Raw genomic sequence first — 72,089 nt, forward strand, 5'->3', positions numbered from 1 at the left:
TCTTGATATCAAATGAAAGGACTTTAATCTTTAACACATTTTTAGCTCACCTGAACCGAAGGTTCAAGTGAGCTTTTCTGATCACCCGTTGTCTGTCGTCCGTCCGTCCGTCTGTCCGTCCGTCTGTAAACTTTTCACATTTTCGGCTTCTTCTCAAAAACCACTGGGCCAAATTCAACCAAATTTTGTACAAAGCTTTCTTATGGAAAGGGGATCATAAATTGTTAAAATAAAGGGCACAGCCTCTTTCAAAAGGGAGATAATTGCGAAGCAGTGAGTATAGGGTGGGTGTCTTTAAAAATCTTCTTCTCAAGAACCACTGCACCAGAAATGCCAACTTTTACACAAAAGCTTATATATATAGTGAAGATTTTAAATTGTAAACATCGTGACCCTCGGACCAAAACTGGGGGCCCGCGCGGTTCAAAGTTTAACATAGAAATACATAAGAATATATTTAAAAAATATTCTTCTCAAGAACCACTGCACCAGAAATGCCAATATTAACACAAAAGCCTGTATATATAGTGAAGATTCTAAATTGTAAAAATCGTGACCCCTGGACCAAAACTGGGGCCCCAGGTAGGATTAAAAGTTTAACTTAGAATTACATAGGAAAAATGTTTACATGACTTTTGTTCCATTTATTCAACTAAATTGTGCACCAAAATAACCCAACTGTGTCTCCCTGATTATCCCTGATTATTGACAACTTATTGCACAAGTATATAAGGTTGTTTAATCAAGAAATGACGGATGAATACAATAAGGTGTAAAATATTAAGTAAATATTATTTTAGTTTATCGCTGATATTTTATTTGGATACCATGTCCGATAAAAATAAAAATTGATATGTAAATTTATTTGTTATCGGACACGGTCTCCAAAATAAATGTAAGCGATAAATTTATCTTGTGATTTTGTTGCTATATTGCAGCTATTTTGGTTGAGCATTATAGATACGGCAGATCAACGCACGTGGTGTGGATTTATTTATAAACAACCATACCATATATAATCTTGTTTCACACGGGAATTAAATTTAAAATAAGTATGTTTTAGTATAATTTGGGAAGCGCTGTTAATGTGTTTCCCTCGTATACAAATGATTAACCCGTAAAATTTGCTCAAAGTGTGTTTAAAGCAGAAAGAAGATAATTTATTTTTAAACTTAGAAATGTCTTCGATTTTTGTTACCATGATGAGTTATGATTCATTGTATTACTAATGAATCACTACGTATTTTATAAGAAAATATACTGAGTATACAATCACATGGTGATGTTAAAATTGCATATAAAAATATAGTTGCATATTGTGGTATTTATGAACTTATTGTACGTACGACCTAACTCAGACAGCGCGTGCACGGATCTCTTTCTTGCGGGCTCCCTGGTCAAGGACGGATGGGTCCCGGTGCATGGCGAGGGCTATTGTGAAAACTTGTTGACGAACCCATGTTTTATATGTATTTGAATGTTGTCTGCTTGGCAATAAATACTATAATATGTACGAATTTAGTTACACAAAATATTTTTATTCTGATATTATTTGATATACGACTATTGGTACCTAAATGTAAATTAATGATACCTATATTAAAGAAAATGTCAGCTCGAGGCCTTTGTGGGCGTTCCAGCCTTTGATATGTATAATGAAGATTCTAAATTGTAGAAATCGTGACACTCGGACCAAAACTGCAAACCAAGGCGGGGTTCAAAGTTTAACATAGAACTACATAGGAAAAATATTTTAAAAAATTCTTCTCAAGAACTACTGCACCAAAAAATGCCAATATTTACACAAAAGGTTGTATATATAGTGAAAATTCTAAATTGTAAAAATCATGACTCCCGGACAAAAAAGAGGGGGTTTAAATTTTTTGTCGTGACTCCCGGACAAAAAAGAGTGGGTTTAAATTTAACATATATAGGAAAATGCTTTAAAATCTTCTTCTCAAGAACTAAAATGCAACTTTTTGGGATATTACTATGCATACATGTATTTCCTCAGATAATGTAGATTTGTAAAAATCGTAAATCCTGGACAATTGATGGGGCACCAAGAGGGGTTCAAAATTTAAACATTTAAAAAAAAATGAAGGAAACGTTTATATATTTTCTTCCCAAAAAACTATAATGTAATAGTAAGTGGAATTTCTATGTATGCATCCCTGGCTTATGTAGATTATGGTAAATTGGTAAAATCGTGACCCCCGGACCAATACTGAGGGGGTCAAAGTTTATTATAGAAATATAAAGGTAACATGTTTAAAAAATCTTCTCGAGAACTACAATGCCTTAATTTGTGAGATTAGTCAGATTACTATCATGCATACAACCTTGGATAATGAAGGTTCGACAGTTATAAAATAGTGACCCCTGGACTGATACTGGGGACCCAAGATGGGTTAAAAGTTAAATGTAGAAGTATATGTGGTAAATGTTTAAAAATCTTCTTCTCGAGAACTAAAATGCATCAATTTGTCAGATAACTACGAAAGCATCCTCAAATAGTGTAGATTTGAAATTATAAAAGCCGTGACCCTCGATCTAATACTGGGGCCCCAAGAGGTGTTCAAAGTTTAGCATAAACATATAGAGGGAAAATGTTGAAAAATCTTTTTCTAGGGAACTATAATGCTTCAGCTTGTGAGATTACTATGTAAGCATCCTTAAATAATGTAGATTCCAAATAATTAAAACTTTGGCACTGGACTAATACTGTGGCCCCAAGAGGGGTTCAAAGTTTAACATATAAAGATATATTGAAATGTTTTTAAAAGGTTTTTCTCAAGAACTATAATGCTATAGTTTGTGAGAATACTATGCAAGGATCCTCAAATTGTGTAAACTCTAATGTAGTGGAACCAAGAGTTATCTTTCTTGATGTTCTGTACAGTCTGAGAGTTATTCCTCTTGAAGTGGAACTCTTCTACGTTCAGTTTTTCATGCTGTGTACGAGCGATCCCACCGCAGTGCTACACATTTTCATTCCTATGTTACTATTTATGTTGTTCAAGCCAACCATAAACCTCCGACCAATACTGGGACCCCAGAAAGGGGTTCAATATTTAAAATAGAAAAAGCTTATGCACCGAAATGTAATGTTACAAGGAACTGCTGTTCAGGTGAGCGATGTGGCCCCATGGCCTATTGTTTATATTGAGTGTTTGAAAATTACTTACCATTCTTGAGCTATCCGAAAAAGAACATTTTAGGAGCCGACCCATATCTCCTTATCAGGGCCGTTTAACACAATTTTGGGGGTTGAATATTGTTAAAAACATCATTCTAAGCATCTCCGTCTTTGTATTGCATTTAGATATTTGTACTTTTTTAGATACAAGTGATTAAAGTTTTTGACTTCTGGTCCCTTAAAACTCCTAACTACTTAAAGAATAAGAATATATTAAAACGTATAGTTTAATAACTGTATGATAAAAGTTTTGGTTTTATACAATATCAAAAAACAATTCTTAGTAAAAAGCTATAAAAGAAAGACTTTAGAGCCCTTTTAGCCTCTTATTTAAGGGACCAGTTCCTATTTCATGATATCAAATAAAAGGTTTTTGGGTATAGTACACATTTTGGTCATTGAATGTTTAAAGGGGCATGGTCACGATTTTGGTCGAATTTTATTTTTCTGGTTTTATTATTTGCAATGCTTTAGGAATGCATTTCTAATGATCAAATGAAATTTGGGTGCCAGTCGTTGAGTTTTAAGCAAGATACAGGGATCACAAAACTGGAATTTTTACTTCAACATTCGAAATGTAAACAAACGCTTTGTTTGTATAGCGAAGAATTGTAAGCTCTGTAACTCGCTTATAACTCATCAAATGACACTCAAATTTTGGTTGCCTATTAAGAATGCCTTACTAAAGCATTGTAAACATTAAAATCGAAAAAATAATTTTTTAACCAAAATCGTGACCATGCCCCTTTAAAATTTCTTTACCGTTCTTTAGCTATCTGGAAAGGTATATTTCAGGGGATTAACCCGTATTTCCTTATCGGGGTCATTTAACAAAACTTTGAGGCTTCAATATTGTTTAGAACATCATTCTAAGCATCTTCTTCTCTATACTGTATCTAAAATATTTGTACTTTTTGCGATACAAGTGATAAAAGTTTTTGATTTCTTGTCCCTTAAAATCCCAAATTACGTAATGAATAAGAATATTTTAGATGTATAGTTTAATAACTTTATGATAAACATTTTTGCTTCTATAACATATCCCAAAATAATTCTCTGTAAAGTGCTTTTAAGGACGTTTTTTACTTAGGGTTTGAGTTCTCAAATCCGGATTGTTAAACAGTTCAATTTCACGCGTAAATTTTGTTCTAAACACAAAAAGTATTTATGAAATGATTATTATTGACATAACACTTGATATTTTTACTATATTGTGAAATTAGGCTCAGACAAAGTTTGACTTTTAGCAAAACGGAAATTTGGACAAAAATTTTCAGATTTTGTTCTCCACTGAAATATTTTGGTAGTACTTTAATATTTAAAGTTAAGATTTTATTTGCTAGTCACCTTAATTTTGCATATTTTCTGTTGGCTTTATCTCGCTATTCGCTTAGATATTCGTACGGCACACACTACAAAAATATTGAAAAATGCTTAAAATGATAAAAGACACCATATCTTAAAATTTTAATCATTGACCTCATATAAATTTTATGCCAGCAGAGAAAGGCAAATGTACTTAGTTAAATACCATAGATGTTTTAGCATTATCATCATTCAGTTTTTTGTTATATTGAATCAAAAATGGAAGGGATTTGAAAACTGATAGAGGAAATTCGGACTTGATTATCTATAAACATTGTGAATGAAAACCTAATGCTTTGCATCTATTTAATGTCACTGCCATTTATAAACTGTATTTCATTTGTCAAAGAGTTAAACATTTTGTATTATTTTCACAATTAAGAAAATCTCAATCATAGTGTAAAATTTTTAGGGATTTTTTTTACATTTTCAAAAAATATTTTTAATGGCCATTAACTCAAAAAGTACGTCTTTGACTTACTTTTTTGAAAGTGAAGAAAAACACTACCATGTAAGGTCTATAACACACAATAGTGGAATTTGTTTCATTCTGAGTAAATGTCATCCTTAAAGAATGAGCCTTTTTAGCCCCTAGCTATAAGGACCAGCCGCTGTTTCTTGATGTCAATACAAAGGCCTTCAGGTATAAAACATACTTTGTTCAACAAGTGTTTAAAAATGCATTACCGTTCTTGAGCTATCTGGAAAAGAATCGGTCTCCTTATCGGGACCATTTAATTCATTTTTGAGGGTTAAATATTGTTTAGAACATCATTCTAATTATCTTCTCTATACTGCAATTAAAATATTTGAACTTTTTTAGATACATGAAATCAAAGGTTTTGACTTCTGGACCCTGAGAACTCCTAATTACGTAACAAATGATATTTCTATAATGTATAGTTAAATAAATGTACGACATTTTTTCTTCTATACATATTAAACATTTGACGAATATTACGAATTTTAGGTCTCAATTTTTTAGTCCAGGCAAGCTTCATTGCTTTTAACGATGGATATGATTTTAAACCTTCATGCACATTTTCAGTTTTTCATCTATCATCACTGTAAATTTCAAGTTTATATCTGCTATAGTTGAAGGGGAGTACTGCCGACAAAACATCTCTCTGGAAATCGCTAAAACGACTGTATCTCTAAACCGGAAGGGACGTCATCAACAAAAAAAATGCAATAAGATAATTATCTTCGCGTGCACAAAATTTATAAGAAAAAAAATAATGTAGAAGAAACAAAGCAATAACAGGAAGGTCTTCCGTTAGTAACGGAAGACCATAATTATTTATTTAAAATGAAACATGATAAACATTCAAAATGTGGGTTTTTCTTTCTAGCATCTTGTCCTGCAGGATGTGACAAAACGTCGAGTACCGTATGTGTACAAAATGAATGTGTTTGTGCTTTAGGAATGCAGGACGATGGTGTATGTACAACAAGTAAGCACTTAATTATCAACTCTTCTTATTTTCCATTCATTTAAATATGATAAGGGATTTAGGAATAAATTTGTAATATTCATCTTTATTTCAGAAAACACCCTGTTTACCAGTCAAGATCTTGTAAGTTTATTTTATCATTTGTAGATGATTTCTTAATGATATTATATATGTATTAAGGCCAACATCATACCTTTATCTGTTTTTATGCAGCCATATTTTGTACCGCCCACTCCTGAAATAGGATCTGTCATAATATGTGACTTTGAGCAAACGATTTGTAATTTTCCCATTTACCTCTTTTCCAAGTAAGTACCTTTGATTTTTCCCATTTTCCATGTTGTTCTAATTTATAAATCATTTTTGCTTCAATTCATGCTATTGTACTGAAGGTCTATTTCCTTATTTTTCTTAAACAGTTCTTCGCCATATGTAGGATCATTCAATGACACAGACACCAGTAGTCGCATTATAACTTTTTCGACACCTTTGAAAGACGTCTCATCAGATATATACCAAATAACAGTGTCCGTTGGGAATAAAATTAGAAAATTGTCACCTGAATACACCGAATACGACGTTTGTTTGGATGTAGCAAAAATGATATCGTAAGTTTTGATGTAGCAAAACTGATATCGTATACACATTTAAGACAATTACTAGAATTTAAACATGAGTCATCTAGTTGCAAAAAGTTTTAGTTCTTCCAGTTCCTAATCATTGAATATGTGTTAACTGGATTTTGTGAAAACTGTGTGAAATTATGTGAGCATATGCAATTAAATAAGCATCCAATCATTATTGTTTTTTTAATAAGATTTTTATTTATATTGTTCTTACTTTCTCATATTAACGGTCATAATTCTTAAATAGGACTCATATATATATCTCCATCGGATCGTATGCAATTAGCATATATAACTCTTAGGGACGAGAAATGTTTATTTCTATACAGATATGAATTTCATCCCCGATATTCTACACATATTTTAACACTAAATAAACATGATCTGTCACATGCATCACGAAATATATTCAGGTGCCTGATCAATATATTCATTTTTCATCTTTAAATATTTCCTACAGTTTTTAGTTTCTTTCTCTGTGATAACACGACAAATCTTTGTAAATCTTCCATATCATTTTATCAATGAGCAAATAACGAAGTGTTTTACCAATCTTTATTATGAATCAGGGCAGAGAAATAAAAGATAAAAAAGAATAAAGCAAGCAGAAAAATGTGTTTATTTAAAGAGATTTGGATAGAATCGGTAATTGTGAAAACCAGTAAATTAAGGTAACGCTTTACATAGATTAAGCTTGAAATTTTTCTGTCTACAAGGCAAGGGGTACTATCCGCAACTTTCTAATTGAAAATCATTTAGAATTTAATCATATTTACTTGGTATATGGTCAAACTTATGTCTTTTTATATAAATATCTCTTTACAGACGGCTTATTATAACGGACAAACGCTGTTTTCACTTAGTTGAGAGAGCTGTTCCGCAACCGGTTCAAAGTAAGCACCTTTATTCTACGAATTTTCACTTGTAAACAGCAACATTTGGTGGCACGGGACAGTTTTTTGATACATTTAATTGTAGCAAGGGGATGCTTGTCTTCGGAATTCTGTAACTAGAATTTCCTCAGTTCCCATTCATCACAAATACCTTTTAATTCACTCTTTATAAGGCCAATCACCAATTTCTGAAGAAAATTACAAGTCAAAACCTGTAAAACCTGTAAAATTTACATACTGGTTTTTATGAGATTTTGACCCTTCCATATTTTGATCCATTTGATTATTTTTCAGCTTTTTAAACCTCCCCCAGCCAATACCCTGCAAAGGGTTGACCTTCCGTACTGTGTGCATGTTGCACCATCACATGTCAGAAACTTACCGGTGTATAGTTAATACAATATCCTATCTACCTACTTTTCGTGTTATTTACCCTCCCGTGTGTAACTTGCAATTTCACTGTGTAAAGTCAACACAAGTCACAGCCGCAGGTTTCGCATTTTACTTCTGATTCTCATGTACCTAACATAAGGGGCTACATATTACATATTAATTTCAACAAGAGACATCCCTCTAACTAATGACAATCATTAAAAATCATTTCATGAACTTTAGCAACACTCATAAGTCTTCAAGTACAGCTATTCTCAATTTTACCAAAAAAATGACTGGTACTTTATCCGAAACTGTCCCTTGCTACCTTAATTTTTTGATATTAAGTTTTCTTTCTATTTGTAGCGATGGACCAGGTAACTTTTACTAAATTTATTTTATACTTTCCTTCAAAATAGGTAAGCGACATGTTCAAATTATCATTCAAATTTTCCATAAAAAAACTGGGAATAGTTTGGTTTCATATTTTTCTCTAATATATATCATATCTTTTTGAATTTTTGCGAATCTGTGATATAATATTTGATGTTTAAAACATGGTATTTGTAACCCTATTATTATGACTAGTCAACGAAATCAGAGGAACACGAAAGACAATATAAAAATGAAGATAAACATATGTAGCTTTTGTGGAACGTCCAAAATGGTAAAAAGTAATGCAAAACTTTAATTCGAAAAACATTTTAATTCAATTTTGTACCATTGTTTAACAAGGTCAATTTCTGTTTTGATGATATAAATTGACTAATCAGGAATACATACAAATGTTATAGACTTTAGGGACCAGGCAAAATTTATCACAATGATCGAACCGGTACAAATAAAAATATCTATAGAAAATTGACATATCCTATGGCTTTCACATTAAAAAAATATGTGTCCCATGCTTTGAGGCTTAAATGAAGTTACTGTCCCATGGATATTCATATATTTCTTCAAAAGTAAATTGGCATAGAAAGAAGGAGTTTCTTATCCTGGTGACAATCAATAGGTTTTAATTAAATACTAAGAATAAATACTTTAAAACAGTTTTAATCAATAAATGCATAAATTTGCAGCAGTTTTGCTGTTTGATTCTATGAAATAACATTGAGTAACCTGACTTATATATCCCAATTTAAAAAAAAGATTATCTTTCTTTCAAATGTAGCTTACATGTAGACAAATGCAGTTAAAATAGTTTACAAATTCTCTAAAATCCCAAATTTATGCTCCTTCCTGTCCTATGTGGTATTTTAGATGTATTTATATACATGGTTAACCCCCTTAAACCCCCCCCCCCCATCCTTCCAATTGTCTCCATTAACATAACATGTAGGATATGTTAATGCACATGTACATCAGACCATCAAAAATACATGTGCATTACTATTGTTATGAACAGGAAGCATCATAATGTTACCCTTTTATTATATATATGCATTAAGAATGTAGAAACGCATGTGAAGTTTAACATTTTTCATGAATTTCTTATCCGTCTCTTACTACCCTGGTATTTTTTGGGTTTTTTTAATTAAAGACATGCATCACACATGTAGGTCTTGCTGTTTTAGCATGATTTAATTAAAGGAGACTAAAAAGCCAGAATAGATATTAAGATATTAACTAATATGATTGTTAGCTTCCTCTTTCATGAAAAAAGAAACCACATGCAGGACAACATGTCTAATAAGTGAATAAAAATAATGCTACATATCGTGATATCCAATTAACAAAAAGAAGCAATTCTTAGCATCAGTGAGGATTATTTCAAGTATGTGTGAGAAATGACTCAAGGAAATAACCATAAGTTTCATAATACATGTATTAGGTAAAACATTTCAAACTAATGCCTTTGATGAAAATCAAAAGAGGGGGGGGGGGGGTATACATGTAAGGGTATTTCTAAGTGAAGTGATGCTTTTATCATGATATCATGTAGATGTATGTGGTATTGGATAAGGTGTCTTATTGAAGGAGGTAAAACAAAAACTGACCTCTAACAGATTAAGTAAATTTGTTTTATTGAAGGAAAGCCCTATGACTCTGTGTTAAATAGAGGAAAGTGGAAATTTGGGTTTATATAAATAGTCATATTTCTCTTGAACCTCAATTGAATTAGCAATATGAGGCATACTTTTTCTCAAAATTGCATAAACTTTCTAATTTTAAAACAAAATATTTTTTCATAGAATGTAAGTGTAAGTTAAAGGTAGCAGTTTCGGATAACAAGGGGAATAAATGTAACTCAGATCCCTCTTGAATGAATTATTTTGTTTAAAAAATGAAATAATAAATGTTTCTTCTGAGTTGAGAACTGTAACTCATTTTAAAAAGGTATTTGTCGCATGGGTACTTAATACTAAAAATAGTTTTTGTCCCATGCTTTTTTTTTTCATAGAAAAAATCATTGTCCCATGCCTGTTTGTACCGGTCCCATCATGATGATAAAATTTGCCTGGTCCCGTGCATATATTTTCACATAGATGGAATAGAACAGAAGCATTTTGAATGTTTGTTAACCTGTACATTTACATTTTAGATTAAATATTTGGGTAATACAATAAATTTTGTTATCCTTGGTTTATAACTTTCACCATGAAAACACAATAACAATGTTTAAATTAAAAAAAAAATTTTCACAAAAAAATCATTAGTATTTTGACGATTTGCTGTGTTTTTGTGCATCAAGATGTTTCCTGGTTGTTCGTTTTCCTCAAAAACACCTCAAAGGGAGTCCGTAATTGGATGCAAAAAAGGAAATCCCTGTCATTTTTATATGTATGCAGAAACAAATGGATCATGGTAATAATTTTAACGGTGAATAATTCCATATCAATTGATTCAGAGATTTTTAATAGTGCTCTATATTTTCAAAGTTTTTTTTAAAAACAATTATCGCAATAGAAATATTAACACAATCAACTGTCCTTGGAGCTTAATGCTTTTTAGCTCACCTGAGCTGAAAGCTCAAGTGAGCTATTCTGATCACATTTTGTCTGTCGTCCGTCTGTCCGTCTGTCCGTCCGTCTGTCTGTCTGTCCGTAAACTTTTCACATTTTCAACATCTTCTCAAGAACTACTTGGCCAATTTCAACCAAACTTGACACAAATCATCCTTAGGCAAAGGGGATTCAAAGTTGTGAAAATTAAGGGTCACACCCGTTTTCAAGGGGAGATAATTAGAAATTAATGAAAAATTTCGAGAAATTTTCAAAAATCTTCTTCTCAAGAACCAGAAGACCAGGAAAGCTGAAACTTGTGTGGAAGCATCCTCAGGTAGTTTAGATTCAAAGTTGTGAAATTCATGACCCCCGGGGGTAGGGTGGGGCCACAATGGGGGGTCGAAGTTTTACATAGGAATATATAGAGTAAATCTTTAAAATTCTTCTTCTCTGAAACCAAACAGCCAGGAAAGCTGAAACTTGTGTGGAAGTATCCTCAGGTAGTGTAGATTCAAAGTTGTGAAATTCATGACCCCCGGGGGTAGGGTGGGGCCACAATGGGGGTTGAAGTTTTACATAGGAATATATAGAGTAAATCTTTAAAAATCTTCTTCTCAGAAACTAAACAGCCAGGAAAATTAAAACTTGTGTGGAAGCATCCTCAGGTAGTGTAGATTCAAAGTTGTGAAAATCATGACCCCTGGGTGTAGGGTGGGGCCACAATGGGGGGTCGAAGTTTAACATAGGTATATATAGAGTAAATCTTTAAAAATCTTCTTCTCTGAAACCAAACAGCCAGGAAAGCTGAAACTTTTGTGGAAGCATCCTCAGGCAGTGTAGATTCAAAGTTGTGAATCATGATCCCGGGGGGTAGGGTGGGGCCACAATGGGGGTTGAAGTTTTACATAGGAGTATATATAGTAAATCTTTAAAAATCTTCTTCTCTGAAACCAAACAGCCAGGAAAGCTGAAACTTGTGTGGAAGCATCCTCAGGTAGTTTAGATTCAAAGTTGTGAAATTCATGACCCCCGGGGGTAGGGTGGGGCCACAATGGGGGTTGAAGTTTTACATAGGAATATATAGAGTAAATCTTTAAAAATCTTCTTCTCTGAAACCAAACAGCCAGGAAAGCTGAAACTTGTGTGGAAGCATCCTCAGGTAGTGTAGATTCAAAGTTGTGAAAATCATGACCCCTGGGTGTAGGGTGGGGCCACAATGGGGGTTGAAGTTTTACATAGGAAAATATAGAGTAAATCTTTAAAAATCATCTTCTCAAAAACTAATCAGCCAGGAAAGCTGAAACTTGTGTGGAAGCATCCTCAGGTAGTGTAGATTCAAAGTTGTGAAAATCATGACCCCTGGGTGTAGGGTGGGGCCACAATGGGGGTTGAAGTTTTACATAGGAAAATATAGAGTAAATCTTTAAAAATCATCTTCTCAAAAACTAATCAGCCAGGTAAGCTGAAACTTGTGTGGAAGCATCCTCAGGTAGTGTAGATTCAAAGTTGTGAATCATGATCCCTGGGGATTGGGTGAGGCCACATTGGGGGGGGGGGTGTTAAAATTTTACATAGAACTATATAGAGTAAATCTTTAAAAATCTTCTTCTCAGAAACTATTCAGCCAGGAAAGCTGAAACTTTTGTGGAAGCATCCTCAGGCAGTGTAGATTCAAAGTTGTGAATCATGATCCCGGGGGGTAGGGTGGGGCCACAATGGGGGTTGAAGTTTTACATAGGAATATATAGAGTAAATCTTTAAAAATCTTCTTCTCAGAAACTAATAAGCCAGGAAAGCTGAAACTTGTGTGGAATTATCCTCAGGTAGTGTAGATTCAAAGTTGTGAAAATCATGATCCCTGGGGGTAGGGTGAGGCCACATTGGGGGGGGGGGGTGTTAAAATTTTACATAGGAATATATAGAGCAAATCTTTAAAAATCTTCTTCTTAGAAACGGATCAGCAAGATGATTCTTTATAATTGTTAAGACTTTGGCTCCAGGACAATTCTTCGGCCTCACAAGAAGGTTCAGAGTTTGATGCAGCTAAATATCCCATATATAAACAATTGAAAAGGATCTTTTTGAAAACTGCAATACTCAACATGTGATATGACTATAAAATTGAGGCAGGCAGCTATTTTTTCATTAAAATCTTTTTGTATTACTGTATTGAGTTATTGCCCTTGATTTATTGATTCTTGATTATTTTAATTAATGCATCCACTGTTAACCAATTATTGTGATGATTATTTTTATACAATAATAAATATTCAATGTATATAAGTTGTTCTGCATAAGTAGTTTTGGGTTAGGCCGGATTATTTAGTTTATTTTTGATTTCCAATTTTTAGATACTATGAATTATTTTAGGCCGGCACATATATAGGGACAGTGTCTCTTGCATTACAATGTTCAACTGTTTGTGGTTAAATTTGAACAGTTACAGATAGATTGAGTGTGTGGACATCCCTGCTCTATCTAATCTTCGTATTTTCTAACCTATGACACAGAGTGTGCGCTCTTTCCTGCCCTGTATCTCATTAATACAAGTGTGCGGTCATACTTGCTTGTGTTATGAAGAGCTGTTGGCGCAAGTGTGTGGTCATTCCTGCTTGCGTTAACGTTGGTACCTGTTGAGTTGCGTAGGTGTGCGGACATCCCTGCCTGCGTAACGTTGAGTCCCTATACATGTGCAGGAGCGGTAATTAAAGTCTGCTCTTGTAAATATTGGCAGCAATCGGGGCTATCCCAGTTCCAAGGGGGAAAAATGGATTTTATTTATACAGGATCTACATGTATTATTGTACATTGTCCAGATTGTTTTTATTATGACTCCATTAAGCTGACTTTATCATACCTATTGTTCCTCAGGTGAGCGATGTGGCCCATGGGCCTCTTGTTATTCCTTGCCGACAACCCAATCCAACACTTAATATATATATATATATATATATATATATATATATATATATATATATATATATATATATATATATATATATATATATATATATTTATTTATTTATTTATTTAAGTGCACAGATAGGAGGATATAAACTAAGTATATTGTAAACTTTTAACATTTTCGCATCACTTCAAACAAAAATCTTGACAAAACGCAAGTTTTATATAAAGGCTTTCATGTTGCTGGTTAAATGTTTACTATAGAAATGTATATTAAAAGATATGTTTTCATTGAGCACTTTATGATATGGAAACAAGAAATTGTACTTTTTTCTTAAATTCTAGATTTAATTTAATGTTTTACTGGTAAAGGAAAAATTTATAAAAATTGGTATTCTTACGTAGAATACAAACTGACTGCATAGTAGAAAAAAAAAATAAAAGTTTGTCATCTTTAATTATTTTTCACGTCATCTTCATATAAGACAATGGTTATAGCGGGGGGGGGGGGGGGGTATGTCTTTTTAATTTATTAGACTTTTGAATTTCAATGAAAGAAATGTCCAAATTAACATATTTAGGATAGAGAAAAAATGATTCTATCAAAGTTAAGATATTGTGAAAGCATTTGAAAGAGTTCAATAAGGGGTGGGGGTGGGGTAGGGGGGTGTAACAGTAAAAGGAGTTATCTGTCCTTACTTTCTCATAGTAGAGTTATCTTCCTTAGCCTGTTCATAATTGGTAATTAATCATTGAATATAATGTAATGTAGAAGTTGTTTGGTCAGAAGAGTCATGCAAGTTTTTAGGTCACCTGAGTCACTCAGGTGACCTATTGCAATTGGTCTTCGTCCGTCGTCGTGCGTCGTGCGTCCTGCGCCGTGCGTCGTGCGTTAAAATTTTTACATTTTTTACTTCTTCTTGAAAACTACCAGGCCAATCGTTACCATTTTTGGTGTGAAGCATCTCTATGGTACGACGAATCTAAATTGTGAAATTCATGGCTCTACCACCCCTGGGGTGCCACGGGCGGGGCCAAATATGCAAAAAAGCCAAATTTTCAAAAATCGTCTTCTCTATTTCCACACATGTGAGGAAAAAACTGAATGCATGGTTATGATGTCCATTAAGCCTTCTACCAAAATTGTGAAATTCATGGCCTCTGGTTCAGGGGTCCAGGCTCTAGGGTGGGGCCAATATGGCCATATAGTAAAAATGTATTAAATCTTAGAAAATCTTCTTCTCAAATCCCATTTATATTTGTTAAAAACTAAATGCATGATTATGTGTCCATGAGGCCCTCTACCAAAATTGTGAAATTCATGACCCCTGGGTCAGGGGTTCAGGCTCTAGGGTGGGGCCAATATGGCCATATAGTTAAAATGTATTAAATCGTAAAAAGTCTTCTTCTTCTCTTCTTCCATATATATTTGTTCAAAACTAAATGCCTGGTTATAATGTCCATGAAGCCCTCTACTTAAATAGTAAAAATTCTTGACCCCTTTGTTAGGGGTTCAGGCTCTAGGGTGGGCCAATATGGCCATATTGTAAAAATGTTTTAAATCTTAAAAAATCTTCTTCTGTACTCCCACACGTGGGCAAAAAACTAAATAAATGGTTATAATGTCCACTAACTCCTCTACCTAATTTGTGAAATTCATTGCCTCTGGGTCAGGGGTTCAGGACATAAGGTGGGGGGGGGGGCAATATGGCAATATAGTGTTAATGCATATAATGTTAAAAAAATTCTTCTCTATTCTCACACATCTGTATTAAAAAATGACTTATAATTATGTTTACCAGGAAGTCCTCTACTGAAATTTTAATTTTCATTTCCCCGGGAGTAATGGTTCTGACTCTAGGACAGGGCCAAAATGGATGGTTAGGTGTTATCCATATAATGTTAAAAATTTATCTTTTTTACTCCCACACACATGAAAGGAAAACTAAATTCAATTCATGATTTTGTAGACCAGATCTTTAAGTTTTTTTTTCATTTTCAAAAATTATAGGTTTCATAGTTCTTTTTGAAAGATTTCAGGCAGGGAGGTGGTCGTCATTACAAATTTATAATTTTTCTACTCCAGAATGAAACCTTACGAATTAAATGCATATATGAGACTCCTCAACAAATTTGTGTATGGGTTATATGCTACTCAGGTGACCATTAAGGCCAATTGGACTCTTGCTTTATCATTTGAAACAAAAACAGTTTTTGAACTTTCTAAACAAGCAAATAGACTTGGTGGTAGTAAAAGAATAATTGGCTAGCCAAAATAACTAATAAGCAGTACATGTAAAATGATTCTGTTGTAAAAGCCATTGATGGTGGTTGAATACGGAAAAGCTGGAGGGTCTAAAGGATATAAATGACATTTTTTTGTCGTTTAATTGCCCCATTAAATGGTTAGAGTTTCTGTCGGACCTTGGGGGGAGGGGGGCGAGAGATTGTTTTAAATGAAACATGTATACTACCCATCTTGTTTTAGTTTATCTAGATCTGTGAAAATACACATTCACCTATCTTGAAAGTTAACAAATACGGGGAAATTATTTCTTATCACAATCTTGCACCTTCTCAATATCAAATCATGCTCTCTATTATGATCCTAAAGTTTTTCGTAAAAATTATTAGCTTCATAGTTCTTTTTTAAAGATTTCGAGTAGAGATGTGAAAGTCATTACAATATTTAATTTTTTTTTTACTTTCGAATGAAACTTAATCAAATGCATATATGAGAGTCATCTATTGGTCTGTGTTTGGGCTCTGATACTCAGGGGATCGTTAAGGTCTATTGCCCTCTTGTTTACTGTTTACTGAAAAAATCGTGCACCTGCTTACCTAACAACCATGCTTTACTATGATGCAAGATACCATATGAACACTGACAGTTTTGCTATGTATACTTCGAAAATCCATATATATATCAAAATAAAATGTAACAATGAACATTGTTTTAGTGATAACGTATCGGTTTTAGTCTAAAATTAATTTAAAATGGAAAAACCAACTAATTACGTCATCTTTTTTAATGTTTTGATTTAAGCCCAAGTTTGATTACACATGATGAACACACTGGCATATATACCCCGGAACTGAACACGGGACTTTGTCGATACGATGTAGTTTACACTAACACATCAGCTTCTGGTAGCAATACGGTGTGTTTTATGCTATGGTACGTATCATAAGTAATCATTTGTAACTGTAAAAACCTGCACTTAAAAAAATTGAAATGTATTAATTTCAATTTTTTTTCATTTTTTAAAGCGCAAACGGTGAATCACGTTGTTACAAAGTCCAAACAAATGACATCACAGATAGTGAGTTCAGTAAATCAAAAAAATAAAATTTCAATTAACTTATTTTGTTAAGTCATAAAAGCATTTTTCATTTTTGGTCATCTTTATTTATTTCTAACATTATCAACAGAATGTTCACCAAATCCCTGCATTAATAATGCTTACTGTCAGACCACAATTATGGGACATCTAAAATGCCACTGTCAACAAGGAAACTGGGGAAGGTACTGTGAAAACAGTATGTATCTTGATATATCATTATTTGAAATTGGCTCGTAATTGGTTTTAGTAGCTAATCGTCTCTAAACGCATCCAAAGCAATATAAAACCAAGTATTATGTTGTTTGAAACTTTTTACATTAGCTTCTTGGTATATATGGACGATTTTTTTTTAATTTGAGGTGGAATATCCCTCTGACAAGAGAGATAACTTTTGTAGAAAATAAACTCACATTTTTTGTTAACTCACAATTATTAAGGCATGTAGCTGCAAAGGGGGCGGTGCTTGGCCCCAATTTATGTTAGAAGGCGACATCTATTTATATCAATTATGATTTAGGAAAAACGTGACCGAGACAGACTGAGTCATCGTAGTTCGAAACTGATAGCATTTCATATGTTTAAAATCTATTCTAAGAGAGCAGATTTGGGACAACAGAATTTTAATAACCAGTGTCACATTTTATTCAAGACAACATATCCCTTTTTTTAGGTCATACCAATAACTAGAATATCATTCTATTCCCTTTTTTGTATTGTAACAAAATGCTCTGGTTTACATTTTTAGTATTTCTAAAACACATGGATCCATTTATAATTATCTTATCTAAATTTAGAAACAGAAAACTTTTCTGAAAATTACTGTATGTAAAACATGTAAGTAAAACCTTCCATTGTATATTGTAAAGAAAGATAACTCTTGCTGATTGAAGCAATTTTTGTTAGAAACCAATACAACAAATTGCTATTCTGAAATAAAATTTAAAAGCAGCGCTTCATTGTATTTGGTATATAAATTGGCAATTTATATAACAGTATATTATTCTCATATACAGTTCATATTTTGAATTTTATACTGTGATGGTAAAAAATTGCTTTTTCTTATCACTATGTCTAGTTTTCTTCATATCGTGATTGGACACATTATCAATTTTTGAAAAAAAAACTTGCGGTGCTTCATCGCTTCAACTTTGTTTCATTTGAATCTATTGATATTGATTTTGATGAAGCAGAGGGATATTACACATAAAACTTTTTTACGAAGATCAATATAGTTTAATTTTAAATACGTTGTCGTTTTGCTATGATAGTAAGCACATAGCCAAGTGTTTAATTATATCAATTATTGGCTGTGTGTCTTTCCTGATTAAAATTTCATACTTTTTAAAGGTTTTTGTACTCGCCATTCTCACTGCCAGAATGATGCCGTGTGTTTCAGAAATTTTAATGAAACAAATTGCCTGTGTCGACCGGGATATGTTGGCTCTACATGTGCTCAAAGCAAGTACTTTTTTACTTCCGTAGACTTGTAAGCAATATATATGTGGTTAGGCCTGAGCCATAATATTTATTTTTTTAATTTTCTTTTTTCAGTATTTGCACGTTTGATCTATTTTTCCTTTAATCAATTAAACTCCATTATAATTTTGAATGTCACGTTTCTATTTTCGGTAAGATACAGAGATCATATATTTTGTAAATAAATGATTAGTTAATAATTGACTTGTAACTGTGACATGTGTAAAAGATCTATAAATATAGTTCATATAGCAATATACTAGGATCATCAATGAACTCTGCAACTAGGTCCAATATGACACTGATTAAATTTAGCTTTCGTGTATAAATAAAACGTAAATGTATGATTTTGTCTAGTTTAAATCTTAATGCTTAAACGAAGCAATTATCGGTAAAAGCAAGGGTTATATGTTGATAAATTATAAATTGTTATGAAATTCTGCATTTTAAAATTTGGCTAAGCTCGTTGTAATATGTCGGACATTTAAAAATATACAAAGTTGTTTTTAATAATATCGACTAAATAATATATCGAACGGACTTTATCAGCTAATTATAATGGCTCAAAGTGAAATTGTCCATTATCTACAGGTTAAGAGAGTATCCCGAATATTGTCATTATTTTGTTCCAGAAGCATTTTATTCCTCTGCCTAAAATGGCAGGCGTCTATCAGCTTTCTTCTCGTTTAAAAATAATGCTGCTAGTTTTTGGGTTCCTTTTCTATTAGCGGACGGGACAAATAAGAAGAACTCTACATTTATTATACCCCCGCTCCTAAGGAGAGGGGGTATACTGTTTTACCCTTGTGTGTCTGTCTGTCCGTTCGTCCGTAACAAAAATTTCTGTCGCATTTATCTCAAGAAGTATTTATTGCAGATGCTTGAAATTTTTACACAGTGTTTGTTAAGGCATGCCATATCGTGGGATATATTTTTGTACCAATCGGACGTCAACTTTCTGTTAAATGACGACTTTGCTTATTTTCTAACCAAAATTTTCAAACAAATTTTCGTCAAAGATTTCTCAGGAACTATTTATTGCAGATGCTTGAAATTTTTACACAATATTTGTATAGGCATGCTATATCGTGGGATATATTTTTGGACCAATCGAACGTCAACTTCCTGTTAAATGACGACTTTGTTTATTTTTAGCAAAAATTTTCAAACAAATTTTCGTCAAAGAATTCTCAGCAACGGTTTATGGCAGATGATTGAAATTTTTACACAGTATTTGTATAGGCATGCCATATCGTGGGATATATTTTTGTACCAATCAGACGTCAACTTCCTGTTAAATAACGACTGTTTATTTTTTAGCAAAAATTTTCAAACAAAATTTGTCAAAGATTTCTCAGCAACTGTTTATCGCAGATGCTTGAAATTTTTACACACTATTTGTATAGGCATGCTATATCGTGGGATGTATTTTTGTACCAATCGGACGTCAACTTCCTGTTTAATGAGTACTTTGTTTATTTTTAGCCAAAATTTTCAAACAAATTTCCGTCAAAGATTTCTCAGCAACTATTTATCGCAGATGCTTGAAATTTTAACACACTATTTGTTTAGGCATGCCATATTGTGGGATATATTTTTGTATCAATCAGACGTCAACTTTCTGTTAAATAATGACTTTGTTAATTTTTAGCAAAAGATTTTAAAAAAATTTTCGTCAAAGATTTCTCAGCAACGGTTTATCTCAGATGCTTGAAATTTTTACACAGTGTTTGTTAAGGCATGCCATATTGTGGGACATATTTTTGTACCAATCGGACGTCAACTTCCTATTAAATAAGTACTTTGGTTTTTTTTTAGCCAAAGTTTTCAAACAAATTTACGTCAAAGATTTCTCAGCAGCTAATTGCAGATGCTTGAAATTTTGACACACTGTTTGTTTAGGCATGCCATATTGTAGGATATATTTCTGTACCAATCGGACGTCAACTTTCTGTTAAATGTCGACTTTGCTTTTTTTGCATCTTCACATCAGAGCGGGGGTATCACTACTGAGCATTGTCTCACAGATATCTTGTTTCATCAGTCATTTTGTCTAAAATATAAAACGTTTAAGAGCAAGTTAGTGATGAAGTGTCTAATGAATTACTTGTATCTTATGACATATATATTTTCGATAAGTTACGTTTATGTATAGACACTAGAGTGGTTAAGCATTTGAACATTTACGTTTTTGTTTACACGTACACGTATTAAATTTGGATTATGATTAATGAACTGTGCCTGTAAGCGAACGTGTAAAACAACTAGATCTACTCTCACATTTTATGAATTTGATGAAATTAAAAGTCGTTCTCAATTTATCGTTTGCTTTACATACAACACCGTTTCATATACACAAAGTCTAAATTTCTATTTTGAAATGCTAAAAGTATTCACCTCTATGTACTTTTCTTTGTACACATTTGGTACAACTTGTAAAGTTACGGGGTATGCAGAAATTGACATAATACACATAAAATTAGAGGATTTCCCTATTTACAGTATCATACACGTACACGCTCAAATCTTATACCTCCTTAGTATCTAATTGAATTGTAAACTTGTCCTTAGTGAATAGTGAATAGCGATTCAAAGTTCAATATAGAAATACAAAGGAAAAGTGTTACGAATTCTGTTCACAAACTAGAATGCTACAACTTACTAGATAACTATGCAAGTTTCATATTTAGAATTTTAATTCAGATGAGCGATGTGGCCAATGTACATATTGTTTATATTGCAGATTCCTAACAAGGCAATAAAGATATACAAGTAATACATATTACTTGATCGTACTTATTTAATCCCTTAAAGCTATCATAATTTTTAACAAATATTTTGTTTTGTAGAAGTTTTCCAAAATATAACCCATGGAATGGAAAAAGATGTAAGTTAAATAATGTGTTATTTGGGCAGTTGCTTTATTTTCAACACAATTTATTTAAAGGCCTTCCGTTTCTAACATAAAATCATTATTGTTTTCATATTGTTTCGAATTATGAAGTTTCGTTTCCTCCTAAAAACATAATGTGTTTGAACTGTTTTTTCTATCGTTCTTATTAAGGTGTCACATTCGGTAAAGATTTACTGCTAATTTTATAATTGCTAACGTCCCATTTTGTGGAGATAAACCCAGAAACTATCAGAGATATGGATATGCCATTTTTAGACTATAGTGCGAAGTTTGCAACCATGTAGTTGTTTAATTTGACTCTAGTGACACCATTCATTCGAGCTCGATATGGCACAAAGATTTTGTACGGATTGTCAATTTTCATACGTTTTGATATGTATTTTTCATAAATTGAAATTTTGTTTGGACATATGTAACAAAAGTAGCGGAAAAAATAAAGGTTTTTTTTTCTACGAAATGAAGAAAAAGAGGCAGGACCCTTAATTAGAAGTCATTGACTAAAAATGACTTTAAAACAATCAAGATTTTGTAATGCATTATAGAAGCAAAGTTGTTGATCGTCACAGTCTATCTGTCCATTTGTTACGTAATTTGGTCTTTACAATTTGACGCAATATATCTAGAGAGGGAGACATATTTTGCTAACCATTTATGATTTAATCGATTCCCTTAATCAAAACACCAATATCAGTCCCCATTAAAGATTTACAGGGTTGGCATTTAAAATTTTTGATCTTTTGTATCTCAAAAATGAAAAACAAAATTCAGATAGATGTAAGAACAACAAAGATAAGAATTGCAGAAGTTTTGTAAAATATCAAGTAAAAGGGTCTAAACATTTTGTATAGGGGATGAGAGACTCGTTAAGTATATCACAAATAACTTAAAATCGATCAAGATTTTGTAATGCATTATAAAAAAATTAGAAAACACTTTGTTCAGCAAGTTTTAATTGATATTGTATCGTATCGTTTCAAAAATCAGGTGGAAGACCTACTTTTCTTCGTAACGAGGGTACAAATAAATGAAGTAACGTGTATTTTGAAAACTTTTGGACCGATATCAAACATTCTTTTTACAGATGGTTGCCAGTGGTCATTATTCTAAAATTTAAGTATTTTTTTTTAAATTTCGATATTGTTACTTGTGGTGTTGATTTTTTGTCGATATTCAAGATTAAAGACCCTATTTTGAGCAGAAAGGTTCTCTAAAACTATTCACGATACTAATGTCAAACTTTCAAAATTGATAGTCGATAGATCCAATTTATACAAAATTTTGTTTTCAAGTGCAAAAGGCGCAAAGCGTAGAAGCTCGATATGGTGCAAAAATTAAGAACGAGAATTTTAACACGTTATTATTCATAACTTTTTTTATGTAATAACCTGTAAAAACATTAAGAATAAAGTTGTGTAAAATCACAAGACCGATTGAAATTTTGTTAAGAATTCTTAATTCGAAACAGTTTATTGTGACGTTTTACAACTGTTTGACCCTTTTAAATTTTGATCAGTATTAACGTAATAAGGGATGCTTAGGGTCCAGAATATCAAAAGTTTGATGTTTCAAAACTTTTCAACGAAAAAATTTTGTAAAATATCCTAGAGTAAAAGTTCGTTCAGAATGTGATTCTTAATAACAAGCTATTATCAAAACTGTCATAGTGTCTTAGTTGGCCCATTTAATTGATTGTTTCATTTACCTAAAAACTATGAGATATTTTGTTATGATTTGTAGGGCAAAAGCGGTGTTTTTGCCAACATATGTTCAAAGATATCAATATTAATTAATGAGACCAAAAGGAGCAACGAGTCCTTTCTTAATATCTCAAAGACGAGTAAGATTTTGTTGAGCAATTTGTGACGTAAAAATGTTTATCTTGATTTATTACAACAGTTTGACCATTTTTAATATCGATATGATACTTAACAAGGGCCAGAATGTCAAAAATTTGATACTACCGATTTTTGAAATAGACAACAGATTGAATATTAACAGGGTTACTTCTGAACGCCAAAAACGCATAGCGTTGCAACTCGCTTTGGCGCGAAAATTTGGAACAAAATATTTAGGAAAATTTTGTTACGTTTTTACCCATAACTTCTTCCTATTAAATAATATGTGAATACATATCGAAAAAAATTGTGCAAAATTATAATACATTTTAAGTTATATTATTTAGGAGCAAGCCGCTTTACTTAGTGACCTATAGGGTCCAAGAGTCTTTTCTAAATATCTCTAACACGCGTTACAATTAAGATTTTGTTAAGCATTTGTAAATGAAAGACTGTCATAATATATGATATTAGGGAGCTACTTGATTGGTACCTACAACTCTTTGTCTTATTTATCTCAAGACTGAGGAACAATTTGTTATGACTTTTTTACGATGTACGTTGCAAATGCCAAGACCTTTTTAAAGACTTTTAAGGGCCAACCCTCTAATAAAGGACCTATAGGGGCCAATATCTTTTATTTTTTAATCGAGACTCTGTTAAGCATTATTAAAGTAAATTGTTCATAGTAAGACAGCAGAACAAAAGATCACTAGCATATAATCAAAATATTGTATTTTTCTTTTCGTTATATAGATAGACTTAAAGTTTTTGCACTGTATAAATTAGATATTCTATGCTAATGTAAAAGTTAGATAACTCACACCATTATCCATCTCACTCACCCCTACTAATGGAAATAAAAGATCAAAATCAAAGTTCGACTACACACCTTCTTCACATCCTTGAAAAGTCCGTGGTTTTTTTTGTTCTGTTTTTAATCGCTTTGAAGGGATACTGTTACTCATATCAAAATTTGGCTCCATGGCATTTCAACATCAACATTAAAAAATCTCTTAGTTATTAAAATGCTCAAAATTTGAATTAAGAATTTAAATTAAATTAAACCAGTCAAACGCGTATTGATGTTGCTATCTAGTAAAGACAATGAATCTTCGCTTTTGCTACAAAGCTTTCTCACACACATACATTGTACATGTACCTAAATCCGTCTATCAAGGGAACAAAATCTAAGAAACGCCTTTATTTCAAACTGGTTAAATAATTATTTTGCAAAAATGTATTTTTGGCATTGTTAACATATTTTGTTTTAATAATTAAAACAAAAAATCAAGGATTCTGGCCTTAAACTGTCTTTTTGCGGGGGAAAGAACAAAATTTTTCCCAAAAGGCGTTTTTTTTGGCTTCTAGCGTATACTTAAACAAAAATTCAATTTTGGCAGGGGCATTTTACAATGTTTAACCGCCTAGAGAAGATGACGTGTTATATAAATGGTCAATGCACTGTTCCGTTCAGCATTATCAATAATGGCAATTATAGGTGAGTTAGTGATAGGTAAGTACGTGTTATTATTTTTTATTCTTTTCTCAAACATTGTTTTATTTTTTTGTTCATATTTCTGATATATAGGCCTAAAGTAGAGGTTGGATTTTATAATAAAACGCTTGAAGTTCAGTCAATAATACTGGAAAAATCAAGAAATCTTGGAGGGATAACCAATGGCATCCTGACTGTGGTTGGACGTGAACTGGGAAACAAAACGATATGTTTAGATTTGTTTGAGGCATCACGGTGAATTTATATTTTTTTTTCCTAAAATCACTTCTTTGTGCAAAACGTGTTACTAAATAAACTGTCACTTGTGATGCATTTATTTTTATTTTATTTTTCAGAAATGAGAGAATAAAAGACGAAATTTGTTTCAAAATCAATATAAATGAAGGTAACATCGATTCAAAATGTCTTTGTTTTATACTAAAAATACACTATAATAGTAAATATAAAGTCTATTGATAAACTGTATTTTTATTATTTTTGTAGGAAATTACATGACGCCTCAAAAGGTAAATGAATTCTTTAAAAAAAAATATTTTTGACTGTCTTAAAAATTGCATATTCAACATATTCGTTTGTCAGTTTTACAAAGAACCCTGGCCTTTGACCACCGATTCATCAAGTTGACACAATGTCTTGATAGAAAGGCTGTTCTCCATATTATATTAAAAGGTTTGAACCTGGCACACGATCAAAGAGTCCGAAGACAATATGCCATACCGTTTATTAACGATATCAATTTTATTGAACTTATGATAAAAAAAAGTTTTTTGTTAAAATTACAATTGTAGAATTGATGTCTTGAAATATAAATGACGAGTATTCATCCGAGACGTTTGTATTTCAAACAATATATCCTTCAACCTGCACCGATTACACGCTCATCGTTTTCTCTATGTAGAAACAAACTAAGTTATTGATACGGCTATTCGGTGTAACCCAAAAGGTTTTTTTAAAATAAGTATATAAAGCCCTGCGATTGTGTTAGGAATGTTTGTCTTTCCTAAGTCTATAATAAATCCAGAGGTGTTCGAATGAAAGTTTACGAGACTTTCCTAGAGGCATGTTCGGGATCTGTGCAGTTCCTGTAAAATTTTCAGCGGAACAAAGGAATGTTTAGAGAAAATCCTAAAAAAATCTTCTTGAAAACCATTTAGCAGGAAAAACTGAAACTTGTGCAGATTAAGGTTTGTTAAAATCATGATTCCTCGAAAAAGGTTGGGGCCACAAATGGGATTTTTTTTAAAGGAATAGAGAAAATTTTTCTCACAAATATTAAAACAATAAAAAGGGCTTGATATTTAACATAACATTTGTGAATAAAACTTGGAAGACTTTAATTTTGAGGAAAATCTTCTGTTCTAGAAATCAAGATGAGAAATGTGGTACGTTATAACCGTGGACACAGGGTTTGATGTAATTTAAATATTCATTCTTAATTTTTAATACATTAACGTCTTCCTTTATATAGAGACGTCTTCATGGTTGATCGGCGATACGTGGATTTGCTAGACTAGGTGATTAGCGTGTTTGGTATGGTACAAGAAAATTTTTGAATTCATATCTTTTAATTCTAAAGTGTAGAAAATTATATTTCTGTCAGCAGTAGCTTCTTTTGATTATATTGCTAATAGATACGGCGTTTTATCATCACGGTGTGCACCAAAAGACAAAAGTTAACTGGATGATCGTAGCGAACGGTAGACTCAGTATTCACAGGTCGAGTAAACAAATGTCATTTTTAGCTCACCTGAGTTGAAAGCTCAAGTGAGCTATTCTGATCACATTTTGTCCGTCGTCCGTCTGTCCGTCCGTCCGTCTGTCCGTCTCGAAACTATTTACATTTTGAACTTCTTCTCTAAAACCGCTTTGCCAATTTCAACCAAATTTGGCACAAATCATCCTTATGGTAAGGCAAATATAAAACACAGAAATGAAAGACCGATTTTTTTATTCAACGCTGAGAAAACCTCAAAAGTGAAGAAAAAGAGGGGTGCATATTTAAAAATCTTCTTCTCAAGAACTACTGAGTCAAATTCAACGTAATTTAGCATTAATCATCCTTATGGGAAGGAAAAATTAAATTGCAAAATTAAGGGCTAATTCTATTTCAAAGAACAAGTGCACTTAAGCTATAGAGAATGGGCCCTTTTTCAGTGCCGTTTGTATTTAGAAAATATCAACAAATTGCTTTTTTCCGTAATATTTCAACACTCATGGATACTTCTGATTTATATGCACGCTTAAATTTACCAAAATTAGAATACAATTTAAAAAATTGAGGATTTTTATATGCCTATAAATAATCTAAATCCGGAAAAATCGAACCGAACCTACTTGAATTGTGTCTATTTAAATCAGAGGGGGGAGACATTTAAATCAACATTGCTCTGTTGGTGGATCGATTGGCGCGTTTGCTGAATTATACTTTATGCATTATTTTACGTCTGAAAAAAAATCGAATGAAGCTTTGAAGTTGCATGTTACCATAGTGACAAACAAACATTCCTGACCATACAAAGATGATGGAAAGCGATCTAAAACGTGTCAATGTTTTACAGTGAGCACATATGACAAACGTTTACCTGGATAGAAACCACGTGATTGTTTGAAATAATTTGTTCCATGCGTGAGTTCAAACATGGGTCACGCAGGTAATAGCTTTCGCTTGCTATAGGAAAAACCTTAAAATTTTCATACGTTTTTCATTTTTCAGGTACCAGCCTAACCGAGTACAAACTTCTTACTTTCACAGGAGTTTACTAGATGTATAATGCGTATTTTGTCTTTTCCACAAGTTTGTACTCGGTTAGGCTGACAGTAAACAAAGGCTTTAAAATGAATGTCTGTCCTCGATTTACTATACAAAACCACGAAAGGCTGCTGACCCCTACTATGTTTTAAAACTTTGTGCTTTTTATAAACAATAATTTCAGCGCTAAAACTTGTTAATTCTTATGGAATAGATATAAATAGATAATGTTAGGGGGGAAAAATATGCTTAATTTGATTCTTCATTTTTTCACTTTTCACCGGGGCCCATAAGTGCACTCGTCCTTTGAGTTATTTACGAAAATAATAATAACTAGAGCAAAGCTCGTTGCAAAGCAACGAGTGGGTCTTCCGTTAGTGTAGAGAGTAAAGCTAGATGTCAATGTAAGAAGCAGAGTTCTTAAACCAATAACTAGGGTAAAAAAAAATTTAAAAAACTCGAATATTTCTTGGTACAACTTAACGAAATCCGAATGGTTCTGAGTACGAATTAATAAAAACCTTAACGATTTCAAGAACGACTTAACAAAAATCGAATTATTTTGGTACGGGTTAATTTCACTTTGAACTATATGCTATTTTCTAAACCTCGAATGCAGAATCAAAATTTCCGGAAAAATCGATTTTTAATCCCATATATCTCTGCAATGCATCGCATGATTTTAAAACAGATTTGAGATTTGAATTCACCATGCAAATCCTATAACACTGAAGTAATCTCTTTTTTTGTTCAAAAAATTGAAAATTTCCAAAAACTAGAACTTCTTCCGGTTTTAAGCAAAATTGATGAATACAATTTTAAACCCCCCAGTACACCATAGAATTGCTACATCTATCATCAGTAAAAAATTCAAAGCGATATCTTAAAAGTTCATGGAGATTTATTTCCTCCAGCCAAATCACTATTAAAAAATTAAAAATGGCCGTCAAATTTGTACGGAAGTGACGTCAAAGCTGAACATTTAACATCTTTGAGAAACGTTAACTTTACAAAAAGCTCTAAAAATTTCATCGAAATCGGATGAAGACTTTTTGAGCTTCATTTGAACAAACTTGAATCCCCTTCATCTAATGGTGCTTAGTGCCAAATTTGGTTAAAATCTGCCCAGTGGTTCTTGAGAAGAAGATGAAAATATGAAAAGTTTACAACAACGACAACGACAAATTGTGATCAGAAAAGCTTACTTGAGCCTTTGGCTCAGGTGAGCTAAAAACAAAATAAAGGAAACATAATTGCATACTTTTATTGAAAAACAAATTATCACAGCTAACAATTGTAAATTACTTTAAACAGCCATAATTTTGTTTGTTATAATTTCTTATCAAACACAAACCACAATAAGGCATGATGCTTTCTTAAAGTTCCATTGCAGTAACTGTTCATGAATTATCCGATGTAATTTGAATTACTGGTAAATAGTCTGTAGAACACATTAAGGAATATGCATGTGGGAAGAGGTGACAGGTTAACCTCAAGAGCTGAAAAGAATCAACAGGTAAAAACCATGTGGCCACCAATAGCTGAAATTAAAAATATCAATAAGCTGTGTTAATACATGTACCGGTACTAATAATAGCTGTGTTTACATTAACATATGCATAGTATTTCTGAAAAAAAAATACATTGACATTGCAGTGTAATTAGTATGACATATCCCGATACATGACATTAGATGGCACAGGACAGTTTTTTTTATACATTTCATTGTAGCCTGGGGACGTGTGTCTTCGGAACCCTGTAAATAGAATTTCCTCAGTTCCCATTCAGCACAAATACCTTTAATTCACTCTTTATAAGGCCAATCACCAATTTCTGAAGAAAATTACTAGTCAAAGCCTGTAAAACTTTCTACATACTGGTTTTAATGAGATTTTGACCCTTCCATATTTTGCTAATTTTTCATGATTTTTCAGCTTTTTAGACCTCCCCCAGCCAATTCCCTGCAAAGGGTTGACCTTCCGTACTGTGTGCATGTTGCACCATCACATGTCAGAAACTTACCGGTGTTTAGTTTATAATGTCTTATCCACCTACTTTTCATGTTATTTACCCTCCCGTCTGTAACTTGCATTTTCACTATCTAAAGTCAACACAACAGTCGTAGCTGAAGGTTTCGCATTTTACTTCTGAATCTCATGAACCTAACATATGGGGCCTACATATTGAATATCAATTTCAACAAGAGACATCCCTCTAACTAATGATAATCATTAAAAATCATTTCATGAATTTTAGCAACACTCATAAGCCTTCAAGTACAGCAACTCTCAATTTTACAAAAATATTGACGGGTACTTTATCCTAAACTGTCCCTTGCTACCTTTAACTTACACTAACATTCTCTGAAAAGTCGTCTTGTCTTAAACTTACAAAGCTTATGCTATTCTGAGAAAAAGTATACCTCATTTTGCCAATTCCATTAAGGATTAAGAAAAATATGGCCATTTAAGTGAACCAAGCATTTCCACTTTCCTCTATTTAACACAGATTCATAGGGCTCTCCATAAATAAAGCATCTTTGCCTAATCTTATAGAGGTCAACTGTTGTTCAACCTCCCTAAATAAGAAACCTTATTCAAAACTATATACATATACATGATATTATCATGACAAAAGCATCACATCACTTAGAAATACCCTTACATGTATACCCTCCCCCTATTTTTTGATTTTCCAAAGAAGCATTAGTTTGAACACTTTAACCTAATATTATGAAACTTGTGGCAATTCCCTTGAGTCAACCATCACTGATATTGAAAATTGATCTTTTCTTGATAAATGGATGAAATGTAACATTTTTTTTTCACAAAAAGACATACCGCAATACATGTGATTTCTTGTTTTCATGAAACAGTAAGCTTAATATAATCATATTTAGTGAATATCTTATTTATTCTGGTTTCTAGTCTCCTTTTAACTTTGCTAAAATAGTAAGACCTACAAGTGTGATGTCTGCTCTTAATTAAAATGAAATTCAAACACAACCGGGTACCTGAGGACGGATGAGAATTCCATGATAAATGTTCAAATTTTACATGTTTTCCTACATTTTTGATGCATATATACAATAAAAGGGTAAAAATATGTTGTTTCTTGATAGTTTCGAGAGTATATAATTATTATAACAGTTGTTATTTCAAGGTCAAATGTACATTTACATATCCAACATGTAATGGTAATGGAGACAATTGGAAAGAGTGGGTGGCTTTTTGAATTCTGTAAATATATCTAAAATATCACTTTTGGATAGGAAGGAGCAAAAACTTGATTTTTTTTTTTACATATTGTATACTTTGATAACTGCATTTGTCTACATGTGAATTTTATTTGAAAGAAAAATATGCTGTTTTAAAAAATTGAAAATCTGAAAATACCATGTAGTCTTGAAACTTACACTAACATTCTCTGAAAAGTCATCTTGTCTTAAACTTACAAAGCTTATGCAATTTTGTGAAAAAGTATACCTCATTTTGCCAATTTCATTAAGGATTAAGAAAAATATGGCCATTTAAGTGAACCCAGCATTTCCACTTTCTTCTATTTAACACAGATTTATAGGGCTCTCCATAAATAAAGCAGCTTTACCTAATCTTAGAGGTCAACTGTTGTTCAACCTCCCTAAATAAGAAACCTTATTCAAAACTACATACATATACATGATATTATCATTACAAAAGCATCACATCACTCAGAAATACCCTTACATGTATACCATCCCCCTATTTGTTGATTTTCCTAAGAAGCATTAATTAGTTTGAACACTTTAACCAAATATTATGAAATTTAAATGCTTTTATTCTGATCAATTGAATTTTTAAGCAGCATGAAATTAAAACCATCGCAATTGATACTTTTGTAAAAATCATGAAATTTAACAAGGTGGAATTAAAACGACTTACAGTATTTCATCCGAACAGCCTCAAAGTATAATTTTCTGCTATACATTTTTTATTAAATGCATTCTACTGTTTTTTTTTTTTTGCAAATAAATTTAGCGAGGATTTTTTTCTCCTTTCTTATTAATGACAGGTTTTAAAAACAATATTATGTTTAATATGTATAAAATTCAATAAACAATTTTACAAAGCTTTGGATTTTAGTTGCACAATGAAAAAATGAGGGATTGCACGATAATACATGCTCATTTTGAAATTTAAAGCATTGTTGATTTCTTTTCCTAGATAGAGATATATGCACAAAATGATGTTGCTCTGTGATGCTTTGCCAAGATTAAAAGCATGAGAGAGAGAGAGAGAGAGGGAGATAGAGAGAGAGAGAGATCTGAGGCACATGTAGTAAAATTATTACATACATTTGTCTTACTGTAAAAATTGTTTACAATGTAGATGTGTTCTGCATGTAAAGTTTACCTAAAATGAATCAATAAAATTCAATATATATAAAAGATAAACTAATCTCAAAGAATTTACAATGTTCTGTGAAATAATCAAATCTTGAGAAGAATGTTTTATAGATATTAGGGAACATTAACCTAAAATCTGAACTTAAAGTTCTTTTCATCTTGCACTCTGTTTTACATGCTCTTTCACATCATATATAACGGCGAGCCAGACAAAAGTTCTAATTTTAATTAGACTGAATATTTACCATGTCAAATATATTTATTTAATTTAGCACAAGCCTGTCTGAGTTCTTTAATTCATTAATTAACATGATTAAGTGGAGGTGATATGGTAAAGATCTGCTATATTCAAATATTTAGGGTAAAGTTATCATCATGCAAACATGCACTCTAATTACAACATTCTACTCTTGTGTGCTTTTGGACCCCCACGCACTGTTTTACAGTGTGTGGTGTGTTGTTCAATACAAAATAAGACATACATATACATAATAATAAATAGAAATTCAAAAGACCAGTGTGCAAAACATACACGTGAAAATACATTGGACAGATAATATCCCGAGATTTCTTTGACTCAAATGCCCGCTTTTATATTGTTACGCACGTCAAAAGCGGAGGTTAGAGTCAGAGGAATGTCGGATTAGATTGAAAAGTGCACAAACACTTTGAAAAGAAAAAGTCAATACGACATATCCTGTATTGAAACATACCTTTATAATCTGTCATACGTTAGTTGAGCTGAAATTTCCACTATCGCCGTCTTGCAGGCCATTCTTCTGACACACCGCTATCAGCTGTTGTTCGCAGTCAAAACATGGCGAGTTGACATGGTGAATCGTACGATAATTTTTTCGATTGAAACTAATAAGACTAATAAAAACTAACAACGTAATTATCGACCGAATTAACGAAATTGTTTTCAATAAACACTCTGATTAACTATATAAAAAAGGAGTTCGGTTTTATGACCTGTACGAAATCTTTTCAGCAGGAGTTACTTTAAGTGTGAATTTTGCACTATTTTTTAAACCAATAACGAGGAATCAACATTTCCGGAAAAATCAATATTTAAACCCCGATATCTCTGCAATGCAGTATCCGATTTTAAAACGAATTTAAGTTTTGTATTTAGCTTTGCAAACTATACAATATGCATATAATTTTATGTTTTTTATAAAGTTTTATGATCAGTACGAATTGATACAGTAGAAGTTACTTTCAGTGTGAATTTTGCACTATTTTTGAAACCAAGAAAGCGGCATCAAAATTTCCGGGAAAATCAGTTTTTAAACCCCGATATCTCTGTAATACATCCTCCGAATTTTAAACGGTTTTCAGCATTAGATTCAGCTTAAAAAGATCTACAAAATACGTATACGTTTTTTGTTTGATCAAAAAATTCAATTTTTCAAAAAATTTGATTCGCTTCCAGTTTCGACCGGAAGTGACAGATTTTTATTATATAGCTTTATTACAGAGGTAAATCGACCAAATCATAACCATTGAAAATTTCAAGCCTCTATCTTAAAGCGTTTTTGAGAAAAGTCCGGGACAAAATGACTTTTTAAAATTTTTAAAAATGACGTTACGTCAAAACGGAAGTGACGTTGACTTTAAAACTTTACCATCTTTGAGGGACGATAACTTGCTAAAATCTCTGGAAGTTTCATTGAAATCGGTTGAAAACTTTTTGAGTTATGAAGCAAAAAAGGAGTCAGAAAAAAAAGAAAAAGTATAATAATAATAAAAAGAAACCGAAGAAAAACAAAAGGGTCTTCCGTTGGAAAACGGAAGACCCTAATAAGACAGAGAGAATGGGGGTCAATCAGTTTAACTTCTGGCTCGATATTTCATATATCGAAAACCAGTTTAGAGGACCAGTCTATGATAGAAGCAGCCATCTTTGAATTTGCTTGTTGTGCAACAGTTTACGTCCGAAGGAAATATTTGAAACATCAAAAATATATTTGTGCCGTTTATGTGAAGTAAATTGAGGTTAAATATTTCAATGCGTTGACATTTTCATTTGTGACGGTGGTTTTAGCTTGTTTTGATTTTCGTTTAGCATGTTTTGTTTCTTTTTAGTTTTAACTTAAAAGGAACCATCGTCTTTATTTAAGAATTTAAAAGTTTTACGTGTAGATCAGTCAGCTGATTGTTTGCATGTACTTGCGCAAAATCTGATGCACTAACAACATATCATAATATACTATTCATTATGTTGGAGAGAGAGAGAGAGAGAGAGAGAGAGAGAGAGAGAGAGAGAGAGAGAGAGAGAGAGAGAGAGAGAGAGAGAGAGAGAGAGAGAGAGAGAGAGAGAGGTCCCTGTTTGTATGAGTGAAATTTCCCAATTTCAGATATAATGGTTTGACTATATATAATATCTGCATAAAATTTTTAACTGTTTATATTTTCTCTTTATTCTTTATTTTTAGTTCAAAATGTCCTATTGTTTTTTTCCTTCCTACTCATATACTAACCTGTACATGCATGCACAATTAGCTTAAAATTGGATCGATATGACAGTAATTAAAGTATGGCTCTTGCTAGTATATATTTATATAATCTCTACATAAAAAAACAAAGAAATCATTTGTCATATGAGGCAGGTATCGCACTCTATACTGAATAGCAAGTAACATTACAGATGTTTGATCCACCTCTGTATCAACCTCTTTCATTAACAGTTGACAATATCAACCACTAATGATAAATCGCCGCCTAATGATACAATTTTATCATTAAGCGTCGTTAATGCAAAGCAGACCTAACGCTTAATGAAACAAGCAAAAAGCTCCAAGGTCAACCCCTAATGATACAAAAAATTTTATCATTAAGCGTTACAATTTCACTCTTAATGGTATAATAATAAACCAAAATGTGAAACTCACGCAATTTTAAAAAATATCTAAGAAAGAAAGATGGATGGCAGGAAAATTACACATTCAGAAGGAAGACTTTATTATTACATATTATCCAATACAATGTCATATCATACGGAACAATAGCATAATGTAACATGTTACATATTCCAATAATAAATCATGATACAATATCATATAATAAGTATGAAAGTTTTTTTCTGTTTAAAAACTGAACATACTGACTTTAAATTCATATTTGATAAAATTTCAATAAATAGCCATATATACTTAAAATCAGTTAGAACATTGGCTTTGATTTATGATGAGCCCAGAAAACTCATTAAAACACATACTTGAAAAATACCATTTTAGACTCTTTAATTCATAAAAATGCAACATCAAAAAATTTATTATTTTTTTACTTCCAGGGTGTGCACTATAAACTTCACGACCTCTTTCTTACCATTTTATTGCGTATACTGTGATAAGCAGTGCACCTCTTTTTAGAATTTTTCAAAATGTTTCTCTGTTACCAGCAAATAAAATAAATCCCGATTCCTGCAGTCTCTCTAAAACAGTATTTGTGACAATGACTACTTAATGATTGATGTCATAGATAAAATACTTCAAAGCATCATAAAATCATATCAGTTATGTAATTATAACAAAGTTAGCAAATCAAGCAGCAAAAAAATGATATTCACGTGATCAGTGTCCTGCATATTCATAAATTTGGTAGAAATCATCATTATGAATACGAATATATAAACTGTTTACATTTAATACCAAAGTAAAATAACTGCAAAACTTATACAAAAGGAGACCAATAATTCAAATTCAGTTAAACTTTGCTTGAAACATTATTTTTTGTAAATGAATGAAGCAAATATCAATTTTTAAAAAATTCCCTGCGTAGGTGTGTGAAGTTAAACACATGTTCTATGCTGAAATAGAATGAAACATGTATATATACATAATTCTTTTAATTAGCGGTGTGTTTTCGTGTTCTTGCCAGTGCTTTATGAACTTAGGTATGGGATGTGGTCCATGCGTATCTTGTTTTTTTCCCTAATTAATGTAAGGGGGTTTGATGCACTTTCAGAATGAATCTATGCTTGATAGAGATATAGTCTGTTTTATATAATCTTCAAAATTTTTTTTTTTATGCGTGTTTTTTTAATATTTTTTGCCAACTGATAAACACATTTTTCTGGCACAAAATTGATTTTTCAATGAAATTTTATATTAGAAACCAAACCCTTTGCAACAGCTTAACCATTTTTAAACACCACAAGATCACGAAAATAGAGGCCCAGGGGTCACATCGCTCACCTGAGCAACACTTTACAAATATGTAAAATATTGATCCCCCGTTGAGTCCCCATCCTACCCTTGGGTGGTCAAGATTTGAACAAACTAGAATCAAAACGACATGAGATGTTTACACATAAGTTTCAACCGGTTCTTGGTGAAAAGATTTTTAAAGATTTTCACGATATACTACTATGTAACAGTTTGACCACCTCCCCCAAATCTGTGGCCTCAACCTACCCCAATGGCCATGATATAACCTAATATTAATACAAAATGCATATCAAGTTTCATTATTTCCAATTTATCTCCCTTGAAATGGGTGTAATCCTTCTTTCGTACACACTTGAATTTCTTTGGCCCAAAGGTGATCTGTGCCAAGTTGGTTGAAATTGACTTAGTGATTCTGTAGGAGAAGACGTTAATTCGAACAGTTTACAACGACGACAACAGCGACGATCACTTCGACAAAAAAAAGACAAAATTTATCAGAAAAACTCACTTGAGCTTTCGGCCCAGGGGATATAAAATTGTATAACCTTAGATATGTTTTTCCTTTGCTTCTATATGTAATCTAAGCTTTTTGTATAATCTATCACTATTTTTTATGAGGTCAAATTCCAGTCACGAAGTTTGGTAGACTATGAATGGAAAATAAAGTGCAAATATGTTATTTTTCATGGTCAATTATTTAGGTATAAATGAGTACAAAACAAATTTCTTCTTGGTATTCTTTAATCATTTTCTTTTAGATACAATCGTGCAATATGAACTAATATGTACAAAATACATATCGTATGAATTCAAGAAAGATCTTCCTTGAAGACTTAGCTTCTGAAGTTTTTCTTACAATATCTATTTACCGTATATAGAGAGCATTTGCTGCAGCCAGTAATGCAGGTGTAAAGAAGAATAATGACCCCCGTAGAATAATGACCGTTGGTCATTTTTCGACGTAGAATAATGCCACCCCTCCTTTGCTGTAGAATAATTGGATTTTTCTGAAGAACAAAAACCCAGGGTTATTTTTCTTCATGTTGAAAATTAAACAAAAAGAGAAATTAACCCCACCCCCCCCCCCCCACCCCGTAATCAAGAATAGAAAAGGGTTACACCGCATCCAAGATATCTGACTTTGAATTACTTGAATTTTCACTCTGTTTAGTTTATTTTGAAATTAAAAACACTGAACTTGTCAAGAAATCGCTGTATATTGTTTTTCATATCTGTAGCAAACACGCACAAACACTTTCTTTTCCACAAATTGAATGTTAACAGTTACGTCTCTTCTCTCGTCGACATATGGCGGGATATGTCGCTGCAATTGTGTATAAATCGGCTGAACTATACTTGACACTTTACATGAATAATTCTAAACAATATTGTATATACCTTTATTATTTGAAAACGATTTTTGGTCAACAAAATTTATGCACGGCTTGCTAAACTTTTATAAATTATACTATCGCGATTTTACAATTGCATTGGCAAATTTGCCAATCCAAATGTGTCCATTTAGGTCATTTGAACTTTGTCGTTTTTTTTTACTTTTCACAACAATGTTGTGGTGAATGTTTGGCCGTTATTTCCCCCTTTTATACCCGCACTTTCTAAAGAAAGTTCGGGTATATTGTTGTTGCCCTGTTCCGTCTGTCCGTCCGTCCGTCCGTCTATCACGTTTTACTTTCTCAAACTGCTCTTACATCTTATAAACCAGCAAACTGAACTCTTGGAGTTTGATCTGGGGTACCATGTTATTTTGTAAAAAGGTTTCAAAAATTCTCTGTTAGTCCTGTGGGTCAAATAATTGGTAAAAAATGACGTTTTTTCACAAAAAACCTTCTTCCTCGAACTCCTCCTACATTTTCAACAGTAGACAAATCATCTTTTGGATTGTGTTTTAGGGTATCCTATAGATGCGCAATAAGGTTTCGGAATTTTCAATTTTGTCCTGGGGGTGATTTAATGGCTGAAAAATGACTTCTTTTTTTTCTTTTTTTTCTTTTTTTTTTTTTACAAAAAAACTGGTTTCAAAAACGTCATTTTTCTTTGGCAGTAGCCAAATGATCTTCTAGAATATGATTGGGGTGTCATATTGAGGTATGATCAAGTTCCAGATTTTTTTTAATAAGGGGATCAGTGGGCAACAAAAAAATGACGTTTTTTTGCAAAAAAAAGTATGGTTCCCAGAACTCCTCTTACAACTTTTGGAGTAGCTACGTCATCTCTTGGGATATAATTGGGGCTGTCCTATACATGTGCAATAAGGTTTTAAAAATTTAAATTTCATCCAGGGAGTCAAATAGTAGCAGAAAATTGACGTTTATCACTAAAAAAAACATAGATGTAAGAGCTCCTCTTATGATTTAATGGATAGACACATCATATCTTGGGATATGATAGGGACTGTTCTATAGATATGCAGTAAGGTTTTAAAAAATTAAATTCAACCATGGAGTCAAATAGTAGCAGAAAATTGACGTTTATCACTTCAAAAAAACATAGATCCTGGAACTCCTTTTATGATTTAATGGATCGATAGACACATCATATCTTGGGATATGATAGGAACTGTTCCATAGATGTGCATTAATGTTTTGAAAAATTAAATTTAATCCTGAGGCCCATTACCTACATACCTTTTGATGCCCTTTAAGGATCAAGAATATATATGGTTTAGGGGTTGGGATCTCAACCGTTTTCGAGATATTTGAGCACTTCCTGTTCGAGGGGGGTCATGACCACCCCCGGGGTCCATGACCTACATACCGTTTGATGCCCCTTGACACAAGGAACAAGAATATTTATGGTTTAAGGGTGGATTTCAACTGTTTTGAAGATGTTAAGGGACTTGCTGTTTGAGGGGGTCAAGACCACCCACAGGGCCCATGACCTACATAACATTTGATGCCCCTTGACATCAGAAACATGAATATATATGGTTTAGGGGTCATGATTATAACAGTTTCTGAGATATATGGTAATTTCAAATTCCTGAGGGGTGGGGATGACCCCAGGGGTCAGATCTTATAAACCCTATATATTGCCAGTAACAGTCAATATATGATTATGAAAACCTTATATTATTATCTTTGTCCGTTTTCAAGTTACCCCCCCCCCGAAAAGTGGTTGTCTAACCCAAAATATCCTAGAGTTTTGTACAATTCTGTTCAGCCATCTCTGAGAAACGAGTTCAGAGCGGGAAAGAAGAAAAAGAGGAAGACGAAGAATAATAATACATGCATTAAGAACCGTACAAAAACAATAATTAACTCTCCAAATTTCATTCGGGACACTTAATAATAAAGATTAAATAGAGATAGGATCATCAAACATCAATAATTTAAAGATAATTGACAATTTCTGATTCTAAGGGGGTCAGGATGACCCCTTAGGGTCATGACTTTCATGCCATAATAATCTGATGTGCCATGACCTAAGGAGGAATAATATCTTTGGATTAAGGTGGAGATCTCAATGGTTTTTATGATATTTGATAATTCAGGAAGAGCACTTGGGATCATGACCTACATACCATCTGAAATGCCCTGAACAAAGAAAAAATAATATAATATGTACATGATAAATGATTCAATTTAAGAATCCAAATATAGATCAATCATCTATGTTTTGTAATACTTCCTATGTATATATATATACATGTATTAACTTGTGTTTTGTTCTATAGTATACATGTTCATGACTGTAGTAGGTCTTAGTCTTATTTTAAATTACATTAAAAAATTGTCAAATATATGACTTGGAACCCCCACCCCCAAACAAACTCAATATAAACTGCCCCCCCCCCCCCTTAATTGTCGAATGATCTATTGAAATCAAAATATAAATTAGGTGTCTAATTGAAAACTTTTATAAACTGGTAAAACATGTTATTCTTAAAAAAAAATTACATTACACCTTGCATCTTTGACAAATGATCTATTGAGATATGATCATAGGTCATATTTCTACCTTGAGATATGATCATAGGTCATATTTCTACCTTGGGATCCATAACTAGTATTCATTGACAAGTTAAAATTAATAACAATAAATGATTCAAATTATAAATGTTTATACTCCACATTCACCCCCCCCCCCCAATCTAACCTGGTTCTAAAGATTTAGTCTTCTTAATACAATTGTAAAGTCTCCTAAACAAAGCACTGACATCATTAGGCTAGGAATTACCCACATGGATCAAACACTACTGTAACATATGAATAAGATAAAATACTTTATTATTTTTAGTTCTAGAATGTCAGGGTGTCTCCAAGGGGGCATAATCTATGTACAATTTTACGCACAATGACACAAAGAGCAAGAATAAATTATATATATATATATGGTTTAGGGATGAGGATCTCAGAAGTTAACAAAATATACAGTGTGTCATCATTTCCTATTTCATAAAGGGGGGGGGGGGGTTCAAGACAACACCTGGGGGTCATTAATGTACTTTACATCATTTGATGCATCATAATGACATAAGAAGATATTTTGTATTTTCCTGTTTCGTGATGTCAGAACAGTCCCATAAGGTCATGACCTACATTGTATTTGATGCATTATAATACATTAAGAAAGAAATACTCCTTCCTTCCTATTATAACTCATATAAAAATGATAAGTGTTTACACTTACTTAATGTAATACACAAATTTAATACGAAATTGTTTATACAGGGTCAATATGGGGTCAACTCAATCGTGCAAGTCTGACAAATGAAAAAAATAACTTTTGCAACTAAAATGACAGAAACTTTACAAATGCGATAGCATAGGTAACGATAATAAGCTTATTTAAATATTAAAAGATGATGATGCAGTATGCTGTCAAAGGGAGATCACATTTAGAAAATGAAATTAGAACTTATGTATGCTGGCATATCGATCATTATATTGTGCTACTGCTACTACATGTATTATGCTTACCTATATTGGTCAACATCATAATGATAATCCAATTAAAACACAATAATGACTTCCTTTAGCTGATCTTAACTAATCCTTTTCTGCATCATATGGAAAACACAGACATGTATGTATACACGTGAACCCAATGCATCTAATCGAAGAGCTGGGTAAAACTAATACCCGCTAATGAGACTTGCAGACCTGTGTTGTGTACGTAATTTCAGACAAAGATCAGTTATTTGTAACATGCATGTATTTTTATGACCGATTCTTCAAATTCACTTGCACTATTTTATTAGGTAAATAACAGCTTTAAGGTGCCGCAGGACACCTGCATATTGTGATGTATACTTTCTATTGGGGGGGGGGGGGGGTCTGGACCCCTCACTCCCACCCCTTCTCTAAATCTGTGCACACGATCATGTACATGTAGGCACACAGAAGCAAATCTAAAACCGGCAACCGCCACGGGGAGGGGGCATAATTTAATTTTTAATTTTGTTTGTAATAATTATATAGACCATTACATTTCCTATGACATGAACTATGTTAAGATTATTGATTAACTGAAAATTCACTGCAAACAGTTTAACCCCAAATTGCACATAAAGTGCTGCTCATGTGTATTATCATATGGGAAGGGATCTCATCCTTCAGTTATGAAAATTATGATTTTTAAATGTATATCCGGAGCTTGCATGTGGCCTTCAATTTTAATTAAACTGGTACAAACCAGTTTTATTTAGGGGCTAACACTTGGTGTGGGTATAACTGTCTAATGTCAGCATCTAGTTTTAAAATGTACATCAAACGAATTACAGGGCAGTGCAGGATATCCATAGGGATATTATTTTCAGGTCTCAAATTTGGGCTTTATGGATACCACCAGGTGGTTTCGAGGGGTTAATATCTCCCTTGGTTTTGATCACGACACATTTATATTTTTTATCCAGGCGATCTTTACTGCCTCCGAAGTTGTCAATGCTCCTACAAATTATTGATTCATTATTCATCTTGATATTAGTTAAAGTTTACCGATGATAAAGTATAATATATTTTCTGAATGAGTACTCTCAGTACTTTGATTATTTTCCTTATTGGTCGTTAGCTTCTACCGGCTTAATGGCTGCTCTTAGCAGCTGCTACTTCAGCATGGTTATAATGCCTTACAATGGAGTAAACTTTTCTTAATTTTGGTTTCATCATTTATTCTGGGTGAAGCAATTTCATACCAAATAGTTTGTAGTAGGGGAAAATCATCAATGCAAGTATACTTGAAATTCATGAACAATATCGAGTCTACTCTTTCATCGCCGATAAACATAATTTTGTTTTATAGTGTCTTGTATCTCGAAATAATTCTAATGTGTTGTCGCTCGTAATAATGACACACCTGCGTATGTAATAAACCCAGAGGTGCCCGAATGAAAGTTCACGAGACTTCACCGAGATTTGTTAAGTTCCTGTGAAATTTCGAGCGGAAGTATAAGTGTTCGGATAATATTCTCAAAGTACGTAACGGCAAAATATATCCAAATCCAAAGAACAATACCGATTACCATATTAGATTAACAATATAATATAAGCTAGATGTAAAATGTATATTAAGATAAGTCAACGCTAAATACGTTTTGTGAAGCAGTTATGACAAAACTTTGGAATAACTTAAGTTTAAATTAGGAATATCTTAAGTTCTATCATAAAAAACATGTTAGGTAACCTTTTTGAAACGGGTTCCTGTATTTCTCTTTAACTACCAGAGTAATTAAAAAAGAAAAACATTAACATATATATATAAAAAGTAAAAATATGATTAATATCAATGGCAGTAACTTATGTGGACATATCAAAAACTAATGTTTAAATTTCATATTTGATTACAAGTACCCATATTCTAGAACAAAGACTGTAACCAAGTTGTGCTGTTTCCCGCGATTTTCCTGCGAAACAGAAAGGATCAAATCAAATAATTTTAAATGACAATGGCAGGGGTGAGATGGCAGGCTATGTATCGAAAAGGATTGCACACAAAAAAGTTTTTAATATAAACAAAAATTATTATTATGATTTGTTTCAATACATATTTGTGTATTTCTGTTTGAGGGTATCAAACTCTTTTTTTATATGAGTTCACTATGCAAATGTATGAACGAATTTTTACAAGAGCCACATATAGCTCATAAAACACAAAAGGGTTTGTTAATTCTATAAGTTACTGATGATGTATTGGGTAACTTAGACAATTATGATAGCAATAGCAATATATTTTTGTTCTTTTTAATATAATGTAGTTCTAATTCATCTTTTAAACAAGGGGTATATCTTAATGGGGTGTAGGAAAAATATAAATGCTTTTGGAAAAGTTTTAAACCATCATTTGATTTTCAGTTGTTCCCATATTTTGTACGACCTACTCTGCCTAACGCTTCGGTTTTACAATGTGTGGTCAAAGATCGATGTTACCTTAATTTGTGGGCAAAAAGTGCCCTGGGCATGTACAAATGGTAAGGACAAAATAAATTACAATGACAATGTGAATAAATGTAATATGAGTATACAAAGTGTTTATTTTAAAGTTAACTAACCTCTTTATAAATTTATGTTTTAGTCCTTTACTTCAGACAGACAAAACCATAGAAGATGGTGTGTATATATTTCCCTTAAAGGACTCTGCTCATCAGCCTTGCCAGTATGATGTGTCAATAATAAGAGACAACGCTACGGATCTGCAACTTTGTTTTACACTCTTTAACGATCTAGAACAGTTAGTTTTAAATAGTGTTTTCTGTTGAGTGATTTTTTTCTCACAAAAACCATAAAAAGTACATGTTTTTACCTCCTCTATAACAATAAACTGATATATTGATAAAATATTTAAATTGTTTCAGTGCTTAAAATGAGTTACTCTATTTAAATAGATTTTTCTGAATTTCCTTTTTACATTAATTTGTTGAATACAATATTCAGTTTTTGTGTTTTCTACGTAACAACGTTTATATTTTGTTCAGTTAGTGCAATTAGCCCAGTGCTGTTTGTTTTTAAACGATTAATCAACAAACTGGTATAGACGAAATTGTTCATTTCATTCAAAGAAATGTAACGTTTTATGATAGAATTCCAGAATCTTTAAGTATTCTTTTCCACTGAATATATATATATATATATATATATATATATATATATATATATATATATATATATATATATATATATATATATATATATATATATATATATATATATATATATATATAAATATATATAAATATATATGTATATATCTTTGAAGATATATAATGTTCAAAGACCAACGCTGTTACCTCATCAAGTTTGTACATGAATTGACAGGTTTGTTATTGTACATTTACTTTGTGTACGTGTTTCAAATTGAACAATTCAAAACATGAAAAAAATTTAAAAATTGGACCGATCACCCTCTTTTATGCTTGGTATATGCATTTGTCGTATTCAGGCAAGGGAACTTGTGCCGGCAAGTTTTGCTACAATAGTGGGTTTTGTGACGGAAGCTCATCCACTTTCAAATGCCTGTGTCGAATTGGATTTTCTGGTATCAACTGCTCTGAGAGTAAGTTGAAAATGTGGTAGTGACTGCATGTTTTTAAATGTGTTGTATTTTTAAAATTTGTATCTAAAAATATTTACTATTTACGTTGTAGGTCATGGACGCGTATTAGATACTGACGTGCCTTCTTACGAGCAGGTTATTATATTTTAATTACAGGTAGCTCGGTTACAACAGTTTGTAATCAGGGTTATTTTGATAATTATACCAACATATTTTCAAAAATAATTTCTTTTTATAAAAAATATTGTAACGATTACTTAAAATTAACAAGCTGGTTTCAAAAATAATATTAGTTTTGAAATAATATTATAAGTTAACATTATTACCAATCATTTCAAAAGAAGAACGAATGACTTTTGCCTATAGGAATTAAAAAATCAAATATTTACAATTTATTTTTAGAGTGTTTTAATACATTAACTCAAACATGCTGCAATACATATGTGCAATGTATTTTAATATTTAGTTTATTTCATATTAGTTATACTTCCTTCTCAGAGTTTCTTTGGGGATCTTGCTTTTCCTAAATCAGTTTATTGCAAATATGATACAGAGTGCGTGGTATTGTTTTCTGTATCTCACAGCTCAGGGTAAGTGTACAGATAAATCCAGGTAAAAATTGTTATAATTTGAATTCAGATTAAAGTAAGTTTTTACGATATTACCTAACAGATCAAAATAAAAGAAATACATCATTGAGGTTACAAAATAAGTCAAATATATAATATTTAATACTGATCTTTCAAGTCGCACTTTGTAATTCAGATAAATATTATCATTGTGTTTAGTGCAATATTCAGACGGCACTTTAACAGAAGCGGGCAACCAGTCTTTAACCTCAGTCACAACTGACCGTACGTGTTTGGTAATCGTGGGTGTGCTACGGGTATTGCCAGTCGTGAAACCCGTGGCTGATCTTAGCATTAAAAGTCGTGTTGAAGTGATAGAAAGTGCAACGTTAGACGTTTGACGTACGAGTTGTAGGTGTCACGTACAAATCTGTTTAAAGACGAGTTGGTACTCGCAACGTGCGATGTTCGTAGGCACCATACCTCCGTCTTACAATTATTGTGCACCATACGTACTTTTGCCTTACGAACCAGAGTGAGACATTTGCGTCGTGGGTCACATGCAAGTCAATCGTACCGACGTCTTTCTTTACTTCATGACAGCTGCACGGACAATTACACGTATCATTGTTCTAATAAATAAAGAACATTTTTCTTTTGGTATGTACTGAAAGATATCTTCTATAAGCAAGTAAGTATTGAAACGTCAAAAGAACTCGAAGAAAAAGACGACTATTATCATGTAATTGCTTCTTTGATGATTAGACTAGCGTAATACTGGACGAAAGAATTTTTTAAAAACATAATTTATCTTTCGTATCTAATACCATAGATATTGAAAAATTCTCTGAAATCTAGAAAAAAGTCTGCGCAAAAAAAGGTTTCAGCGAATTAGTTATCTACTAAAGATTTTCCTGGCCAATGTAATATTTTAAAAAGATTTTACAATTTTTTTTAAAAGTATTAGTTGAACTTAACAATATATATATATATATATATATATATATATATATATATATATATATATATATATATATATATATATATATATATATATATATATTAGCTTTGTTTCTTCAAGTCATTTTACCCAATACAAGTACAGTACCAGAATTAAAAATTTTCCAATTAGATCAAGTTGTTGCAGACAGTACGATAGAAAAGATTGAGTTAAAGGCTATTTATCAAATGAACCAAATTTGTATTTCTTAAATTGAAAACAATAAAGAAAAGAAGAAAAAAAATCATTGAATAAATGACAAACTAAATTGCAAATGTGGGGTCTTTTCTTCTTCTTACTCCGAAAATCTATCCTAGCACACTTGCAAGTCAGGGTGATTAGGAAATATTTTGCCTTTTCTCTACAATCTACTTCAATGTCAAGTTCTTTTTTGTCCCATTTTACTTCTTTACCTTCCATTTGTTGTAAAAAAAAAAAAAAGGTTGTTGTTTTTGGGTTTTTTTTTTTATTTTGGATTGAGAAAGGGGATACTAGAATATTTGATTTGATTTTGATGAATGGTAAAACTGTCGATTCTCTTATTTTTATTGTGATTTTTAACATAATCATTTTATATAAAAATATTAAGGGCGATTTGCATGCACCCCGAGCAATTAATGTACGGTGACGTAAGTGTGATGTATGTTTACTGTGCATTCAATTTATATGTAAATGGTGTGCATGAGCGACTTGCAGTCAACGTACGTGTACGTTAAGGGCAAGTGTGATCTTCTTTCGTCATCCGTGCATGTCGAATCGTACGGTCATCTAACGGGTTCCTTAAATCTTTCGGATTCCTTGAGTGAAGTGCAATTGCAGCGTACGTTTTCAGATCTTGCAAGAAAACCGTGGTGATCGTTGGGCACGTTACGTCCATCCAAAATCTTCAGATGCACTTTCCATTCTCGCAAGATTTTCAGTTAAATCCGCCGGTAGACCACCCTTAGAAGCAGTAACGACCAGTTGTGACTAAGGCTTAAGGACGACGAACCCAATTCGCTTTGCGCAGATACATCGCACATCTAAAAAGATTGATCGTTACGAACAACAAGTTTTCAATATTAAGTTACAACCATTAAAATTCAATGCTTCTGAAGCAATATATAGCTGTTCTACATCATCAATACACACTTTATGTAGTGGAAGTAGTGGCTGACCTTGCTATGATTTAACGAACAAGGCTATTATTTATCTAAAATACGTTTTTCAACATTATTTAACCCGCACACATTTCATTAGGGGATATCACATTACTGTAATAAGTTTTTATTAGCTGAAGTTATTGTTAACTATCTACAAAGGTTAGCCAAGAGAGTTTCAGCCAGTGAACACATTATTTACATTTCGATCTGCTTCAATACTTGTATTGAAAATAGAGTAAAACTGTCCCTGTGCTTAAGTTTTAAAGTATTTTAGTAAAAAATGTAATACACACTCTGATGGTTGTTTTGTTTCATAAGTCAACCTCGAAATGATAAACATAACCTCTTTTTGTTTGTGCATACTTCTCGTGAAAAGTTACAGAACCGCACTTTGGCATGTGCTCCGATAAAAACAAAGTAGATGACAAGGGTTTTTTTCAAATGTTATTTAGTTAAAATCATCATATAAGTAACATACTCAAACTTATATAAAAAATCTATTGCAGAATTGTTTTAAAATTATATTTTCTGTCACAGGAACACCTTTCCCCATTATGTTTAGTTGAAAAAAAATGATACAAACATTTTATTAGATGGTCCCTATTAAAATTCTAATTCGATTTTTAGGTCACCTGAGTAAACTCAGGTGACTTATTGCTATCCGTTTTCGTCCGTCGTCGTGCGTCGTTTGTCGTGTGTTAACAATTTTATATTGTTAACTTCTTCTTAAAAAATACAAGGCTAATTGTTACCAGTTTTGGTGTGAGGCATCTCTATGGTAAGTCGAATCTAAATTGTGAAATTCATGGCTCTACCATCCCCGGGGCACCATAGGTGGAGCAAAATATGTCAATAAAAGCCAAATTTTCAAAAATCTTCTCTATTCCCATACATATGAGGAAAAAACCGGTTGCATGGTTATGATGTCCATGAAGCCGTCTACCAAAATTGTGAAATTCCTGGCCCCTGGATCATGGGTTCGGGCTCTAGGGTGGGGCAAACACGGCCATATAGTAAAAATGTATTAAATCTTAGAAAAATCTTCTTCTCTATTCCCATATATATTTGTTAAAAACGAAATGCATGATTATGATGTCCATGAGGCCCTCTACCAAAATTGTGAAATTCATGATCCATGTGTCAGGGGTTTTGGCTCTAGGGTGGAGCCAATATAGCCCTATAGTAAAAATGTATTAAATCTTTAAAAATATTCTTCTTTACTCCCACACATGTGAGAAAAAAACTGAATACATGATTATGATGTTCATTAACTCCTCTACCTAAATTGTGAAATCCATGGCCCCTTGGTTAGGGCTTCAGGAGATATGGGGGGGGGGGCAATATGGCAATATAGTGTTAAGGCATAAAATGTTTAAAAATATTCTTATATATATATATTATGTTAACCAGGAAGTCCTCTACTAAAATTTTAAATTTCATGTCCCCTGGAATATGGGTTTTGACTCTAGGGCAAGGCCAAAATGAATGTATAGGTGTTAATGCTTCTAATGTTTAAAAATTTCTTCTTTACTCCCACACACCTGAAAGGAAAACTGAATTCATAATTTTGTAGACCAGATCTTTAAGTTTTTCGCCAAAATTAGAGGTTTCATAGTTCTTTTTGAAAGATTTCAAACAGGAAGATGGTCTCCATTACAAATTTATAATTGTTCTACTCCAGAATGACACCTAATTAAATGCATAAATGAGACTCCTCGAAAAGTTTGTGTATGGGTTATATGCTACTCAGGTGACCGTAAGGCCTATTGGCCTCTTGTCATGTTATTTTTGATTTTTTTTAAAATATATCTGTAGTAACTCTAACTCATAAAAATGTTCATCATTATTTTAGAAATGAATTGGGTCGTCGTCCGTAAACCGCGTTTTATTTTAAATAAATGAAGACTAATCATTCATTTCAGTGTCATGTAATGAACATGAACAATTTATACAGGCAGGTCAATATTTAATAATTATCTATTTCAAGTATGTTTCCTGTTATATACATGTAGTAAATGGATTCGGTAGCTCTTAAAACATAACATTTTTTTATTGATTCGTTAGTCTTTAATTATTGGGTATAACGCAGTATTGGTATATATATGTATTTCTGTTTAAAGAAAGTAACAATTAAGAAACAATCAAAGTTTCATTTTATAGATTTCATACTGGGTGGAACGGTACAAACATAGAAGTTATCAATATCCGCTATGAAAAAATTCCTTCTTCACTGGATGTAATTGGTAAAGTGGTTCTGGTACACAAATCAACAGGAACCGATTTGTTTTGCCTTATCCTGTCCTCAACAAACAGGTATGTAACCATGTATGTTAATATTTAATGTACTTTTTAAACAATTTTATACATATGACTTTATGCAAACTGAAAGATGTCTGATCCGCAGCATTTGTTCAAAAACTCTTTAATTTATATCAAAGATATCACCTTAAGGATGGTAAATTAAAGTTACATTACCAAATGAGAATTAATTATAATGAACAATGACATTGGCTTGGGGGTTTCAAAATGACCAACACTATTTTGTCTGGAGACTTACTTTACATAATCATTTTACACAAAGAACTATATATGATATGAGTCAAATTTGGTCCCCATATTTCGCCATTTTTTAAAGTGTTTCGGGCACAATAAATTGGTATGATATTTTTTTTAGAAGAGTTGTTATGAAAATATTTTTCACCTACTCATTTGAATTAGTACATTTATATGACGTCAAAAGTGACGCTATTTTTATAATTCAAACAGAATTAGTCAAAACTTGACATTTTTCTTATCTTTTTACGAATGGAAAAAATAGAGCTTCGCTTTGAACAAGGTAAATTTTTTGTCACTTTTTATTCTAGACTAGTCTCTGATTAAAATATTTTGTTTGTTCAAGCATGCGCTCAATGTTTTCTGAAAGAAAAACTGCGTGAACACGTCGTGCCTTTTTATGCTAAAAAAGGCAAAATGGCGAGAAAAAGTTATCTTTGTTACGATGTCATATTTCTAACTTGTGGGCACTTGAATCAAAATGAAAATAAAAATGAAAAACATCATGCATGTATCTATACAAAGTAAAAACAGAATTACACAAAGAATTACAGTAAAATGATGATGTTCATTTTAGGGGAAATTTAAGGCCCATATCATTCATAGTCCTTTCCTAGTTTGGTATTTTTCCCATAACATTAAAATTGCTCGAATACAACTGCAAATTTTGCTTATTTGATTTTGTTTTTAAATATATTCATAACATGAAGAACATGCATATATAAACCACCATTTTATTATTAACAACATTTCAAAGTTTATTGAGACTGAAAAAATTTAAATCAAAAAATGTGAATGCTTGATTTATTCCATATGTTAAGGGAAATTATGAAATTAAATATCTATTAAATCATTATTTTTTAGAACTTCAGCCGACGTAAAATGTTGCAGTATTTTTATGGAATCGGGTATGAATTCTAAAAATCTTAAACAAATTTAATTTTTGAAATGATGAACAAGTGTAACTTACATAAACGTTCTTTTTTTTCAGGTCATCCAAAAACCTTTCCTGATTATGGCCAGGTATTCTTTAATATGTATGCTTAAAACTCAAACTTTTATATTGATAGGTCTTTGAAAAAGAGTAATTTCGCCTTATTATTCATTTAAGGCCCGATTTATTTGGTCATCACCCAGCAATGGAACGGTGTTTACTTGTAGCTTCGGACAACCATGTCATGTACTGATTACACTCAGTAAGGAATATAACAACGCTAACTGGTAAGAACTTGATCAAATTAGTTCTTAATGTTTCATAAAAGATAGAGTTTTATGACGTCACAAATATAATATTACTACTTAAAAATGTTTAAAGAAAATTTATTTGTTTTTTTATTAAATTGGATTCAAACGTAGGTTAAAGATCAGAGTTTCAATATAATGAGAGTCAAATAACAAAGCCACTTTTAACTGTCCCGCCAGTAAGGCATTCCTATCATGCTTTGTTTTGCTATGAACACAATCCTTAATGGTAGCCTAATGGATGTTCTTTATTCTTCGTCAAGGCAGTCACAAATCTGATCTCTCTAATGGTAATTTGATGGTTAATTCTATACAATAGCCATTCATGTTCATGTTGATTTTAATTTAAAGGTTTGTTTTCTACATTAACCCTTCAACTCATCCTAAGTGTACTCAATAGAGCTAATAACAAGCAACATCAACCTGGATGTTGTGCTGCTTGATTAAATCCTTCACAAATTTGTTTTATCCGTATTGGGGTATCTATTATTGCAATATTGAAAGATGGCGTGCCCTCTCTCCATAAACACATAGTTAATAAGCCGTCGGTTTTAGTGGAAACTAAATCTTTTTTCATTTCAAAAAAAAATAATAAAAAATATTCTTTATGATACGTACTGTTGTAGCTACATACTGAACCTGCTTTTAGCTTACTTAAAGCTCGAGATCTTTTCACAAACGACAACAAAGGTAGCTCAACCATCTATATTTTGAAGGCCAGGAGCATATATGTTAAACTTCTATTTTTTGCATAGTGTTATTTATAGTTGACAAAGTACAATATTTCCCCGAGGAGCAGGTTTTAGTAACAAACTAAACTCAGAATCTCTTTTAAATGATAGATGTTTTTCCCGGAATAATAAACATTTTTTTAAAACTTTACGTTTTACTAGCCTTTCTGATAAAATGAAGTCGTCTCTATATTCTTCATATATTCTAATTAATGATACAGATATATTTGAATGAAATGATTAACTTTCTTTTTTTTTCATTTCTTATTTATTTAGGGGGGGGGGGATATACATACTGCAATGTAGTTACAAAGGTACATTTTAGTAGCAAACATGTATTCATTATTTCAATTTTATAAGTTTAATATAATGTGTTTATCAATATAATTTTTCTCTAGGAATAAAATTCAATAAACACAAATCCACGTGCAAAATTACCATTCCTTTTAATATCTTTTTATGATAAAAAATTTTTAAAAGATACATTTAATGTTTTGGCAATTTATTGATTGAGTTATTGCGTTTATTAAATATTAAACTACTTATTACATTACGAAAAAAAAAACCATTTTGGTTGTCACTCTGTAGTTTAATGAATGATAAACGTACATGTATAAGATTTCATTCTTTTTTTCCTAGCCCTGTGTTAAAGGACAGAACAAGTGATGGAATATCCACCCATATCTTTGTTTCTAATTTCACTTCGAAGTGCCGTTACGACGTGTGGATTGGATCGCCTTTGTCTGACAATAGGAAAACCAAAGATTATTGTTTTCAGAGTCCAAATTTCGGGTAACATAAATATGGGTTGGCTTTTTTTTTCTTTTTTGCTCTATTTTTCTTTTTAAAAAGTATAATACTAGAAGAAATCTGAGTACAAATATAAAAGAATGCCCAGAATGACCTCTTTTCAAAGTCTTTTTTTTTCAAATATTAAAGGGACATGGTCACGATTTTTGTCAAAAATTATTTTTCCGATTTTAATGTTTATACTGCTTCAGTAAGGCATTTTTAATAGGCAACCCAAATTTGAGTGACATTTGTTGAGTTATGAGCGAGTTATAGAGCTTACAATTCCTCACTATGTAAACAAAGCTTTTGTTTACATTTTGAATGTTGAAGTGAAAATTCCAGTTTTAGACCTCAAATGAATGTATTGATAGTTAGGAACTGTTTATTTATGTATAAAATGAATACGAATTTTGACAAATCATCTTGAAAAAGATTTTTTACTGGTATATTGAACCTATGTAAACAAAAACAGGGCACGAGCCTTGTTTACATAACGAAGAATTGTGAGCCCTGTATCTCGCTTAAAACTCATCGACGACCACCAAAATTTCACTTGATCATTAGAAATGCATTCAAAAAGCATTGTAAATAATAAAAACAGGAAAATAAAATTTGACCAAAATCGTGACCATGCGCCTTTAAGAGTCATGTTTTAAAATAAAATGTTGTTAAATAAGACTGACTTCTGTACTGTAGGAAATCGCACAAGTTATCAATAACTAAGTGAATATGACGGAATCCTGTGTTGCGACCAAATTCATTCATTTAATACATAATAATACACCCACATACGCTTTGCAAATAAGGAAACCATATACTATACAAACTAGACTTTGACCCGTGCATGCACGGGTTGACATTGTATATGATATCGGATATTTACGAAATAGATGCATCGACACAGAATAATCGAAATGTGTCTCTGCCTATACCACAGTTAAAATGCCTCCGATATACCCGTAATGTGTATAGAAATGTATGTGTCTTGAAGAAAATTAATGAAGCTGCATTGAAAATAACAGTCAAATTATTCATGATAAACCATTTTGAGGCTGTAGATACCTTTCATCTAAAATTTTAATTCATATTAATGAAGAATTCAACACTCTCTCCAGCAACGTTTTTCACTCACTTCGAGCTGACATTCGAAAATATCGGGATTTTTCATATTAAATGCACTGAGTTTGAGTTATCTCCCGTATTTCCTTTGAGGAACAGAATCTATATGACAAATTTTCAATGAAAATTTACACATATTTGTAAAATCGTTTCTAAGTTTATCCATGCTAATGTGATATTCTGGAAACAAAAACTAAAGAGCCTCCCGTGATTTAGCGTGAATGTAATGCGCATGCGCAAGATTGTAAAATCCAGAAAATTCATATGATTTCCGGATTTTTTAAAGGAATTTTCGTTGATTATTAATTAGCGAAGCTTGATTAAGAAAAAGTAAAAACAAATTGGTAATCTTCAATTGCCAATAATGTTTAAAATATATAAAACAAATGACAGTACTCTTCCGATTTCTCGGTATTAAAGACAAAAAATTCGAGTCTATTATTTTAATATAGTAGTATAGATACACACTGTAGTATAAGGTGACATAATAAAACCAGAGACTAGATATACCATAGACAATTAATATCATATGTTAATATCATTTAAAAGAGGCAATTAATGCAAAAATGATTCTATAACCTTGAAACCATATAAAGCCCTGAAGTAATTAGAATTTCGGATATTTATAGGGATATAAATAAGATACATATATACTATTAGTTAAATGAAAGAATAAAAAAAAAATATGAACAATACATTTACGAGGGTTGTTCGGAAATTATTGAGACAACACGAATATTTGCTTTTCTAATTGACGAATTTTGGTGAAAATTGGCATAGACACTGAAGAAACGCCAACAAATAATAAAACAAAGTAATATTAAAAGAATATCTAATATTTTGTTTACGACGGTAGATAAACAAGACGGTGGTCGGGGTACCCGGCGCATCCATGAACTCGGAGATTTAACAACTTAAACATCTATTTTATAAGTGTCCGTAGAATTACAGTTAATGATAAAAGAAATCAAATTAAATATGTTCATTTTGCTATTCTTTGCGACTAACTTTTGATTAAGTTTCACCGATGTTCGAATTGAAATACGGATATAGTACACATATATTTAGCAAACAATAGAAATCTGACAAGGACTTTACATTGAAATTTGACGTCAAGGCGGCCCATTGAAAACCGTCAAACTGGTGGAAATCTCAGAAGAAGACCTTTTAAGGCCACGCAATTGCTTTAAAAACTATACCATGACAAGACAAGGTATAGAGCCTCAGCTCATCATATTTTTTTCACTGATTGTTAGGCCAAAGGGATTATTAACAAGAACTTTTGTCACAGTAACTGTTGTCAACAGTTCTAAAATATATAAAAAATGACTGCAGGAGACATTCACAGGAATTAGACTTTCGGGTAAAAATAACTCGATTTTTACCATAAAAAACAAGAATTATAAAAAATATAAATGATGACATCTTAAAATGAAAACAAAAGATGAGAAATAAAGAATAATTCTTATTTCCGTTCGTTTGTAAGGTGTTTAAAACAGAGGAGCAATAAGAAGCGTTAAAATGACGTTGCGAAAAGTTTGCGGTTGCGCCGGGTGACTGGACAAAGGCACGTTGGTCAGCTTACCAGGAATTAACTATTTATGCCATGGACAAGAAACTTTTCACATTGATAATCTCTATCCTGATTTACGTTTTGGTGAAATTTCAAGAGTTTATCTTTTTTACTAAAAGAATAAGAGAAAATGTCTCAATAATTTCCGAACAACGCTCATATAGCTAGAAATAAACTTTAATAATCATGTAGAAAAAAAAACAAGGAGAAGTAAAAATAATTGTATACATACTTTTACATTTTACATCAAAACGTTTCATAAGGTTTGTGGTAAAAACGCGGTCAAGCATAAACATGCTTCTGAAATTTAAAGATAACTATTTACAAGCTAAAGAACAAAATAAAATGTACCAAATTTTATTTATTTATTGAAATCAAGTAATATTTTCACAAATTCAGTCTTGAAAACGGTTGTTTGTGATTGGTTTAAGAAGTCATAAGAAGCCATATATTATTATCTTAAATGTCACAAAAAACGATTTAATATTTTCAACATATTTTGCAGTGCTCTTGCTGAGATACGATGTTTCAAAGTTTATTTTGATCAGCATGGTAAGGATATTTTATGATTTATCATTAGATTGCATAATTTTATTATACTAACTACTGTTTGATATATTACATATTTTCTTTGGATTAAGCTTTAGTTGATACGTCAAGTTTTGTTTCAACATCAGTAACTACGGCGCCAATTACTATTAAAATCACCATCAGACAGCCGACTGCAACAGATAATAACTTGCAGCTTAGAGCAACAGTTTCTGCTTTTGAAAAAAAAAAATTTAGTTTTTGTTCTTAAATGTCATCCGTTAGCATAATTTTCCTTTTTTTCTAAATGGTACCTAAATCTTGTGCAGCATGGTTTCAAATAACGTAAATCATCACATGTTTAAAACTGCAAATTTAAAGGACAACCATAGCTTGTTTTGATACCGACCGAAACAATGAAACTAAAAACGAAACTATCAATGATTTGAGATTTGAGAATGAAGATATTTGATGGTGCTTGATAACAAAAACCAGGATAAATATGGTGTATTCGAGCTTAATTTACTAATAAATACGATAAAAAAATAGTATTAAACTGTCAAAATTTATTAAATTTATTAAACATCAGCATCATAAGGAGATTTATTCATTTCTGACGAATGAATATGTCGGACTTGAAAGTAGGATGTGACTCAACAGTTTGAGGATCACTCAAAGGTCCGATGGTCTGCGCCAAAATCTAGCAACTCGACACCCCATAATACGATGTTTAATTTTCATTCGTCAACGCTCAAGGCTTTGCCGCTCGAAAACCCTGTGATTCTAAATATATTCGTAAAAGCACGAAATCTATTTTCATTATTCACCACTGGTCCTGACAGATGTACCACAATTGAATTAGAAAGGATTGTATATGCACGAAAAAATACACACACATATTAGTATTTTATTAGAATAGATAATAAAGACGAAAACACTGAAGGTAAGTTTTATACTTTAACCGTCTTATTATCTTATTATCGCCTTTTTGCCCTTCTTTATCTACAATCGTTCGTCCCGTCTTGAATTTTCCGAAACACAGAGGTGTGGAAGATAACTTTTTTCGTTGACACAGTGATTTTAATCCACCCTGTCTTACATTAGAACGTTGTTATTTCTCTGTAACCTTTTCCATTATCAACACAGCTCCTACATCATCTAGTTTGAATGCTAACATTTTAATTCATTGACCTGGTTACCACTTTATGAGAGCAACATTTATATGATCGAGTTTGTTCAAATAATGATATTTGGAGGCAGCGTGGGGGCGACAATGGAGGAGAGATCGACCTTTTACAAAGGAATATATACGGAAAATCCTTAAAATGTCTTCTTTTGGAAAACCGTTTAGCTAGAAAAGCTGAAAGATCCCCCCCCCCAAAAAAAAATTAGTGAAACTACCGGTTGTGTAGATTAAAGTTTTTTTTAATCACATCTAAAGCTAAATAATACCCGAGATAAGGACGGGTATAACGTGGAAGGGGGATTTTTGAAAAGAAGTTAAAAAAATATATATATTTTCATGAATGCTAACTAATAAAAGAATGTTGATGATTACAAATAAAATGTCTGGAAAAATTAATTTTATATTGTAACGTTATTTTATCAGAGTTTTGGCTATTGTTGCACACGTGAGTGTTGTGGCCCATTTTTCTCTTGTTTTTAAAGCTGCTTGGTCCGAATGCTTGGCAATAACACTATCAAATAATTTCGCATTCAAACCACTATTCTAAGAAAATTGCATGTTGTTACTTGTCCTTTCTTCACCAAACTTGCATGGATGATGCATCTGGGCAGTCTTATAAATCTGACAGACTTAGGTTCTGAATCTTGGCCAAACTTTTTAGAAACTGGAAAAGGGTAACGTTTCTGGAGAAGGTTAACGTTTATAAAGCAGGTGCACTAAAACGGCCATATCTAAGCTAATACTGATCCTATATTACCACACTTGCATGGCTGATGCAAAGAAAACGCTGATCATATAAATATGTCAATGATGGGTCTGATATAAAAGCTATGAAAAGTTGAGAAAATTCAAATGAAGTTGATTTTGACAGGAAACACTATTTAATATTCAAATTTTGCTAAATTGTATGAACTTTTGTTAAACATTTGCAAATTGTATTATTACTGTAAACAATCGGTTTATTGCCTTGGCAGCTCAAAAAGAAGCAACTGCAAAAACCACCCCGTCTTCTATCGGGAGTACAGCTAGTACCAGTCACTCGGGTAATTTCTGTTTGTCTTAATATACAAACACTACAAATTGCATGTTGATCTGCATGATTACTGCTTTGTTTACATTAAAGTTTATAAGAGCAATTAAAATAACACGAACAAAAATTAAAGTTAAACATTTGATTATATTAAATTAAATTCCACAGAATTTTTTTTTTATATATTGGTATAGTTGCTTACTGTAGTTAACTTTTCATCATTTGCTTTTGCCTGTTATGTCTAAATATACCGTTTATAAAGTCAAATATGGTTTCTAATACTCTTTTGATTTAAGCAGTATTTGTTTTTATTTTATGACTTATTTTGTGGAACTTATGTCATTATATCACCCCTTATTGAAAGCTACTACAGGTTTACGAGAACGTTTTAGCACGCAACTCAAATGCAAAACATATACATTTCTAGAGTGGAATGTCTTTATGTCAATAAAGATCCTGTAGATTGCAAAATGACAATTGTTACACAAATCTGCAGGTGTTAAATTTGGACATGCTCTAAACATGTAGTAAAGCCTGAAAAAACAAATTTATTAAATAATTCTACTACATCTTGTGTGGCTATGCATATATTTTGTTTTTAAAGGATTAATGTGCCCTAAATGCGATGCGGACCTGAATTGTGTATGGAATGGGACTTGCTACCCTGGACAAGTTTGCATGATACGCTCGTTTAACGGTGCAACGGTTGTACATTGTTCTGAGGTAAATTTTAATGCATTTCACATTGCAATTTTAACCTGAAAAAAAAACTGTTCTTATTTTCACACATCATTTAACGTATTGTTTTCTAGAAAGAAAACTGCAACTTTATTAAAGCGGCCGTACCTCACGTCGAGATCTTGTGTTGTGAAGATCATCAGTGTATCACTAATATTATACCATAGAACTACAGCTGCATATATGAACATGGAAAATGATCCCAAATAAGATCATTTGTAACATGTATGGACAATTCGTATACATATGAATAAATTTTGTGCATGATTTTAGTTTTAGTTATTTGTTAACTTTATATTAATCGATAACATTAAATATAAGATGTCATGGCTAAAAAACGTATAAAACTTTTGCGATGGTTGCTTAAAAACTCATTTGGTTTTCAACAGAAAACGTTAAAATTTAACAATCAACATTAAACAAATGTGAGATTAAATGATTTGATCAATGCTGTAAATTGTTCAACTTGCTAGTCGAGGACATGTGCACTTTGATTGAAAGTATTTAGCTATTGCTTATAAATATGTAATTAATTGACAGTACTTTAAAAAATAATGACTGAATGCGACCTCGTTGTAAGCAATGAGCAGGTCTTCGTTTTGTTTCGGTGGGGGTAATTTAGATTGAGGTAAATCAAGCCTTTTCGGAATTTGTGTCAAACAATATTTTTTTATTTGAACAGCTAAAACAACATATAAACCTACTAATTAGGCCAACACTGTAATCTCACTATAGCAGAGAGGCACTGACCATAAAAAGCTGATGGAAATTTAAGCGATTTAAAAAGTGTCAGTACTTTTTGAAATATTTTTTTCATACGTGGGTTTAACACGGTTCATGCAGATAATAGCTCCCGCTTGATTAAAAAAAAAGACCTCCTCATTTTCATACATTTTTCCTTTTTTAAAATATCAGCAATTGGTGTACAATCCTTTATTTTAACAAGAGTTTAAAATATATAATGCATCTTTTTGTCTTTTCAACAAGTTTCTACACGGTAAGGCTGACAATAAACAGAAGCTTTAAAATGAATGTCCGTCCCCGATTTACTGTATAGAATCACGAATATCGACTAACCCCTACTATGTTGTAAAGCTTCGTACTTTTTATATACACCAAATTTAGCACTAAAGCTTGTTGATTCTTATAGTTAATATATCAGTAGATAAAAACTATGCTTAATTTGAATCATAATTTTTTTTCACTTTTTACCGGGGCCCATTAGTGCACTCGTTCTTATTTGTGAAAAGGTGGAACAAATTCCGGAAATGAAAAATTTATTTTTTTTCTTCAAGTGACAAAATTTATGCACAGTCCGTTTATGACCAATAATGAGGCACTGATCTGAGTTCCGCACAAACCCTGCACACAAATCCCGAGGCATGGCAGGGACAAAATGTCATTGGCAGGCTCCCTAAACGTGTAGCTAAAAAAATTCGCAAAGGTGAACAACGAACGGTTCTCGATCCGAAAAAACAACCGTCAATAAATCCGGGCAAATGGATCTAAAAGTTCAAAACAGATAATGATTACAAGGTTAGCTATTTTAAAAAGCTAAGAAAATCAGCCAGCAGAATATTAATTTTTAGGTCAAAAGTGAATACATAAGCTTTTGTTCAAAATATAATATACTTGTATATCCAGAATAAACATGACATGCGGGTGTAGAATGCCGATTTCATGACAGCATGTGAATAGACTAACTTTTAGTGGTATTCTCTTTATTCAAGGAGTATTTGAGTATTATGAGGTGATAATTTTGGTCGGGGCTTGGTCAAATCTAATAAAGCCCGAAGACACGCCCATTTTGTTTCGCTCATTTTTATGAAATTGTTGGGTTTTTGGCTTCAAAATTGATTCGTAATTCTTGGATAGGCTTGAAGAGTTATCATTACAGCAATATTTGGTATATATATATATATATATGTACAAAGAAATATTTCTAATGTGGTTTTAAAAATGTGATTAAAGACCATATAAACTGTCACTTATTAATGATTCTATGATAAAGGGAAAATGGTCAAATTTGACAGGTATGATTGAAAAAGGGTCAAAGAAACTTTTTTGATACCAAAAAAGAGATGATTTGTGGGTCGGAAGATTGTTCTTATAAACACTGTATTTTAGAATTAAAAAAAATTGTAATAAACGTTAAGACACATTCACAAAAGCAAACGTTCAAATCACAGAGTTCATTTTAATGGTGTGACTAGAAGTTAAGAATAAATCCAAAAAAATGCCAAGTGCAGCTCGTTTTCTTGATTAGCATGCTTTATAACAAATGTATGACAAAGATATTGTATAAAATAAATGGATATTATTGTTATAAAATGTGTAGCAAAAATGATTAAATATTAGAAATGTTGTTTAAAATCAAACAATAATGTTTAAATACAGAGATTTATGCAAAATCCCTTGAAGCATTGGGACGCTGATAAACTCCCTAATTACATTGATAGAATCTCTGCAAGTATCCGTTTCCATATTGAGCCGAGTATATATTTTTAGTTCTATAATCTATACTACTTTATTAAAATAATAGACTCGAGTTTTTGGCCATCAATACCGATAAATCGGAATAGTACTGTCTTTTGCTTTACTTACTTTAAACATCATTGGCATTTGAAGATTACCAATTTGTTTTTGTTTTTTTTTCAATCAAGCTTCGCTAATCAATAATCAACGTAAATTCCTCAAAAAATTCCGGAAATCATCTGGCATTTTTTGGATTTTACAATCTTGCGCATGCACATTACATTCATGCTAAATCACGGGAGGCTCATTAGCTAATGTTTCCACAGTATCACATTTGCATGGATAAACTCAGAAACGATAATTCAAATACGTGTAAATTTTCATTGGAAAGTTCCTATATATTATGTTCATCAAAGAAAATACGGGAGATAACTGTAACACAGTGCATTCCGAGAGTTCCGAATGTCAACGTGGTGTTTTGAAGCAAGTAAAAAATGTTGATGAAAAAGTGTTGAATTCTTCAAAAATATGAATCAAATTTTTAGATGAAAAGGAATTACAGCCTCAAAATGGTTTGTTATAAATAATTTGACTGTTATTTACAATGCAACTTCATTAATTTTCTCCAAAATCGTTTCGCAGCGATTCTGCAATTTTCTGCTAAATTACGGGTATATGGGTGGCATTTTAATTGTTGTAAAGGCCTGTCCCTTGACACAGTTAGATTATTCTAACTAAGCAGAGTGTAGTAAAATTAATAGCACTATTGTGGGCTTAAAGCTTGGTTATGTAAATGTTAACAATGAGGTGTGTCGATATATCTATTTGATTTTCGTAAATGTCCAATATCAAATGCAATGTCAACCCGTGCACGCACGGTTCAAAATCTAGTATATATTGACAATAAGCATATTTCTTTTACAAGCAGCTGTGGATTCAATGAGATAAGTATCTTCCCGCACTGAAAATGCTTTGTGTACCAAAACTGTACACCTTAATTATCTTAAAACATCCAGCTGATAACCGAACCCAATTAGAACAGCCTCAATCTGCCTAACACTTCAATAAGTGTTAATAGATTGCAAAATATTTTAAAATGTTCTTACCTTGCGGACATATGTGACTGTATACAAATTTAAGGAAATTTACTACAGGCTTCAAGCTCCTAGATTTGCTACACATTGCCTACATCTATCGTTTCGAGAATGAAGATGCATGAAAGTTAAAACATTTTTTTCACTAGTAGAGAAATAAAATGCTAAATTAACTATTTAATTGAATATTAGGAACAATGCAACCTTTCGTTTCAATTGAAAACATTGGATAGCACATAAAGCCTTTTGAATTACATGTCAACATGCATGTATTTGCTACTTTATCACTACTCGTATCAAGATATGAATAGGTTGATTACATTTTATTCTCTCTGCAGATGATATCGGTTATGATAAAAGCTTCTATAAACAAGCACGTTGTGCATGTTCTAATGTTACTATTGTCTTGGTTTTGTTGTTCCAACTATGCATAAAACTGGAAATGGATTAAATCCTGATCAATAAAGTGACTTCTGGGATTTGGGTAATACATCATCTTGTTGATTTGTAACTGCATTAATATTCTTTGGTGAGGTTTTGATATTACATAATCAATTTGATCATTGCAGAAAAATCATAACATGCTAACGCCGGTTATGTATTTTGTCTGCATTGTTGACACCTTCATATCTCGCATGAATCACCAAAGAAAACATTTTTTTCTTTACTTTTTCGGCTAAAAAACTTCATAATTTTATGAAAACATGCCCTTGTTGCAGATTTATAATATTTAAAAAATGTTCGGTTATTATGCTGATATATATTTTAGAAGTTGCTGTTTGAATTTTTAAAGAAATTTTGCTTCATATTATTCTCTGAATTAATGTATGTACTATCGGGTTATTAGATGAGAAGCTTTGTCGTGACTTATTTTGATAAAGTGTTTTTGTACTAAAAAGTTTCAACCTGTATGATATGGAATTAAATATTTTCTTAATTTCTTTATTGCTTAACTTAGTTTTTTACATACATGTATTTGCCAAAAGTATGTTAACAACTACAAATTTGCATAAAAATTGACTTCCTTAATCAGAAAATTCACCTGAGTATGATAAATGTAATCTTTAATTTACTTATCAATCAAAACGTTGCTAGTCAGGAAATAACTCATCGTAGATACCGACACAGGCATCTAAAGGCATCAGAATTTTTGTTGTCAGATTTACTGGAAACCGATTTCCTTCATCCTGTCTTGTTACATCACTGCCTTGGGCCAATACTTCAAGATTATCATGACATGCTTTTAATCAGTCTGTTTTATATTACACCTAGAAGTTTAAGTCACTAATCCAGTAAATCAAAGTTTGCAATTTGTTTCTGCATTGTATTCCGTGTGTTATCAATGTACACACGGTGGTATATGGTTTAGGATTATTTTTTGTCCGTAAAGAATATGTCGAAAATCAAAATGTCAAAAACATCAGAAAACGGCTTAACAAATTCAATCGTTTAAATAAGCAACGTTGGCATGAAACAAGTAATATGGACCTCTCTCTCTCTCTCTCTCTCTCTCTCTCAGTTTACACATTTCCTGAAAGTTTTAAGCCATCTGTATGAAAAAGAGAGTCTTTTGACGAGGCATTTGTAAGAGATTGAATTGTTTTGTTGCTATATGCCAACAAGCTCTAAAGGTAATTTATTTTCCGTCACAAAAAGCTAAAATCGACAACTGCCTTATTATCCTCATCCTTGCATTTTTATAACACTTACTAAGACTTAATTAGATAATTTATAATACTTGTTAAGGTTTCTCAAACAAACTAAAATCAGATGAAGTGTAGATTTGTCTATGACACCAAAGTAATCTATTAAAGACTTGCATAACTAGTCAAAAGTAACTTGGGATGAAAATGTAACTTCTCAAATCAATATTAAATTATTGCTATATAATGAAACCCTCAGATATACAGTTTTAGAACATCTCTTTTAACTTAACCGGTAAGACCGCTTCGTTTGTATTTCTTGAATTCATTAGTCATTTGTTTTATATACATTGCAAACTTTTAGTTCATGGTTTTAATGCTGTTTTCTATCCTTCTGTTATTGTCTAAGCGCATGTATAATCATTTTTTTAAAATTCCTTCAAATTATTACGTTTATACTAACAGGATTGGGGTAATGCTAAATGTAATGGTAATGCGTTGCAATGCTAGTAACGTGTAATGCCACAAAATTAGCATTACAAGTAATGGTAATGTAGTTCATTACTTTCCAAAATCTAGTGTAATGCTGGCATTACAAGGCATTACTTTGCATTACTATGCTTTTAAAAATGTAATAGATAAATGAATAGCTGAAATTGTATTTGATTAAAATTATTCTAAAGAAGAAAGAAATGATTCTTTTTCCTATTTCTATTCTATTTCTATTTAGGAATTCTAATTCCTATTTATACAAAGCAGGCCCATACTGGCGGAACCCAAGGAACACTACCAGCCTAAAGGGGTGACCTCCCTTGGTCTTTGGCGCGATGGTGCCCCAACGGGCGACTTTGATGGGAACAGTCTTCTAGGTGCCCACCAGAGTGACTGCCCCAACTAAAAAAGGAAATCAAGCTCTGACTCGGGCCCTAACTCTTACCTGCCTCCCCTGGTATAACCCACCTGGAGATAACACACTCCACAGGGTGTAGCCCCTCCCCCCAAGCTTGCCCTTGGCACCAAGGGTCAAGCCGGTCCTTCATGTACCAATGAAGTGACCCCTGAATCCTCCCCAGCACTGACGATGGATAACCCCTAGAGTTTTGAGACAGACATTAGAGAAACCCCCCTTCGTGGTAATCCCCGGATTCCGCCGCCCCCAACCCAGATTGTGACAATATGGTGATAAATGCAATTAATCCCAGATACACCGAATATTAGAATTAACAACAAGTAAATAAACATGGGAATTTATTTCCGATATTAAGACTGTAATAACATTTAATGGGAAGTTTTGTCACAATCTATCTAAACAAAGCAAGCCCATACCGGCGGAACCGAAGGAACACTACCCTTCTACAGGGGTGACCTTCCCTGGTTACTGGCGCGATAGTACCCCCCAGCCGACTGTGGTGGGAACAGTCCGCTAGGTGCCCACCAGAGTGACTTCCACAACCCAAGTTCTGACTCGGGCCTTAACTCTTACCTGCCTCCCCTGGTATAACCCACTTGGGGATGACACATCCCACAGGGGTAGCCCCCCCCCCCCCAAGCTTGCCCTAAGCCGGTCCTTCGTGTACCAATGAAGTGACCCCTGGGTCCTCTCCAGTACTGAGGATAAATACCCCCCAGAGTTTTGAGACAGACATTAGATAAATCCTCATTCGTGATTATCTACGAATTCCGCCAAATGGACTTGTCTCTACGAGTTCACCCGCCACTGAATCGCGATGAATGTGTATGCTTAAACTGTAAATAATTTAACCCACCTGGCCTTACCATAGGCATAATTAATGTTAACGTGCACTGAAAAATGTAACATAATTGAACGTGCCAATATTTATTTATCATCTGGGTATTTCTGATGATGAACACACTATGGTTTCAAGGCCCTCTGAAGGCTATTGAGGAATGCAGCACTGTCCAAATCATCAATATTAAGATGTGTTCCGTCATAACGGGACAGCTGCTTCCGTGCAAAAGTAATTGTTGGGTACCTTATGACAAGACCCTCCTCTCGTCTAAGAAATTGCTTTATAGCACGATTTACAGCTTTGCGTGTGGCATCAATCTTGCTGGCTGATTTTGCATTGTGCCAGTACAATAGACGCAACATATCTGACCAAATAATTGTCATACCTGGGACCAACGCTTTGCAACGTTATACAGAGCATTTAATAGTATAATAATTCGACTCCGCACAAAATGCCATACTTTCATAATTATGTAATATGTTACTAATTGTTATGTTTGATTTTTAAGTTAATTAGTTATGGTGTCAGGTGGTCGCAGGATACTATTAGTGTCAATCGTACAAAATTTGTTCAGTTAGATGATGATTTTTTGGGGTCAAACTAAACATATTCTTTTGGATTTCTATCATAAAAGTTGTGAAAGATATTTTTAACTATTATTGTAAAACACAATACTTATGTTAAAATATCGGATCATAAATATATTAATTAATTAAAACTAGTAAATGACCACAAAGCGAAAATCGCCATGTTGTTGACAAGTCGAAACTTTATGTTTAAAAGGACGCAAAGGAAATTAATATATATTGAAGAATATACAAACAAAAATCAAACTGGTGTTCATCTGATTTGTATTCTCATTCAATACACATGTAATGTTATTTCTAACAATATCGAAACTTCTACCTTGCCAGGGAATCAGTAAAAAGGACATGACCAAAACTCATAGCGATATCTTTTCACCATTTACAAGGCTGTAATTAAACCCTGAATATCAACCTTACATTAACAGTTTGTCTATATGTTGAGAATTAAACATGCTTTGAAAATTAAACTTTGAAACAAGTGCAACTTTATTTTTTTTTAATATTGACATGCTTTTAAAAAAAATTTGGAATACGAATTGAAAAATAAAAGATTATTGTTATATATATGAAATAAATTATCAGAAATATAGTTAAAAGTCAATTATTATTGTTCAAACACAGTTATTAATAAGACCTCCATTAATATCTTTACACGTGCAACATTATTGACATATTTGCTAAGTGGAACAAAAACCCATTACAAACAATGCCAAAGCAGCCGAAAGACCTTGAACATCAAATACATGACAAGCAAGACCAAGCACAGACACCAGCAGACTCATCCCCCGTCCCAGCGCTCCTCGGCAGCTTAATCCGTTATCAGAATAGATTTTTAATTTATTATATTTATGAAAGATAATGCACATTACTATAAAAACATGTACATAATCATAGTCAAATATTGGCTAGATATATTATCAATTTCAGTTCAGACTTATAAAAGATCGCATAGCTACCATTTCTTTGCCTCAGTTGACAGTGAGTGAACCCTGCTTATTTTATGTATATCCATCAATCACTGCAATCCACCAATGCTCATCTGACGTAAGCCACTTTTAGCGCTATACATGACATCAATGAAAACAGAAAGAAATGATTTTACATTTACACCCAAGTGTTTGTTTTGACAGGTATTATCCTTCGCCAACACACTATATCCTGATTATCTTCAGACATCTAAAGGATAACCGCGAATAAACGCACAAGAAACTGCACAGACTCCAACCCAATTAAGACAACCTTTTATATGCTTTTATTTTCATAAGTGTTCAATAAACGTTCATACTCTGCCATGTGTGGCCGCAAATAAACCAAAGTTTTATTTCGGGCTTTAAAGGGGCAAGGTCACGATTTTGGTCAAAAAATATTTTTCCGATTTTAATATTTACAATACTTTAGAAAGGCATTTTTAATAGGCAACTAAAATTTGAGTGTCATTTGATGAGTTATAAGCGAGTTACAGAGCTTACAACTCTTTGCTATGTAAGCAAAGCGTTTGTTTACATTTCGAACGTTGAAGTAAAAATTCCAGTTTTAGACCTAAATTAAATGTGTTAATCGTTAGGAACTGTTTATTTATGCTGTAAATGAATAATAAGATAGACAAACCAGCTTTAAAACGATTTTTTTTACTGGTATATTGATATTTTACTGGTACCATTCAGTTGTCTGAATGGCAGAGATTCATCTTGTGAATTGATATTTAATAAGAATGTGTTAGTGCCCCCAATACGGGTGTGGAAGAAGACAAGGGTAGTATCGAAAGGTGAGAGTTTAACAAAATACTCAATAAATTGTGAAACACATAAAATCTTTTGGTTTGTTGTTCTTTCTACAATTTTTTTATAGTTTTCAGCACATGAAGAGTGTATAATTAAAATAAAAGGAGAATGATTTTCTTCACAGGTATTCTTTGATAATTAAGGTCTTCCGTTTCCAGCGGAAGACCTTATAGTGATTGTAATGTTTCTTATTATTAAGGTATTCCGTTTCCAACGGAAGACCTTAAAGTGATTGTAATGTTTTTTATAATTAAGGTCTTCCGTTTCCAACGGAAGACCTTATTGTTTTTCTTAGGTTTCTTTTTCCCTATTACTATTATTATTATTTTTCTTACTGATTTTGTGCACGCGATTTCTCGGAAACGGCTCAACCGATTTACGTCAAATTTTCAGTTCTGATAGGTATTGGTCTGAACCTTGTTGGAAATTTTTTTGTTGATGACGTCACTTCCTGTCTTAAGATATCGTGGATTTATCAACTTTTATAGGGGTATTTTGTTCGGAGAACTCCTCTTATACCATTTAAGATATGATGTTGAACTTTTCAGGGCTGATAGACGAAAGACTTAAATAGTGTCTAATGGTCATTAATCATCTTTATCTCAAAAAGCGCCGAACCTCGCCCGAGCTTGAAAATTAAGATTAAAAAGGCGTCATGATTTTTCTTGGTTTTCTTTGAATATCTCTTTTCTTGAAAGCATTTTGTTAAAACATGTAGAACAAAAAAACTTAATTAAATCAAGAGGTTTTATTTCAGATCATGACAAAGGGGCTGGCCCTTCAAATTAGGGGCTGAGGGGCTCTAAAGTCTTTTAATGATAACTTTTTACTGTCAAATATTTTGTGATGCATTATAGAACCAATTATGTTTATTCTTAGGTTATTAACCTAATCATGGCAATCAGTTAGTCCTATGTTACGTAATTAGGATTTTAAGGGGCAAGAAGTCCAAAACTTAGATGATCAATATCTTAAAATAAAGAAACATTTGGATAAGCAATATTTTACAAAAGATGCTCAAGATATTGAGCTTAACAATCTGAAACCATAATTTCCTTGTTATGCGGTCCCTAAAAGGAGTTACAGGGTCGGCCCCTAAAGCGACCCTCTCAAGATATCTCGAGAACGGTACAAAATTTGTAAACACTTTTTGAACAAAATGTGTTTCATTGACAAGAGCTTTCATTTGAAATCATGAAAAAAGGGGCTGGTCCTTCAAATAAAGGGCTGAGAGGGCTCTAAAGTCCTTTAATGATAACCTTTTACCGTGAAATATTTTGTGATGCGTTATATAAGCAATTATGTTCATTCTAAGGTTATTTACCTATACATGGCAATCAATTAATCCTATGTTACGTAATTCGGGATTTTAAGGGGCCAGAAGTCCAAAACTTTAATGCTTAATATCTGAAAATGAAGAAACATTTGGATAAGCAATATGGAACAAAAGATGCTCAAAATATTGAGCTTAACAATAATCAACTATAATTTCTTAGTTATGCGGTCCCTAAAAGGGGTTACAGGGTTGGCCCCTAACACGACCCTCTCAAGATACCTCAAGAACGTACAAAATTTATAATTACTTGTTGAACAAAATGTGTTTGAATTGACAAGAGCTTTCATGTTAAATCATTAAAAAGGTGCTGGTCCTTCTAATAAGGGGCTGAGGGGGCTCTAAAGTATTTTAATGATTACGTTTTACTGTTAAATATTTTGTGATACGTTATAGAAGCAATTATGTTCATTCTAATGTTATGTACCTGTACATGGCAATCATTTACTCTTATGTTACGTAATTAGGGATTTTAAGGGGCCAGAAGTTTAAAGCTTTGATGCTCAATATCTCAAAATTGAGGAAAACTTTGGAAAGCAATATTTAACAAAAGATGCTCAAAATATAGAGCTTAACAATGTACAACCATGTATCGTTTGTTATCTGGACCCTAAAAGGATTTCTAGGACCGGATATCAAAACGATTTTTCCCAGATATCTCAAAAACGGTAACCAATTTCTAAATACTTATTAGTGGTACACAAAAATACCTTTTGACTAAAATGAATGAAAAGGAGCTGATCCCTCAGATAAGGGACACCAAAGGGATAGATAGTCTTTCACCCATTACTCATAGTTCCCGCCTCCTTTTCCGGATACGTTTCGTTGATGAAGGTCAAGAGTAAGGTCATTCCATATTCTAAAAATCGGACGGAAGACCTCCTCATTGCTCGCAACGAGATCATGTCTAGTTATTATTATATTTTTTTTCTTACCGATTTTGTGCACGCGATTTCTCAGAAACGGCTCAACCAATTTACGTCAAATTTTCAGATCTGATAGGTATTGATCTGAACCTTGTTGGAAATTTTTTTGTTGATGACGTCACTTTCTGTCTTGAGATATCGTGAATTTATCGTTTTTTATAGGGGTATTTTGTCACGATAACTCCTCTTTTACCATTTAAGATATAATGTTGAACTTTTCAGGGCTGATAGACGAAAGACTGAAATTGTGTCTAATGGTCTTTAATCATCTTTATCTCAAAAAGCGCCGAAGCTCGCCCGAGCTCGAAAATTAAGATTTCAAAGACGTCGTGATTTTTCTTGGTTTTCTTTAAATATCTCTTTTCTCGAAAGTATTTTGTTAAAACATGTAGGACAAAAAAACTTAATTAAGTCAAGAGCTTTTATTTGAGATCAAGAAAAAGGGGCTGGTCTTTCACATTAGGGGCTGATAGGCCTCTAAAGTATTTTAGTAATAACTTTAAACTGTGAAATATTTTGTAATATATATGTTATAGAAACAATTATAATCATCGTAACGTTAGTTATGCATACATGATAAGTGTTTGCTCCTATGTTACGTAATTAGGGATTTTTAGGGTCCAGAAGTCTAAAACTTTGATCATCAATATCTCAAATTGGAGAACATTTATGAAATGCAATGTTGAACAAAAGATGCTCAAAATAATGTGCTCAACAATATGCAACCATAGTTTCTTTGTTATCCGGCCCCTAAAAGGAGGTATGGGGTTGGCCCCTAAATCGATATTTTCCAGAAATCTTGAGAACAGTACATAATTTGTGAACACTTATTGAACCAAATGTGTTTGAAATGACAAGGGCTTTTATTTGACATCAAGTTAAAGGGACTGGCCCTTCAAATTAGGGGCCAAGAGGGCTCTTAAGTCATTAAATAATAACTTTTAACTGTCAAATACTTTGTGATACGTTATAGAAGCAATTATGTTCATCGTAAAGCTGTTTATCTAGACGTGATAATTGTTTGCTCATCTGTTACAAATTATGGATTTATAGACGCCAGAAGTCCAAAATGTTGATCATCAATATCTCAAAATGGAGAAAAATTTTCAAATGCAATACTGACCAAATGATGCTATAAATAATGTGCTTAACGATATGCAACCATAATTTCCTTGTTATCCGGCCCCTAAAAGGAGTTAAAGCGATCTTTTCCAGATATCTCGAGAACGGAACATAATTTGTAAACACTTATAAAACCAAAAATGTGTTTGAAATGACAAGAGCTTTTGTTTAACATCAAGAAAATAGGGCGGGCCCTTCAAAAAAAGGGCAAAGAGGACTCTAAAGACTATAAGTAATAACTTTTAACTGTCAAATATTTTGTGATATGTTGCGTGATCCTTCAAATAAGGGATCAAGAGGCGTCTAGTGTTATTTATCTATAGTTCTTTTAAATCCCACCCCAATTTTCCAAATATGTTTCTTTAACGAAGATGAAAAGCAAGGTCACTTCACGTTTCAAAAATTGGACGGAAGACCTCCTCGTTGCTCGCAACTAGATCGTGTCTAGTTATAATTTTCCCCCCCTTTTTTCGTCCACAAGATTTCTCAGAGATGGCTGGATAGATTTTTATGAA

At 32.4% G+C, this 72,089-nt stretch overlaps 2 protein-coding genes and 1 long non-coding RNA gene across 3 annotated transcripts; 2 read left to right on the forward strand and 1 right to left on the reverse strand.

Moving 5' to 3' along the window:
• Window positions 1–5,920: 5,920 nt before the first annotated feature.
• On the forward strand, window positions 5,921–7,572 carry LOC136276112 (uncharacterized). Its single transcript, XM_066087105.1, has 5 exons — window positions 5,921–6,018; window positions 6,113–6,141; window positions 6,232–6,326; window positions 6,438–6,626; window positions 7,470–7,572. The coding sequence occupies exons 1-5, from the start codon at window positions 5,991–5,993 to the stop codon at window positions 7,570–7,572; spliced, it is 444 nt and encodes a 147-aa protein (XP_065943177.1). The 5' UTR covers window positions 5,921–5,990.
• Window positions 7,573–10,605: 3,033 nt separating this feature from the next.
• On the forward strand, window positions 10,606–59,123 carry LOC105348156 (uncharacterized). Its single transcript, XM_066088416.1, has 25 exons — window positions 10,606–10,714; window positions 16,805–16,936; window positions 17,029–17,081; window positions 17,191–17,298; window positions 18,450–18,560; window positions 21,428–21,465; window positions 24,731–24,828; window positions 24,919–25,080; window positions 25,182–25,231; window positions 25,330–25,352; window positions 43,462–43,577; window positions 43,682–43,837; window positions 44,363–44,421; window positions 44,546–44,659; window positions 44,751–44,794; window positions 45,158–45,249; window positions 49,531–49,683; window positions 50,788–50,831; window positions 50,915–50,946; window positions 51,035–51,144; window positions 52,536–52,688; window positions 55,886–55,932; window positions 58,069–58,137; window positions 58,729–58,847; window positions 58,937–59,123. The coding sequence occupies exons 1-25, from the start codon at window positions 10,689–10,691 to the stop codon at window positions 59,027–59,029; spliced, it is 2,202 nt and encodes a 733-aa protein (XP_065944488.1). The 5' UTR covers window positions 10,606–10,688; the 3' UTR covers window positions 59,030–59,123.
• On the reverse strand, window positions 28,846–33,494 carry LOC136276520 (uncharacterized). The gene is made up of 2 exons (XR_010715000.1): window positions 32,693–33,494; window positions 28,846–29,136 (listed from the first exon to the last, which is right to left on the reverse strand). It is a non-coding gene; the product is annotated as an uncharacterized lncRNA (long non-coding RNA).
• Window positions 59,124–72,089: the final 12,966 nt, after the last annotated feature.

Source organism: Magallana gigas, chromosome 6, assembly GCF_963853765.1.
Source record: "Magallana gigas chromosome 6, xbMagGiga1.1, whole genome shotgun sequence".
NCBI lineage: Eukaryota > Metazoa > Mollusca > Bivalvia > Ostreida > Ostreidae > Magallana > Magallana gigas.

Coding starts and splice junctions, on each gene's coding strand:
- LOC136276112 (XM_066087105.1), top strand. CDS start 5,991: ATGCAGGACGATGGTGTATGTACAACAA. Junction 6,142..6,231: donor TGTTTACCAGTCAAGATCTT/GTAAGTTTATTT, acceptor GTTTTTATGCAG/CCATATTTTGTACCGCCCAC. Junction 6,627..7,469: donor GATGTAGCAAAAATGATATC/GTAAGTTTTGAT, acceptor ATCTCTTTACAG/ACGGCTTATTATAACGGACA.
- LOC105348156 (XM_066088416.1), top strand. CDS start 10,689: ATGTATGCAGAAACAAATGGATCATG. Junction 21,466..24,730: donor CCCATGGAATGGAAAAAGAT/GTAAGTTAAATA, acceptor CAATTTTGGCAG/GGGCATTTTACAATGTTTAA. Junction 50,947..51,034: donor CCTTTCCTGATTATGGCCAG/GTATTCTTTAAT, acceptor TATTCATTTAAG/GCCCGATTTATTTGGTCATC.